This window comes from Trichomycterus rosablanca, chromosome 3, assembly GCF_030014385.1.
Source record: "Trichomycterus rosablanca isolate fTriRos1 chromosome 3, fTriRos1.hap1, whole genome shotgun sequence".
Lineage (NCBI taxonomy): Eukaryota > Metazoa > Chordata > Actinopteri > Siluriformes > Trichomycteridae > Trichomycterus > Trichomycterus rosablanca.
In genome coordinates this window covers 51,489,470-51,542,675 of record NC_085990.1, presented here as the reverse complement: position 1 = coordinate 51,542,675, position 53,206 = coordinate 51,489,470, and the positions used below count along the sequence as shown (strand labels likewise).

The following is a 53,206-nucleotide window of genomic DNA, read 5'->3' as shown; positions in this document are numbered from 1 at the left end:
TCTGTCATGGTATGGGGTGTGTCAGTACCAGGGTCTGTCATGGTATGGGGTGTGTCAGTACCAGGGTCTGTCATGGTATGGGGGTTTGTGTCAGTACCAGAGTCTGTCACGGTATGGGGTGTGTCAGTACCAGGGTCTGTCAAGGTATGGGGTGTGTCAGTACCAGGGTCTGTCATGGTATGGGGGTGTGTCAGTACCAGGGTCTGTCATGGTATGGGGGTGTGTCAGTACCAGGGTCTGTCATGGTACGGGGTGTGTGGGGTATGGGGGTGTGTCAGTATGGGGGTGTGTCAGTACCAGGGTCTGTCATGGTATGGGGGGGTGTCAGTACCAGAGTCTTTCATGGTATGGGGGTGTGTCAGTGCCAGGGTCTGTCATGGTATGGGGGTGTGTCAGTACCAGGGTCTGTCATGGTATGGGGGTGTGTCAGTACCAGGGTCTGTCATGGTATGGGGTGTGTCAGTACCAGGGTCTTTCATGGTATGGGGGTGTGTCAGTACCAGGGTCTGTCATGGTATGGGGGCGTTTCAGTACCAGGGTCTGTCATGGTATGGGGGTTTGTCAGTACCAGGGTCTGTCAAGGTATGGGGGTGTGTCAGTACCAGGGTCTGTCATGGTATGGGGGTGTGTCAGTACCAGGGTCTGTCATGGTACGGGGTGTGTCAGTACCAGGGTCTGTCATTGTATGGGGGCGTGTCAGTACCAGGGTCTGTCATGGTATGGGGGTTTGTCAGTACCAGGGTCTGTCAAGGTATGGGGGTGTGTCAGTACCAGGGTCTGTCATGGTATGGGGTGTGTCAGTACCAGGGTCTGTCATGGTATGGGGTGTGTCAGTACCAGGGTGTGTCATGGTATGGGGGTGTGACAGTGCCAGGGTCTGTCATGGTATGGGGGTGTGACAGTGCCAGGGTCTGTCATGGTATGGGGGTGTGTAAGTAAAAGGGTCTTTCATGGTATAGGGGTGTGTCAGTACCAGGGTCTGTCATGGTATGGGGGTGTGTCAGTACCTGGGTCTGTCATGGTATGGGGGTGTGTCAGTACCAGGGTGTGTCATGGTATGGGGGTGTGTCAGTATCAGGGTCTGTCATGGTATGGGGTGTGTCAGTACCAGGGTGTGTCATGGTATGGGGGTGTGACAGTGCCAGGGTCTGTCATGGTATGGGGGTGTGTAAGTAAAAGGGTCTTTCATGGTATAGGGGTGTGTCAGTACCAGGGTCTGTCATGGTATGAGGGTGTGTCAGTACCAGGGTCTGTCATGGTATGGGGGTGTGTCAGTACCAGGGTCTGTCATGGTATGGGGTGTGTCAGTACCAGAGTCTGTCATGGTATGGGGTGTGTCAGTACCAGGGTCTGTCATGGTATGGGGGTGTGTCAGTACCAGGGTCTGTCATGGTATGGGGGTGTGTCAGTACCAGGGTCTGTCATGGTATGGGGGTGTGTCAGTACCAGGGTCTGTCATGGTATGGGGGTGTGTCAGTGCCAGGGTCTGTCATGGTATGGGGTGTGTCAGTACCAGGGTCTGTCATGGTATGGGGGTGTGTCAGTACCAGGGTGTGTCATGGTATGGGGGTGTGTCAGTACCAGGGTCTGTCATGGTATGGGGGTGTGTCAGTACCAGGGTCTGTCATGGTATGGGGGTGTGTCAGTGCCAGGGTCTGTCATGGTATGGGGGTGTTTCAGTACCAGGGTCTGTCATGGTATGGGGGTGTGTCAGTGCCAGGGTCTGTCATGGTATGGGGTGTGTCAGTACCAGGGTCTGTCATGGTATGAGGGTGTGTCAGTACCAGGGTCTGTCATGGTATGGGGGTGTGTCAGTACCAGGGTCTGTCATGGTATGGGGGTGTGTCAGTACCAGGGGCTTGAACCAGCAACTCTCTGATTAATAGTTCAATACCCTAACTAATAGTCTACTGCATGCATGCCTTCAGTGGTGAACAGGAGTGGGCTGGAGTGGGCACATTGACTGGCCTGCGAGCATGCTGCCCTATGCACAAAATGAGCCGAAGTAGCTCTAATGTTGGTCTGAACCAGATGGCATGGTGTTCATATCTCCTGGCATCAATGATTCTTGGCAACCCAACAACCTGTTGGCGATTTGTGGCTTGTTCATCCGAGGGACACTGTTGATGGGTACTTGCTATAGCATAACAATTTAGCCCTTGCTGTTTTCACTCTTCTTCACCATTTTATGGAACAACAATCATTTCCCAAACGGTGCAGAAGGTGGATTAGCTATTTCAAATTCAGTCAGTGTGTCTCTTGTAATAGGCAGGACTAAGGAGAATGTTTTCTGGAAGGTTTAAGACCCACTGCAGCCCCGAATTGGATTATATGGTTAATAAAAAATAAATTGATTATTTGCTTTCTTTACTAAAGTCTTGCTACCAGAAGATGGCACCAAATCCTAAATATTCAAGGCAGTGTGTAACACTGGTCAGCTAGAAGTAGTAAAAGTAACTGATTAGGAAAATAATCGTTAGTTGCAACCCAACATGTGAAGTGAAGCATTTTTGTTTTGTGTGTACACATTAGTTTAGAATTATAAACTGTTCAGACAAATGTAGGATACATGTCACATTAATAAGCTACAGGGAATTTAATTTAATTTAATTAAAGGGACTAATTTAGTGTTAATCTTTTTACCTAATTAATCTCCTTTTTACTGAGAATAGTCTACCGGGTAAAAGTGAATATTTTAAAAGCTATTAAAGTTATTAATATGTTGAATATAATTTTTCCCAATATGCGTCTAAAGAATATCACACATACTCTTTAAAATTTTGTTTAAAAAAAACATTAAAAAAGAACGTTCATATAACATTACACATTGAACAGAATGCAATGAATAAAGAAGAACAATTAAGCAATTGGGGAGATACAATAAGTGCTATCACAATTCACAATTTAAAAATAACATTACTTGTAATTTACTTGTAACTTATATGATTTTCCCCCCTTTGTAGATACTTGATGTTTAAATTTGGTCTGGATGGCCCTAATTCTTTAGTTGCTAATTTATCCTGATGACTACGATGACTGAATGGCATTTCCCTTAATGACATGATGGAGTTGCTCCGAACTGAGGTGATGGTAGTCATGTTGACCAGATCGCTACACCAGGTTGCGTGTGACGCAAGCACGTAAGTGGGAGCCCTCCCGGAACCCATACGGATTGTATTGCAGCACCTGCAGTTCGAAAAAAAGTGCCTTAATATGAGAGTCTATCAGAGCAATCCGGGCGAATTTTATCAGACTGAAATCGCCCAAAAGGGGCGGTACTGTACAAAACACAACTCGACACTGATTGGACTACGATATTCAGAGGCAAGACAGACTGTCCAGAACAGTCACAGCTAGTTTAACACTGAACGCTGAATGTGATAGAAAAATTTCTTCCCTTTTGTCCTTTGGTGGTGCGTCGCCCGATCGCCCTAAGGATCGAGCCGCCCATGCCCTAGGCTGGCACGTAACAGTAGGGTTATGGTCAGGGCTGTGTACAAGGGCATTTTTCCAGAGCAAATGCTCATCAATTCATGTCGTCATGGACCTTGCTTTGTGCAAATGGGTAAAGTCAAGGTGAAACAGAAAAGAGCCCTCCTCAAACTGTTGCCACAGTTGGAAGCATATCATATTTTTTTCCAGTCAGAACTGGGTGTGGCTACATATTTATGTTCAGAAACCTTGAGAGGAAGCAAGACTCAGTAGGAGGAACCACTGAAAGCCAATTATTAAAAAGCCAACTTTGAACATAACCAATAAAGTGTTTAAATAAAAAGACAGTGCATCGCAGTTAGCAGTTTATTGATCTTAATGAAGCTGGAGGTTGTACGGGAGCTTGTTGGTCCAGAGAAAAACGTTTTCAGTTTTTTTATCTTAGTTTCTTTTGCCTTCATCATTCCACTTTCTCCTGCTAGCCTGTAATGTCTGATGCCTTTTCTCCTCCTTTTAGAGCTGATCTCAATTCACCTGATTGAAACTGAACCAGGCTGCATGGTCTCTCACTCCTGAAGCTACAGTGAGATCAGAATTAAGTTAAACATGAATGTGAACGTGTGATCTAGTAATAAAATCAGATTTAAGCTGTTAATGGTGAAACACATTCATGATGTTGACTGAGCTAGAGCTTGATGGTACCTCTGGCTTTTCTTTACCTGCTGTTCTCCTCCTCGTCATCCTCTGATTCTTCTTTCTCTTCTTTTGTTCTTTTTTCAGGTCTCTGCTGCCTATTTTCTACCCGTCTCGCTTCTCATTTCCTAATCCAGCTCTCCAACCCCTGATTCTTTTTCTTCACCCTTTCATGATCAGCCACTTTGCCCTGTTTGAGTGTCAGTGGATCCTGTTTGGAGAGGAAGAGAATCTGCTGGTTCAGAAAACACATACAGCAGTTTACATCACTAATTAAGATGAAGTTAATTATTCTATAATTTTTACACCTGTAATAAGGTAAAATATAATTCTGTAATAGCAGGAAACTCTGGGTTTGGTGGTTATTTGCTAAATTATATCATTTTTTAACCAGAAACTATTAAAATCTCAAGACTGCTGTAACATACATGTTCCAAGTGTATGTAAACATCTGACTTACTGATGTAGAAGAACTTGTGTCCTGATTCCTTGTCTCTCTTCAGGCTCCTTTCAGTCTTTGGTCTGACTCTTTCATTTTTTGACTGACCCCCCACCCCCTTCACCACTATGCAGTCCATCGTGCTCCTGTCTTTAGGCTCATCCTGTTTATTAGCATAGCATCATCAGATCAATGTTTTCTATCCTCTTTGTGCCAATTTGGATGTTTTTTAATACATTTTCCCCCCATTTTTATTTACCGGATTTGTATTTCCACCTGTACTGCTGCTTCATTTTTTGACTGACCCCCCACCCCCTTTCCCACTTTCGCCCCATTGTGCTCCTGTCTTTATGCTCATCCTGTTTATTAGCGTGGCATCATGAGAGCTGCTCTGGTTGCAGTTCTCCTTCATCAATGTTTTTAATCCTCTTTGTGCCAATTTGGATGTTTTTTTTGTTTAATGCATTTTCCCCATTTTTATCCAGATTTGTATTTCCACCTGTACTGCTGCAGACCTCCACTCCTGACTGAGGAGAGCCGTGACTAACACACGCCCCCTCCGACACGTGTGCAGTAGCCAACCGCTTCTTTTCACCTGAACAAGGCGTGTTCATATGGAGATCTGTATCGCATACGGAGAGTCACGCACTGCTCTCCATTATGCCACGTCTCATCGTGTAGGTCAGTGCTCCCCAACCTTTTTTGCACCACGGACCGGTTTCATATAAAACATAATTTCACGGACCGGCGGGGGCGTGAGGAATTTAAATAGAATAACTGTACTACCCACAAATGACCTTTTTTTTACTGCAACAAGACGTTGCTCCCACCCAGGGGTGATTAGAAACAATAACACCCATAAAAAAGTGTTTTCATTGCTGATGTAGCGATCTCTAAATATGTATTCCTTCTGTGCGGCCCGGTAATAAATGGAACCGGCTCGCGGCCTGGTGGTTGGGGACCACTGGTGTAGGTGCCATCACACAGCCAGCAGAGGCCGTAATTACAGCAGTTATGAGGAACTCCTATGGGGTGCAGCAGTGTTTTGGGGGAAACAGGGAGCAAGAGCACTAAAGGGCGTCATCATCTCAGGGGTCTGGGCTTGGATTGATCGGCTGTACCATGATGAGCCTGACTTTACAGTCTGAGAAATCAGGTTGAGGTTCCTCTGACAGGGAGCTCGTGCACTGACGAGACTCATCAACTGTGGGTTTCGGTCCCTGATTTTTTGGCTCTTTCGTGATTAGCCTGACTTTAGTTTTTGATAAATCAGTTTGCTGATGTGACTCGTCTTCCTCTTTGGGTTCTGGACTCGGTACAAGTGGCTGTTTGGTGATGACCACAGGTTCCCTTGGTGAGAAATCAGGATCAGGTTGCAGAATTTCTTGGTCCTGAAGAACGTTTTAAACAGGATTATTATAAAATATCATGTGAACGTTTAACAACTAAATTAAAATAAAATTTTAGTGATGCAGTGTGACTCTAGCAAGAGTTAAAGTATATCGCTAGAGCTAGCTGTGTTCTCCTTACCTTCTCCTCCTTCTTCTTCTTATCCTTTGCTTTCTTTGCTCTTTTTTCTTCACGCTCCTGCTCCCGGATACTAAAATCATTTTTCAGCCCCTGCCATTTTTCTATTTTCTTTTTAAGGCGCTCTTGCTTCTTTCTTTCACAGTCGACCTCTTCTATCACTTCATATCCTTGCAATTCATCACTAAACACTGTTTGGAGATAGAACATTTAATGGTATAAACTGCAGGTAGCTTATAATATAATTAATGTAAAATCTACATACAGGTATTTTAATACATTTAGAACAATAATGGCAGTTTTGCTTTTAGTGATTTCTGCAACAGTGTTGCATTGGTGAGAACAGTGATGATAACAGTAACGAGTTAATCCAACTAAATTCCTTTAATCCAATCTCCCAAAATGAACTAACTGTGTTGATTAAATCATCGAAGTCATCATCGTGTATACTCGATCCTGTTCCAACTCGTTTACTTAAAGATTTACTCCCAGCTATTGTAGAGCCCCTGCTTACATTAATCAATGCATCCCTTAGCCTTGGATATGTACCTAAATTGTTTAAAAGTGCCGTTATTAAACCCCTGATTAAAAAACCTAATCTTGATCCACATGTTTGATCTAATTATAGGCCAATTTCAAACCTTCCTTTTGTCTCAAAGATATTAGAAAAAGTTGTTTCCAAACAGTTATGTTCTTATTTGAATGAAAATTGTATTCATGAAAAATTTCAATCAGGATTTAGACCCAACCATAGTACCGAAACCGCATTAATTAGAGTAGTTAACGAGTTGTTAATGTCTTCTGAAAATGGATGTGTCTCTTTTCTTGTTCTATTAGATCTTAGCGCAGCGTTTGATACGGTCGATCATAACATTTTACTGGAGAGGCTAGAAAATACAGTAGGTGTTAAAGGACTCGCACTCTCTTGGTTCAAATCATATTTGACTGACCGCTCTCAATTCGTTTATGTAAATAATAAATGCTCGGAAACTACAAAAGTAAAGTATGGTGTTCCACAGGGGTCGGTACTGGGACCGCTATTATTTACACTCTATATGCTTCCACTAGGTGAAATTATTCATAAACATGGCATAAACTTTCACTGCTATGCTGATGACACACAGCTGTATATATCAGCCAAACCAAATGATACTGACACAATCAGTAAGATTGAAGATTGTGTAAACGACATAAAAAACTGGATGTCTTGTAATTTTCTTTTACTTAATTTAGATAAAACTGAGGTTTTACTTGTTGGCTCTAAAGCTGCAAGAGACAAGTTGTCTAACCTGGTGCTAAACTTAAACACGTTCTCTGTTACTCCCAGCCCAGATGTAAAAAACTTAGGTGTCACAATAGATTCAGATCTCTCATTTGATACACACGTTAATAATATTACTAGAGTTGCTTTCTATCATTTGCGTAACATTTCTAAAATAAGAAATATACTATCTGTTAATGACGCCGAAAAACTGATCCATGCGTTTATAACTTCTCGGTTAGATTATTGTAATGCTCTTCTAACTGGATGCTCTGGTAGATCCTTAAACAAACTCCAGTTAGTTCAAAATGCAGCAGCTCGAGTGCTAACTAGAACTAAAAAATTTGACCATATTACTCCTGTTCTATCATCTCTACACTGGCTGCCAGTTAAATTTCGCATTGATTACAAAATACTTTTACTAACTTATAAAGCGCTACATGGTCTGGCTCCACAGTATGAGTGAGTTTATTAATTACTACAACCCAACATGTCCACTTTGTTCACAAGATGCAGGGTTACTTATAGTTCCTAGGATTAAAAAGATCACGGCTGGTGGAAGAGCGTTTTCTTACAAAGCTCCACAACTTTGGAATAATCTTCCTGCCTCTGTTCGGGATTCGGACACAGTCTCAATGTTTAAGTCTAGACTGAAAACATATTTATTTTCTCAGGCTTTTGATTAGTATAGACAAAGGCGCAGAGCTTGGGGGTTCTTGTTCATAGAAACTTGTGGTGATCAGGGATGTTGGGTTGCTGTCGTTATGCCTCTCTTGTGCGATCACTCCGGTTTGGGTAGGAGAGGTGGGCGCTGATGTCCTGTGAAAGCCTTCATGACCTTGTTACCTGCTCGCTCTCCCTTTTAGTTATGCTGTAATACTCAGGGCTGCCGGAGTCTAAAACTCTCTGTAAAACTGTTTTACTCAACTAGCATTGTACATTATTAACTACATTCTCTGTTGTTTTACCCCGAGGGCATTCTGATGGAAACCTGTTTACCCGCCGAGGTTAAGGATTAAAGTCGAGACTGCCGGGACAACGATGCTGCTCCTGTCAGATGTGACGGGTCTGGAGTAATTGCAACGACAAGAAATCACTACAGACTTTATTGAAGACTAGAGTGGATAACAACTCTATTATTATTTAATTGTTTATTTATCTATTTATTACCAGTTATGACTTTTAGATCATTTAATTCTGTGTTCGTATGCTCTGTGTAAATCGTGTATTTATTTAAAGTATCCTCCAGGCCACCCAAGAAGGATGGGCCCTGCTGAGTCTGGTTCCTCTCAAGGTTTCTTCCTGTAATTTTCAGGGAGTTTTTCCTTGCCACAGTCGCCCTCGGCTTGCTCAACAGGGGTTTTTGTATCTGTTGGTCCTGGATTTTGTAAAGTTGCTTTGAGACAATGTATATTGTAAAAAGCGCTATATAAATAAAGTTGACTTGACTTGACTTGACTTGTTTTTAATGGACAAAGACGTGTTCTGATACTTGAAATCCCAAGACTGGCATGAAATAAATGTCTTCTACAAGTGTATGTACAAGTTCCACCTTAACAGCAACAGTAACTGACTTTGGTTATACTGGTACGTTGGAGTTGGCGTCTCATTGCAAAGACCCAGTTGATACCAGCCAATCATTCACTCATCCTAATAATTCTGAATGTAAATAAACTAACTTACAGGCAATGCAGGCGTGTTTAAGGATCAACTCTCTCTCCATACTCTCACTGATCTGTTTCTGGTAGTGCCTCCTCATTTTATTAGTAATCCAGCCCACTATGCGTCTCATCGTGCTCTTGGATTTGGGCGTGTCCTCTTTTCCTCTGCTCTGGCTCTTCTCCTCAGCGATCTGTTCTTCCTCGTCACTTTTAGTCTCGTCTTTCACACTTCTCTCTGGAGTTGGGGTCGTGCTGAGGGCAGCCGAGGAGCTGGAGCACCGACCGGACTCGTCTTCTTCAGGGTCTGGGCTCGGTACGAGTGGGCGCATGTCGATGATCACAGGTTCTGGTTTCTGAATCTTCACCTGATCCTGTTCGCTGCTCCCGACGTGGTTTTGTGTGTTTTTGCTACAGGATATAAGAGAGTTTTTACTGACATGCTCATTAGGACTTTTAAACCGCTCATTGTACAGAAGATAAAGGACCATGTCATCTTTCTAGATGAGGAAACGTTTAGTGCTAGATGTCAGAGATGTGGACTCGAGTCCGAGTCGCACGTAAGTTGCACACACAGCGACTTCAGACTCGACTCGTTTTAAATGACTCGGACTCAGACTCGTGACTCGCTACTGCTCAGACTTCTGCTCTCTAATAACGCTCCGACCGTCTTAACCTGTAACGCACGCAGTGGGTAAATGTTCCAGCCAGCTTCCGGCATAGTGATGAAGCGTTGCTCCCTACTTAAAATGGTGGAATACCCTACGTAGTGCACTTCGCAGTAACAGATAATGTGAATGGAACGCTCCTACAGAATTGGCGCTAATGGTTGAAACAACCAGACCTTCTGATTGTAATTGTTAGTAAGAAATGCTGTTATTTGCATTTATTCAGTTTGCGTCACACAGATGATGTGTTAATGAAACGCTTGATCGGCTTTCTAACGAGTTCATGTTTGACTTCACAACCGGGACAACTCGGACTCTAGCCTAAAGACTTGTGATTCGAATCGGACTCTAGTCTAAAGACTCGTGACTTGACTCGGACTCTAGTCTAAAGACTCGTGACTTGACTCAGACTCTAGTCTAAAGACTCGTGACTCGACTCGGACTCTAGTCTAAAGACTCGTGACTTGACTCGGACTCTAGCCTAAAGACTCCTGACTTGACTCAGACTCTAGTCTAAAGACTCGTGACTCCACTTGGACTCTAGCTTAAAGACTCGTGACTTGACTCGGACTCTAGCCTAAAGACTTGTGACTCGACTCGGACTCTAGCCTAAAGACTTGTGACTTCACTTAGACTCTAGCCTACAGACTTGTGACTCGACTCGTACTCTAGCCTAAAGACTTGTGACTTCACTTGGACTCTAGCCTACAGACTTGTGACTCGACTCGGACTCTAGCCTAAAGACTCGTGACTTCACTTAGACTCTAGCCTACAGACTTTTGACTCGACTCGGACTCTAGCCTAAAGACTCGTGACTTGACTCGGACTCTAGCCTAAAGACTCGTGACTTGACTCGGACTCTAGCCTAAAGACTTGTGACTTGACTCAGACTCTAGTCTAAAGACTCGTGACTCGACTCGGACTCTAGCCTAAAGACTCGTGACTCGACTCGGACTCTAGCCTAAAGACTTGTGACTTGACTTAGACTCTAGCCTAAAGACTCGTGACTCGACTCGGAATCTAGCCTAAAGACTCGTGACTTGACTCGGACTCTAGCCTAAAGACTCGTGACTTGACTCTGACTCAAGACTCGACTCGGGCTCTAGCCTAAAGACTCGTCACGACTTGGACTCTAGTCTAAAGACTCATGACTTGACTGGGACACTAGCCTAAAGACTTGTGACTCGGACTCGTATTTTGTGACTTGTGAACATCTCTGCTAGATGTACAAAGGAGGCCAAACTAAAAATCTGAGCTTGTTTTTGGTCTCTGTGTATTAAAGCTGTAGCTCATCGTGCGATCTGCACTGGCTGTGCCTTTAAATTCTGCTCTTTATTAGCTGCTGTAAAATCCAACCACCTCCAGCTACTTATACTGTAATATAAAGTTCATCTCAGTTATTCTACGGCCGATAAATCCGAGCACGTCTGCGGTTAAAAAGTGATTTAGTGTTTTCTGTACAGAGATACTCTGGTAATAATCACAATCCCCAGCTCAACATGTACATCTGCTTTCATATAGAGTTAATGAACCCACCTCTGCCTGGTCATCACCATGTTCATCTGTCTTTCTTTCTCCTCCAGCTCTCTCTCTTTCTCCAGCTCTCTCATTATCCTTTTCTCCAGCTCGCTCACATTCTTCTCCAGCTCTCTCACTTTCTCCATCCTTCTCATTATCTTCTTCTCCAGCTCTCTCTTCCTCTCCATCTTTCTCATTATCTTATTGTCCAGCTCTCTCACTTTCTCCTCCTCCTCCATTTCTTTCCTCGTCTTCTTCTTCATCTCTTTCCCTTTCTCCTCCTTTAACATTCTTTTTTTCCTCTGTATCGCTCTTACTTCCTTCTCCTCCATCTCTGTCATGTTATTCTCATCCATCTCTCTCTCTTTTGTCGTCACACTTTTCCTCATTAGCCACCTCTCCAGCTCTCCCCCTTTCTTCTTTTTTATCGTTTCTTTCCATTTCTTTATCTTCATCTGGCTCAGTTTCTCCTCCTTTAACTCTCGTATTTTCTTCTCCTCCTCCGTCTCTCTCACTATCTCCTCCTCCATCTCTTTTATTTCCTCCTTCATTTTTCTCATTTCTCTTCTCTTCTCCATCTTTCTCTTTCTCATCTTCCTCATTACTCTCACTTTCTCCTCCTTTAACTCTCTTATTTTCTCCTCTATCTCTCTTTCTTTCTCCTCTATCGCTCTTTCTTTCTCCTCTATTTCTTTTTCCTTCTCTTTATTCTGTTGAATTTGCTCTTTTTCTGTTTCTCTCTCCCTCTCTTCTTTCAGCTGTGATTGTTTCTCCAGCTCTTTGAGTTTCTTTAGTTCCTTCTTCTTAACCCGGCTCGATCTCCATTGAATCCACCAGGTCAGTCTTCCAGTTTCCTCCTTCTCCTTCTCTCTTTTTCTCTCCTTCTGCTTTTTCTTCTCCTCCAGCTTCATCTGTCTCTCATCTTTTTCCTTTCTCTTCAGCTCTTTCTCTTTCTCCTCCTCACCCTGACACTCGTCTTTCCAGCTTCCACAGGAGAAGAGGAGCTTTAGGATCCTTCTGCTTTTTTTCATGCTGTTTTAGTCTGAAAAGTCATTTAGAAACCATTCAGAACGATCATAATCTTAGAAGAGATTTAAAAGAATTTATCATCACAATGTGACCTGCCCAACATTATTTAAGACCTAATGCAGTAGTTACAGCTCTACAAGTCTAAGAATGTACATTATTATTATTATTATTATTATTATTATTATTAATTACTTGTGTTATTGCTATTGCTGCTGCTGTTACTGAAGAACATTTTTGTTTGCATGAGTTTCTTTTACTATTTATTTTTAAGTATAATAAAGAATAGAAATGCTGCTCGGCTGGCACAGAGCTCTAGTGTACATTTACATTTTTGACATTTAGCAAACGCCTTTATCCAAAGCGACTGACAATAGTGTGACAGTATACAATCTAAGCAATTAAGGGTTAAGGGCCTTGCTCAAGGGCCCAACAGTTGCAACCTAGCAGAGGTGGGGCTTGAACCGGCAACCTTCTGATTACTAGTCCAGTACCTTAACCTAGTATACAGGCTACAGCTGCCCTGTATACTAGCCCACCACTGCTGAGATCTGGGTTTTAATCCTGACAGGGTTAAAGCTCTGAGATGAATAGACACGATGTCCAGGGTAATCCTGCCTTGTGCCCAGTGTTTTCGGGTCAGCTGGACCCACTGCGACCCTGATCAGGTTTAAGTCGTTGATGAAAATACAATTAAATGATTCATTTTTTATATAAAACAATGATTATTATTTTACACATTTTGTTGTGGTTTATAAATTAAATACATACACATGAAAGATGTCACAGCTTTTATTGTATTAAACTGTTTAAATATTAAAATACAATAAACATAATTTATATTATATCATAAATATACTAACAAGATGATTTAACTTTTGAAAAATCACAGTTGGAGAGTTAAAAGCAGGTCTCTGTATGGATTTATAACATGATTCTGTTACTTGTTGCTGTTTTTATTTAAGATTTTATGTAAGATTTACATTTTTAACACTTTATTACTGATGTATTACATTAATAAATCAGATCTATCACACGTACCTCTGTAAAATAAGGGGGTTCGGCTGAATCTTGCTGTGTGAGATGCTCTGTGTGCTGCAGGTCAGTAGCTGCTCTCTGCTCTCTAATACTGACACACATGAACACAGTGTGACATCAGGCTGAGGCTCCGTTATGACGTCATAATCAGGAGCTGCTGCTGGATCTCTGACATTCTAACATAGAAATGAAAGCTGGTGGAACTGGAGGAGCTTCACACACTCATATCTGATTAATACACTGTCTAATGATGCTACATTACACTGCATGGCCAAAAGTATTTGGACACCCCTTCAATATCATGACATTTAGAACTATCAGTATAGAGGTGATGCCACTCTACTAATATGATTTTATAATAATGTTTAGCAATAATGTGGTCATGTAATTAATGTAATTTAAACAGTGCTTCATCCTAATCAGGGTTGCAGTCAATCCATGTCCATTTGAAAACCCTGTCACTCACACCAGTGGAATTAACATAATTAAATCCACTTTATGCATGTTTTAGAGCCAAAGACGAGGTTTGAACCCAGGTTGGCAGGACCCTGCTGTTTGGCTCCCACATGACCTGTTTCACCAAGCACTGCCACATTTTTAACAAATCTACTTTAACATTTTATATATTCATTCAATTATTTGTTCAGATTGGCAAAGTGACAAATGTTTTATTATTGTTGGGTGCATGGGGGTGTCATGGAATACATACAATGTAATTGATCCATCAGCCCTGATGAAAATAATAAATAACAAAGAAAAATTTAACCTTTATGCACAAAAATGCATCTTTAACAGCATCTATGTAAACTAATGTATAATCTTATGACACACTACTGTAAAAAAGTATTTGCTCCCATCTTATTTCCCTTGTTATTGCATATACAACAGAACACTGCATATAACAAAACCCTATTTTTTTTCCTTTAACGAAGTTATCCAGCACCTATATGACTTTTGTGAAAATGTCATTTTCCTTCTCGTTCAACATCTTTCCTCTCCTCCCTGTCCACCTATCTTTAACCCTATTCTCCATCTCCACCAGGTGGGGCGGTCCGGGTCCTTTCTGTGTGGAGTTTGCATGTTCTCCCTGTGTCCTCGTGGGTTTCCTCCGGGCGCTCCGGTTTCCTCCCACAGTCCAAAGACGTGCAAGTGAGGTGAATTGGAGACACTAAATTGTCCATGACTGTGTTCGATATAACCTTGTGAACTGATAAATCTTGTGTAATGAGTAACTACCGTTCCTGTCATGAATGTAACCAAAGTGTAAAACATGACGTTAAAATCCTAATAAACAAACAAACAAACAAACAAACAAACCATCTCCACCAATGTCCTTTCTGTTCAACCTCTTTCCTTTCCACCCCATTTCCTTCCCGTTAAACACCTGTTCTCCATCTACATATTTAACAGCCATTACATGATTTATTATTGTTTTTTTGTTTCAGAATCTTATGGAACAGTTTAGGTGAGTGACCTGGGTTTAGAAAGGACTAGAACCCTGAGAACGTTGTGTCATTGTCTTAGACAAGAATGATGTGTGATGTACATGGTGGGTAGTCCTGTCACCTCACAGCAAAAAGGGCCTGGGTTTGAATATCTGGCTGGGAGGCAAGGGTCATTTCTTGTGTGGAGTTTGCATGTTCTCCTTGTGTCTGCATGGGTTTTCTCTTGGGGCTCCTATAATGGTATGACAGTACATATGGTATGGATTTAACAGATGAGTGGTTTTCTCGAAATGGTGAAAAAAAAAAAACAACAGATGGAGGATGAAGAGAGGAAGACCAAATAAGCACCGGAAGAACCTGCCAAAGAAATGAGGCATGTCGGCAGTTTAGAACAGACTAAATTACTATATACTGCATGATCTGTCGAGCCACGGCCGTTACAAACAACGACATTACGAACATATTAACGATCCACATATACAAGGACACGATTCCTCTATAATCAGTCAAGAAAGAAGCTTTCAGAGCGATAATTAAAACTCTGGATTCCTGGTTTGTCTTATGAGGTGAAAATACTTCAGGTCAGTCGCTAAACCAACGCTATAATCGAACGAGACTCGATCAAGATATTTAAAGTCGTCCACTTTTCAGTGTACAGTGGAGTTTGTAAACATTGTTTTATTTGTTGAAGAGAGAGCTAAGGGTAATTGTACAATACTTAAATATTAAATAAACAATAAATATTGTATATATTGCATCTGTTTCTCTCGTACTGATTCCATCATATATTGTGTCATTTTGTGAGGCCAAGCTAAACTTACAGTACTCAAAACCTTCATTATATACATGGTGACATTAAAACATTTTATATTCTATGTACTTATGATAATAAAATCAGCCACAGACATATAAAAAGTCCCAGTCATACAAAAAAAAGTCCTCAAAAACCATGAAAACATCAAAATCTTCATACAAATTTTGGTCATACTGCCCAGCCCTACTATTAATTATTACAATAAACAGTTATCTTCACACAACATCATATTTGTTTAATAATCTGGACTTAAAATGAAAAATGTGCTATAAATAAGATGCCTGGATATGGAGGATCCACCTGTTTACTGTACATTAATAAACTCACTACATGGTCAAAGTATGGACACTAGAACATCACACCCAGCGCTTTGGTCCTTTAAACACATTGTCATTAATATAGAGTCGGCCTCATATTTTCCATTGTCGTAGCTGCCAAGTAAATTACAGAAAACTTTACTCACAACCTCTGTGAAACGTTGTTTTATTTTATTGCTTTGCATCAACAATGTAAACAAGAGTAATCATGGGTCCCACAAGATAAGTGATTTAACCCCACAAGTCCTTCATTTAGACCTCCACTTCAGTAAAAGTACAACAGTATTTCCCTTCAAATGTACTGTCAAGTCAAATTTATTTATATAGTGCTTTTTACAATGGACATTGTCTCCATGCAACTTAACAGAATCCAGGACCAACAGACCAAAACCCCATATTGAGCAAGCCGAGGGCGACAGTGGCAAGGAAAAACTCCCTTAAAATTACAGGAAGAAACCTTGAGAGGAACCAGACTCAGCAGGGCCCTCCATCATTCTTGGGTGGCCTGTAGGATACTTTAAATAAATAGGATTTAAACAAATCATACAAACACAAAATTAAATTGAACTGAAAGTTATAACTAGACTAGCTGTCACATCTAGTAGGAGCAGCATTGTTGGCACTGCAGTCTCGACTTGCAGTCTTTAACCTCGAGAGGATGAACAGGTTTCCGTCAGAACCACCTCAGAAGATGTAGTTAAATGTGAAATCATTATGAGTAAAATATCAGGTTTTCAGAGAGTAGCTTTAGACTCCGGCACCCCTAATTATTTTAGCATAACTAAAAGGGAGAGTGAGCAGGTAACAAGATCATGAACCCCCAAGCTCTGCACCTTTGTCTATATATATTTTTAAAGACCAATCAAAAGTCTGAGTAAATAAATGTTTTCAATCTAGACTTGAACACTGGGACTGAAGTCTGAAGTGTGTAAAGTAAAAGTTCCATGATTTATTATGGCTCTAATGTCCTATTATACTTATTTTAGTTTGGTTAACCAATCATTTAACAGAATATCATTAATTAGTCTGGCACTGATGTCTATTAAAATTATAAGCACAAAACACTAAACTTTAATCAGTTAGAACCAGGTGGCTCTGAAGGAACTTCTTGCAAACAGAGTTTCAGTTTAAGTTTTATTTGTGAATCAGCTACAAGTTTAAAGTTAATAAAAACTTGATTCAAAACACTTGATTCCTTTACTACAATAGTGTTTACATAGAGTCACACCACAAGTCAATATAACAAACAAAGAAAAATATTAAAAACATAATAAAAATAGGTAGGTGCTACGTGTCAAAGTAACGTCCACATGGATGGCAGGACCCGAGGTTTCCCAGCAGATGTCGCACAAGCATCACACTGCCTCCGCCGGCCTGTCTTCTTCTCATAGTGCATCCTGGTGTCATGTGTTCCCCAGGTAAAAGAAAACCTGATTTATCAGACCAGGCCACCTTCTTCCATTGCTCCATGGTCCATTTCCGATGCTCACGTGCCCATAGTTGGCGCTGTCGGCGGTGGACAGGGGTCAGCATGGGCACCCTGACTCGTCTGCGGCTATGCAGCCCCATACACAACAGACTGCGAAGCATTGTGTATTCTGACACCTTTCTATCAGAACCAGCATGAACTTCTTCTCCAGCATTCGTCCCCCACGTGCATCAATGAGCCTTGGCCGCCCATGACCCTGTCGCCTTTTTACCACTTTTTCTTTCTTGGACTACTTTTGATAGATACTGCAGACCGGGACACACCCCACAAGAGCTGCAGTTTTGGAGATGCTCTGACCCAGTTGTCCAGCCATCACAATCTGGCCCTCATCAAACTCACTCAAATCCTCACGCTCGCCCATTTTTCCTGCTTCTAACATCAACTTTAAAGATAAAATGTTCACTTGCTGCCTTATATATCCCCCCCACTAACAGGTGCTGTGATGAAGAGATAGACAGACAGACAGACAGACAGGCAGACAGATAGATAGACTGACAGATATATATATATATTTATATATTTACATTTACATTTTCGGCATTTAGCAGACGCTTTTATCCAAAGTGACTTACAATTATGACTGAACACAATTTTTTGAGCAATTGAGGGTTAAGGGCCTTGCTCAGGGACCCAACAGTGGCAACTTGGCGGTCGTGGGGTTTGAACCGGCAACCTTTTGATTACTAGTCCAGTACCTTAACCACTGAGCTATCACTGCCCTTATAAATATATACAGTGTATCACAAATGTGAGTACACCCCTCACATTTCTGCAGATATTTAAGTATATCTTTTCATGGGACAACACTGACAAAATGACACTTTGACACAATGAAAAGTAGTCTGTGTGCAGCTTATATAACAGTGTAAATTTATTCTTCCCTCAAAATAACTCAATATACAGCCATTAATGTCTAAACCACCGGCAACAAAAGTGAGTACACCCCTAAGAGACTACACCCCTAAATGTCCAAATTGAGCACTGCTTGTCATTTTCCCTCCAAAATGTCATGTGATTTGTTAGTGTTACTAGGTCTCAGGTGTGCATAGGGAGCAGGTGTGTTCAATTTAGTAGTACAGCTCTCACACTCTCTCATACTGGTCACTGAAAGTTCCAACATGGCACCTCATGGCAAAGAACTCTCTGAGGATCTTAAAAGACGAATTGTTGCGCTACATGAAGATGGCCAAGGCTACAAGAAGATTGCCAACACCTTGAAACTGAGCTGCAGCACAGTGGCCAAGATCATCCAGCATTTTAAAAGAGCAGGGTCCACTCAGAACAGACCTCGCGTTGGTCGTCCAAAGAAGCTGAGTGCACGTGCTCAGCGTCACATCCAACTGCTGTCTTTGAAAGATAGGCGCAGGAGTGCTGTCAGCATTGCTGCAGAGATTGAAAAGGTGGGAGGTCAGCCTGTCAGTGCTCAGACCATACGCCGCACACTACATCAAATTGGTCTGCATGGCTGTCACGCCAGAAGGAAGCCTCTTCTGAAGTCTCTACACAAAAAAGCCCGCAAACAGTTTGCTGAAGACATGTCAACAAAGGACATGGATTACTGGAACCATGTCCTATGGTCTGATGAGACCAAGATTAATTTATTTGCTTCAGATGGTCTCAAGCATGTGTGGCAGCAATCAGGTGAGGAGTACAAAGATAAGTGTGTCATGCCTACAGTCAAGCATGGTGGTGGGAATGCCATGGTCTGGGGCTGCATGAGTGCAGCAGGTGTTGGGGAGTTACATTTCATTGAGGGACACATGAACTCCAATATGTACTGTGAAATACTGAAGCAGAGCATGATCCCCTCCCTCCGGAAACTGGGTCGCAGGGCAGTGTTCCAGCATGATAATGACCCCAAACACACCTCTAAGACGACCACTGCTTTATTGAAGAAGCTGAGGGTAAAGGTGATGCACTGGCCAAGCATGTCTCCAGACCTAAACCCAATAGAACATCTTTGGGGCATCCTCAAGCGGAAGGTGGAGGAGCGCAAAGTCTCGAATATCCGCCAGCTCCGTGATGTCGTCATGGAGGCGTGGAAAAGCATTCCAGTGGCAACCTGTGAAGCTCTGGTAAACTCCATGCCCAGGAGAGTTAAGGCAGTTCTGGGAAATAATGGTGGCCACACAAAATATTGACACTTCAGGAACTTTCACTAAGGGGTGTACTCACTTTTGTTGCCAGTGGTTTAGACATTAATGGCTGTATATTGAGTTATTTTGAGGGAAGAATAAATTTACACTGTTATATAAGCTGCACACAGACTACTTTTCATTGTGTCAAAGTGTCATTTTGTCAGTGTTGTCCCATGAAAAGATATACTTAAATATCTGCAGAAATGTGAGGGGTGTACTCACTTTTGTGATACACTGTATATATATATATATATAGATAGATAGTTAGATAGATAGATAGATAGATAGATAGATAGATAGATAGATAGATAGACAGACAGACAGACAGACAGGCAGGCAGACAGATAGCTAGACAGACAGATAGACATACATATATGTATACTGTATATATATACTGTATATATTTATAGCTAGATAGATAGACAGACAGACATATAGATAGATGGACAGATAGATGGACAGAGAGATAGATAGACAGACAGACAGACAGACAGACAGACAGACAGACAGATAGATAGACAGACAGACAAACAGACAGACAGACAGATAGATGGACAGATAGATAGACCGACAGATAGCTAGCTAGATAGACAGACAGACAGACAGACAGACAGACAGACAGACAAACAGACAGACAGACAGACAGACAGACAGATAGATAGACAGACAGACAGACAAACAGACAGACAGACAGATAGATGGACAGATAGATAGACCGACAGATAGCTAGCTAGATAGACAGACAGACAGACAGACAGACAGACAGACAGACAGACAAACAGACAGACAGACAGACAGACAGACAGACAGATAGATGGACAGACAGATAGATAGATAGATAGATAGATAGATGGATAGATAGACAGACAGACAGACAGACAGACAGACAGACAGACAGACAGACAGACTAAACTAATTAAAAGCCTGGATATGTGTTATTTTATGTTATTTTGTTCATGAGCTTTCTCATGAGCTTTAGGCAGACGCGTCGGTCTTGTGCGCAGGCGCATTACGGCTTCTGTTCTGCTCCACTAAATAAATGGCGCTCTGGCTATGCACATTTGAATAGAGATGAGACACACAGCAGGGCAGCACAGTGAATTATGACAGTATTATAATGCTAGATGTTAATACGCTGTGTGAATAAAGCGTGTATTGCATTAGTGGCGGTACATATGGAGCTGTACAGATGAATCTCTGGCTGCATGGGGTCGCGGTCCGCTACTGAGGCTACAAGTGCGCCAGCCGGCTTTCTTCTTTATTTAACACTAACCAGCGGAGGAATTGAAGCATGTCTGCGAGAGGAAGAGTGGACAAGAGGACCACCAAGGATAGCCTCTCTCTGCTTCCATGTTTCTATTTCGTTGAGGTAGGCTGACCGACATGTTCTGTGTTTATAGTGGATCTGGATGGAGGGTTAGACTGCAGAGTCATTAATAAATCCTGGGTGATTAAATAGTGCAGAATTTAGGAGTGATCATGTTGGTTTAGTGTACTGGTCTGTGCTTTAAACTGGTATGTGTTTGCTCTTATTGTTAATTGATATCCTGTATTAATATAGGATGATAAACAGAACACATAGTGAACCATTTATCCATGAACAGCCTCATGTGTACAGTCAGTGTGAATGAGAATGCACAGTTGTGGCTAGGTGGGTAGCACTGTCGCCTCCCAGCAAGAAGGTCCTGGGTTCTATTCCCATATGGAACCGTCCGGGTCCTTTCTGTGTGGCGTTTGCATGCTCCTCTGGTGTCTGTGTGGGTTTCCTCCGGGAGCTCCGGTTTCCTCCCACTGTCCAAAGACATGCAAGTGAGGTGAACTGGAGATACTAAATTGTCCATGACTGTGTTTAATAATAATAACCTTGTGAACTGATGAATCTTGTGTAATGAGTAACTACCGTTCCTGTCATGAATTGAACCAAAGTGTAAAACATGATGTTAAAATCTTAATAAATAAATAAATGTTGTCACAGTAAGTTAAATTGTACATGTAACATGTAAGTCCTGCACTCATCCACTCATACACCTTACATGAACCTTATAGTGATTGAATCTAGAAAAATGTCTGTACAGTTAAGGATTTGAGTTAAAACCAAAATAAATGCAGAAAAGAGATAAGTCCAGATCTACAGAGCCCTGGTGGTGACATTTTGTCTTGACTTGATAAGGCATGGGTATGAGATCCTAATGCGTGGCCATGACTTAGTAAAGAAGGTTGTGCCAATGTGATCTTTTTATTTCGACAACAGCTAACATAAGAATACAGAATCATATATATTTGTTTATGGGTATTCATGTATGGGCAGTTGTAGTGTAGCGGTTAAAGCAGGGGTTTTCAACCTTTTTGGACATGCGCCCCCCTTCGTGTGCCAACCGTGAACTTGCACCCCCCCTCCCCCAACGTGCCCCCCTCCCCTTCGTCAACCAAAAGAACGTAATTAATGTTGTGCACATTATATAATTTTGCTGATTGAAAATATTATTTTAAAAAGATAATACAGTCCGACCCCATCTGAGCCGATTCTATCAGCACATTATATAAACTCGTGGTTCACTTTGGTAAATCGTAAGCGGTTCTTGCTTTTTGATGTAGATGAGAGCAGAAAACGTTACTTCACAGAGCATAGACAAAAGTTCATCAATGCTATTGGTTATGCTGTTGGTTAGTTCGGGATCATCTGCTCTGACTGAAAACGTTTAGCTCCACAGGCAGAACGACTCTGACTCTGTGGTAATACTCAGTATAATTAAGCCTGAGCTTTTTAAGGTAAGCGAGTCACACAAAATGTTCTGTAGTAGTTGGTGTTTATTTACAACCACAACATTCATTATAACAGTAAAAACAGAGAGATGACTGAGAAAAGAAACTTACGCTGCGCTTAAAATGAATTGACTCCCGAATCACTTATATCGATACTGTGAACAGAGCGTCTCTCTTAAAGACACACACACGTCCTATAACAACGGTCGTTGCTTTTGACACCGGTTATCTTCGCTGTGAGCCCTATTTTGAAGGTTTTTTTCAGACGGAACTGAATAACATTAAACGTGTGTGTGAGCGTGGTCAGTTAGAGTAATGAAATATGTCTCCCGTGGGTGAAAAATGAATTGCTTTAGTTTTAGAAGTAAAAAAATCTCGTAATGCCACGCCCCCCGGTCAGGCACTCGCGCCCCTTCAGACAAGTACTCAGGGGGGGGCGCCCCACAGGTTGAAAACCCATGGGTTAAGGTACTGGACTAGTTTGTTTTGTTTTTGTTTATTAGGATTTTAACGTCATGTTTTACATTCTTTGGTTACATTCATGACAGGAACGGTAGTTACTCATTACACAAGGTTCATCAGTTCACAAGTTTAATATCGAACACAGTCATGGACAATTTAGTATCTCCAATTCACCTCACTTGCACGTCTTTAGACTGTGGGAGGAAACCCACGCAGACACGGGGAGAACGTGCAAACTCCACACAGAAAGGACCCGGACCGCCCCACCGGGGGACAAACCCAGGACCTTCTTGCTGGGAGGTGACAGTGCTACCTACTTAGCCATCGAGCCGCCCTTACTGAACTAGTAATTGAAAGGTCGCTGGTTCAAACCTCAACGCTGCCACTGTTGGGCCCTTGAGCAAGGGCCTTAACCCTCAATTGGTTAGACAGTATACTCGCAGTCGCTTGGATAAAAACGTCTGCCAAATGCCAAAAATTTAACTGTATATAAATGGTCAAGAAGGGTAAGCCTGGCTTTATGTAAGCTTAGTCTTATTCCGAGCAGCACCACCACCATGTCAGTGTCACTGCAGTACTGAGAATGATCCACCACCTAAATAATACCTGCTCTGTGATGGTCCTGTGGGGGTCCTGACCATTGAAGAACAGCATGAAAGGGGGCTAAAAAAGTATGTAGAGAAACAGATGGACAACAGTCAGTAATTGTAGAACTACATAGTGCTTCTATATGGTAAGTGGAGCTGATAAAACAGACAGTAAGTGTAGAAACAAGGAGGTGGTTTTAATGTTATTAATGTTAATGTTATGTGGAAAGTTGTGGCTGTGCATTATTTTTATTTATATGAGAGGTCATCAGCAGGGCTTTGTACAGTCCAGTTATTAAGTAAATGTACAATTCTTTAATATATTGGCAATTCCTAAAAAGCTGTGACATTACGTAAAGTGTCCTTTAAAGGTATTTAATTGAAAACAACACAAAATTGTTTAGATTATTAATGATTATTAAATTTTTGAGGTTAATAATTCAAGGATAATGTTTCTCACTGCATTATTGCATGGTATTTAGGGATTTCACCATCCACAGTGCATAACATTATTAAAGAGTTAGAGAACCTGGAAAAATGTCTGTGCATAAAGTGCAGGGCCAAAATTAATACTGATTTTTTGTACATTACCGCATTAAAACCTGAATTCCTTCAGTAATAAATATACCCACCCAATATGGCTCACAAATACTTTGGAAACCCTCGTCAGTTAGTATAGCTGCTGTATCTAGAAACGCAAACAAAAACCATGTGACACCATGTGACCGCTTCCTTGTTGAAATTGTTCCGTCATTCGATTTAAATGATTCAAACGCATAATAGCGTGTGTCTGTTTGGGGTAATGGAGCAGAACATTTCCAAATTGACTTGCAATTTATGACTAAACACAGTTTAAGCAATTATGGGTTAAGGGTCTCGCTCAAGGACCCAACAGTAGCAACTTGGCAGTGGTGGGGTTTGAACCGGCAACCTTCTGATTACTGTCCAGTACCCTAACTGCTGAGCTACCAGTGTCCCAAATCATCAGCTGTTGTTAATGCATTTAAATAGATATACACTTTATTTGTCATATATACATATACAGGTGTACAGTACAATGAAATTCTTTCTTCACATTTTCTTTTCACTTTTCTACCACTGTCCCAATATGACAATGACAATTTAACCAACAGCGTTAAATGAAGAATCACTTATTTGCCATTTAATAATTAACTTTTCTAGTTAAAATGTTAAATATCTTAAATGTGTGTCGTTTTAATTGAAATTTTTATTACATTTATATTCCCAAGCCCATTTAGACCCGTTAGCACCCTCATCTATTACTCTGACTTGTAGGGCATATATGGGTCATAGGGCATATAGATTAAAGGCTGAGTTGATGTAATGCATTAAAAGCAGTGACCTGAATCTGGACATATATATTTTTAAAGACACACACAGGTTATTAATTTTTGATTTCACTTCTTTCACTCCTGCACCTCTGTGAAGACTAATGGAAGGAACATTTACGGCTCAACTAAATGTGAACTTATTTTTACTGATGTGGACAAGGTACAGTATTGCTCAGGGTGCTGGACTGGTATTTAAATACAGTGATAGCTCAGTGGTTAAGGTATTGGACTAGTAATCAGAAGGTTGCAGGTTCAAGCCCCATTACCACCATGTTGCTACTGTTGGGCCCCTGAGCAAGACCCCTAAACCCTCAATTGCTCTAAATCGTGCGGTGCATCATTACATCCCTAGTATATACTGATTGTAGTCCATCTGTTTCTCTACATGCTTTGTTAACCCCTTTCACCCTGTTCTTCAATGGTCAGGACCCCCACATGACCACCACAGAGCAGGTATTATTTAGGTGGTGGATCATTCTCAGCACTGCAGTGACACTGACTTGGTGGTGGTGTGTTAGTGTGTGTTGTGCTGGTATGAGTGGATCAGACACAGCAGCACTGCTGGAGTTTTTAAACACCGTGTCCACTCACTGTCCACTCTATTAGGCACTCCTACCTAGTCGGTCCAGTGCTTCTATATGGTAAGTGGAGCTGATAAAATGGACAGTGAGTGTAGAAACAAGGAGGTGGTTTTAATGTTATGGCTGATCAGTGTTTATTTGTCCAGTTAGTTTAAAAATGCATGTTGTTAAACACACACACACACACACATGATTGGCTATGTCTGAGGTGAAGCCCTATAATTTGATTGTCGCCCTATTCAGGGTATTTTTGCCTTGCTTCCAGTGTTTTCCGATGGAACCAGACACTCTGCGATCCTGATCAGGATAAAACCCTTGATGAAAATGACACATGACTGTATAATTAGCGCTTGTAATTAACTGTTCACTACAGACATGGTGTAAAAGCTACATTCTGAAAGCTGAAGTGGTTTTGCTTACCTTCTTACTGTCCTACATTACTGCCAGGTTCAGTACGTCACTGTTTTTTCTTTAATTAAATAATGCATAAAGACTTGTTAATGCTTGGTAATGGTTTGATGGGACTCTATAAGCTTGTCGGTTGAAAGAAATGAGTCAAATTTGCATCCCTGTTGTGTATTATCTAAATAGCTATCACCACCTTTTCCACATTTTGTTGTACGTTAGGTGGATGCTTCACTTAAATAAGCTTAGAGAGGCATTTTCAGGTATGAAAAGGATTCTAATCTACCTTTTAGATTGGGTTTTGGGCTGACACAATTGCATCTACACTACGTTTACATCCGTAGCATTTAGCACATGCTTTTATACAAAGTGCATTACAATTATGACTGAATACAACGCTCCTTTGTGGTGGTGGGACTTGAACCGGCAACTGTTTAATTACTGGGCCAGTACCTTAACCACTGATCCACCACTGCCAGTGCTCATCTCTGGAGTGTACCAAGTAGCACCGTTGCTTGAATGTCCATTTTATCAGCTCCACTTACCATATAGAAGTACTTTGTAGTTCTACAATTACTGACTGTAGTCCATCTGTTTCTCTGCATGCTTTGTTAGCCCCCTTTCATGCTGTTCTTCAGTGGTCAGGACCCCCACAGGACCACCACAGAGCAGGTATTATTTAGGTGGTGGATGATTCTCAGCACTGCAGTGAGTATGAGTATGAGTGGATCAGACACAGCAGCGCTGATGGAGTTTTTAAATACCTCACTGTCCCTGCTGGACTGAGAATAGTCCACCAACCAAATCATCCAGCCAACAGCGCCCCATGGGCAAGCGTCCTGTGACCACTGATGAAGGTCTAGAAGATGACCAACTCAAACAGCAGCAATAGATGAGCGATCGTCTCTGACTTTACATCTACAAGGTGGACCGACTAGGTAGGAGTGTCTAATAAAGTGGACGGTGAGTGGACACGGTATTTAAAAACTCCACTCATACCAGCACAACACACACTAACACACCACCACCATGTCAGTGTCACTGCAGCGCTGAGAATGATCCACCACCTAAATAATACCTGCTCTGTGGGGGTCCTGACCATTGAAGAACAGGGTGAAAGGGGTTAACAAAGCATGCAAAGAAACAGACGTACTACAGTCAGTAATTGTAGAACTACAAAGTGCTTCTATATGGTAAGTGGAGCTGATAAAATGGACAGTGAGTGTAGAAACAAGGAGGTGGTTTTAATGTTATGGCTGATCGATGTATGTCGTGTTTTCCTTACTAAACAGAAAGTATTTTTTACTTGATATGCTCAGTGTTACAGTGAGCAGCTGCTTCTGCTGATTCTGCAGCATATTATCTGTACCACGGTGGTTACACTGACCTATATTTCCTCTCCAAATGCATCCAAAGGGAAAAAAAACAGAGATGCATTTATTTAACAGAGACGAGGTCTGGCTTACAGTCTGTGTTTTAATTAATAACAAATGTGTTGGGTTAAGATATGTGCTCTTTACTTTAAAAACATTGCTTTATTTACCTCACACTGGGTACAAAATAGGCTTTCTCTAAACTGCTGACATGGTGTTGGACTAACACAATCATGTGAAATATTATTGTTCACTGTATCGTTGTAATTTCCCCTCAAACCAATAAAAATAATTGGCCCTCCATTATCCCTACTCAGTCATCCGTCTCTTTGTCAGAGATTAACAGATTCAAATGAGGTTTTTAAGATTCGAGAGGTTTTATTGTCACTTCAGCTGGATACAAGTACATAATGAAACAGAACAGCTTTCCTCCAGGACCAGGCATGCAACACAGACCAAACAGGATGGTCCTTCAAACTGTTGGATGGTAAAACATGATTAAATACTTGAAAATTGTGCCTTACACTTTTGTTCGTTTTTCTCCCTTTTTCTCCTGACTTGGACCTGAGCGTGTCCAATTGCCCGATTGCGTCATGGTTCCTCTCCACTAATGCCGACCCCGGCTCTGACTGAGTAGAACGAAGCTAACCCACTCCCCTCCGACACATGGGCAGCAGCCATATGCATCTTGTTACCTACACTTGATGAGTGCATATACGGATCAGCACTGTGTACGGAGAGACACACCCTGACAGCACTCTTTTGTCATCTCTGTGCAGGCGCCATCAATCAGCCCGCAGAGGTCGTAGCTGCATCAGTCATGAGAGAGCGATCCCATCCGGCGTAATATCCCACCCCTATCTGTACAACAGGCCGGCAGGCAGAGCTGAGACTTGATACGATGTACTCGAAATCCCAGCTCTGGTGTGCTTGCGCCCTTGGCCTTTATGCACTGAAATTCCTCCCGATTCCTTGAATGGTTTAATGATAGTATGCACTGTAGACGCACACGTCTTTGGACTTTGGGAGGAAACCGGAGCACCCAGAGGAAAACCGTGCGGACACGGGGAGAAAATGCAAACTCCACACAGAAAGGACCCGGACCACCCCACCTGGGGATCGAACCCAGGACCTTCTTGCTTTGAGGCGACAGTGCTACCCACTGAGTCACCGTGCCGCCCCAGGAATGGATGTTTATTAATAAATGAAATGAAGTTGAGCAGATAAAGCATGAAATATCTCAGGTTCGTCCTGTCTGACATCAAATAAAAGTCAAAGTAAATGTAATGTAAAAAAAATTGCATTTTCCATACTGTCCCAACTTTTTCTGATTTGGGGTTGTAATTAAATCCAGTATTTCAATGTGGCGTCCATATTTATTTGTAGATCTTGTGGATAATTTAAGTGTTTTTCTCAAATTCAACTACCGGGCAGCACAGTGGGTAACAGCGATTCCTCTCAGCAAGAAGATCCTGGGTTCGATTCCTGGGTGGAGCTGTCTGGGTCTCCCTGTTTGTTTGTTCTCCCCGTGTCTGGGTGGGTTTCCTTTGGGAGCTCCGGTTTCCTCCAACAGTCCAAAGACGTGCAAGTGAGGTGAACTGAAGATACTAAATTGACCGTGACTGTGTTTGATGTTGAACTTGAACTGACCTGTCCAGTCATGAATGGAACCAAAGTGTAAAACCTCACCTTGAAATCCTAATAAATAAATAAACAAATTCAGCTACCAGTGTCAGATTTTCTTTGTCATTCATCAGCACACATTAAGATTCTAATTCACTTTGTCATGCTTATAAATGTTGCATTATCACTGAGCCGTCTGTCACCTTGCGTGGCTTTCACGGCGGATTGAAAATATCTTTTCTATGTGGGTTCAGTAAGTGTGTTGGTAGAACTCGGAGCTCCTGAAGAGAATAGACTCTCTAAGCACTTCAGTATAATTGCTTAGTTGTGTATGGATGCAGAAGGAAGAGATTAGTGCAGTGATCCATGCTTTTTTAGCCTGATGCATTACATGCACGCCCGGTGCGTTCGACCAGTATATTACAGCGAAATCCTTTCAGTGCCTCGTTCAGAACATTTGCATATGCAAGGTTAAATCCTAACTGCATCCTAACAAATCTTTATTTCAGTGCTGTACACCGAGGAAAGACAACAAGTATACACGCCTGAACATTACAACAAACTCTTATTCAGGACAACACAAGTGCAGTTTTAATATACACAATATTGCCAAAAGTACTTGCTCGTCTGCCTTCACACGCATATGAACTTGAGTGACTCCCATTCTTAATCCATAGGGTTTAATATGATGTCGGTCCACCCTTTGCAGCTATAACAGCTTCAACTCTTCTAGGAAGGCTTTCCACAAGGTTTAGGAGTGTGTTTATGGGAGTTTTTGACCATTCTTCCAGAAGCGCATTTGTGAGGTCAGACACTGATGTTGGACGAGAAGGCCTGGCTCACAGTCTCCCAAACTGGCTCCACACCAAACTGGCTCATCCATGTCTTTATGGACCTTGCTTTGTACACTGGTGCGCAGTCATGTTGGAACAGGAAGGGACCATCCCCAAACTGTTCCCACAAAGTTGGGAGCATGAAATTGTCCAAAATCTCTTGGTATGCTGAAGCATTAAGAGTTCCTTTCACTGGAACTAAGGGGCCGAGCCCGACTCCTGAAGAACACCCCCACACCATAATCCCCCCTCCACCAAACTTTACACTCGGCACAATACAGTCAGACAAGTACCGTTCTCCTGGCAACCACCAAACCCAGACTCGTCCAACTGCTCTATAGTTCAGTGGCGGTGTGCTTTACACCACTGCATCCGACGCTTTGCATTGCGCTTGGTGATGTAAGGCTTGGTTGCAGCTGCTTAGCCATGGAAACCCATTCCATGAAGCTCTACACACTGTTCTTGAGCTGATCTGAAGTTTGGAGGTCTGTAGCGATTGACTCTGCAGAAAGTTGGCGACCTCTGCGCACTATGTGCCTCAGCATCCGCTGACCCGCTCTGTCATTTTACGTGGCTAACACTTGGTGGCCGAGTTGCTGTCATTCCCAATCGCTTCCACTTTGTTATAATAGCACTGACAGTCGACTGTGGAATATTTAGTATGGAGGAAATTTCCCGACTGGACTTGTTGCACAGGTGGCATCACGGTACCACGCTGGAATTCACTGAGCTCCTGAGAGCGACCCGTTCTTTCACTAATGTGTGTAGAAGCAGTCTGCATGCCGAGGTGCTTGGTTTTATACACCTGTGGCCATGGAAGTGATTGGAACACCTGAATTTAATGATATGGATTGGTGAGTGAATACTTTTGGCAGTATAGTGTACCTTGCAACCATAAAAATAAAAATGATGATGATATGAAACAGACAAAATAACTGTTTTGCCATTATATGGCTCAAATGCTTAACAAGTGATAGCTCTGATCTATACCGTCAAACTGCCCAGCACTAGCGTCATTGTCAATAAGAACTAGTTCCTGTTTTGCCTGGTTAAATAAAGGTAAATAAATAATTGAACACCTATGGAATGAATTGGAACGTTGAGACTACATCTGCTTGTACGATACTGATGCCTATGTTACATATGCTTTTTGATTGAATAGGTACGAATGCACACAGACATCCATTAAACTCTTATAACAGGGGTCTTATCTCAGGTGAGTGTAGGCTGTTAAAGCTGGAGGGTTCTTGGTTTTTAAACAATATGTTAAATAAACTCATGGTCGTCCACATGAATTATGTGTTACTGGCGTCAGAATGTGCTGCCAGTGGTTCATTTCTCACCGTGTTTTTCTGCCTTTCTGTTCCAGCTTCCGATCCTGGTGTCGTCTGTGGCGAGTCTTTATTTCCTGGAATGGACGGACATTTTCAAACCCGTTCGATGGGGCTTCAGCTGCCACGACCGCAGTCTGAGTTTGCCGTATATTGAGCCCATGCATGAGGTTATTCCCTTTCTCATGCTTCTCATCCTGGCCTTCACTGCACCTGCCATCACGGTCAGTAGAAACACAGTCACAAACAAACATGTACCTTCGTACCACACTATTACAGCGGTACCTTGAAACTCCACACCAGTCGGTTCTGGGAGTGGTGTTGAGTTTAAAAGATGTTGAGTTTTGAGGTATTTTTTCTCATAAGGATGTTTGGGAAACCTGTTAATGCATCCATGGTCCTGTGAAACTGCATATATTTTAGTCTCATGTAAAATAATGAGGTTGTTTTTGACACTTAAACACTGAAAGTACAATTGAGTAACAGTTTAAAATTAACAAAAATATACAATAAAAGCTGCATTTTATTTCTTTATTGTTTCATTACGCTTCTTAATCGTGGAGATGCTTGCTCTTGAAATACCGTATTCCCTAGTGAGTTCAATACTGGCACATTCACATGAGAAGCGGCAAAACCGCTTTTGCGCTGCTGTGCCGTTATTTCCTGTTGAGTGTGACGGTGCACAAAACTTAACGTGACTTATTGTAGTAGAACACTGAGTGAGGAATTTCATTTGTGGAGAGAACTTATGATCAGTAATAATGAAGAGAAGTTTAGTATTTCTGTGTCGTTTTTTTATCCATGTTAAGCTTTATTTTAACAATAAGCATTTTAGACTCTCGGAAAAGCTGATTTTCACATTCCTCAGAAGCAGTGTTAATTTTGACAGCAAATTTTGATTTAGTTTTAGTCATAGTCTTTTGACTAAAATGTAATTTAGTTTTAGTCATAATTTAGTCATCTGAATTGTTTTAGTTTTAGTCTAGTTTTAGTCGACTAATTATCATAAGAATATAGTCGACTAAATCTACAGTCGATTCAGTCGACTAAAATACATATTTGTTTGTTTGTTTGTTTGTTTATTAGGATTTTAACGTCATGTTTTTACACTTTGGTTACATTCATGACGAGAACGGTAGTTACTCATTACACAAGTTTATTCGATTCTCAAGGTTATATCAAACACAGTCATGGACAATTTAGTATCTTCAATTCACCTCGCTTGCACGTCTTTGGACTGTGGGAGGAAACCGGAGCACCCGGAGGAAACTCACGCAGACACGGGGAGAACATGCAAACTCCACACAGAAAGGACCGCCCCACCTGGGGTTCGAACCCAGGACCTTCTTGCTGTGAGGCGACAGCGTTACCCACTTAGCCACCGTGCCGCCCTAAAATACATATAAAGGGTGTAAAATGTAAATGCTTTTTCATCAGTTCCCTTAAATTATTTAAGTCATTATATACACTTACACAAAATGAAACATTTTTAACCAGTTATGGAATATTATTAATGCTTATTGAGCATAACAATAACAAAATATTAATGACCAGTAGGCTTGCTCTGCCTGAAAAATATATGCATTGTTCATAACAAATTGCATATTACATTCTTTATAAAACTGGGTACTGTAAAAGCAGCAGTGCCGTTATGTTTCCATTATACTGCCAGCGGTGCCAGATGTTCCAGATTTGTTGTGTTTTTACCCGAGATCGTCGCCCCACATGGTTTACACATCGTCTTGTTTATCACGACGTCAAATGAGAAACGTGTCCATATATCGACTCTCCTCTTCCTCCCTGTTGACATTGTGGAGTTAATCTAGTTCCATGAGTAAAGAAAGCTCACAGGCTAGTCTGGTCTTCCCGGGTTTAGATCAAATTTGTGCGAGTGTGCTCTTACCGCGGTACCGCAAAAGAGATTAGTACTGATTGGATGGCTACCCGGCTTGTCCCGCCTCTCCACATACGCTAAAGTAGTTATGATTGGATCTCTTCCTAACTTGTCCCTACCTTCCACAAAACTAAATCAGTTCTGATCGGATGTCGTCCCTGCCAAACATTTTCGTCTCGTTTTTATTCGTTGACGAAAGTGTCGATTCATTTCGTCATAGTTTTTATCCTTTTATGTAGTTTTTATTTAGTTATAGTCTCGTTTTCGTCATGAAAAAAGGTTCGTTGACGAAAACTATGACGAAAATCATTCGTCAACGAAATTAACACTGCTCAGAAGCTCGAGCTGTAACACAAGTTTAAAAGTGAATCAGTGAAGTAAATCCAGATAAACACAGATACATGTGGAGCTGTAACACTGGATCTTATGGTTATTCCACACAAACGCAGATTCGTCTCATATTCACACTTTGATGACGTTTTAGTGCACAGATCAAACCAAGCACTGAACAAAGCGACGGTCGCACACACGTCGAGTTTAAAGGTACGAATTCTCGACAAAGGGTGTCGAGTTTCAAAGATTTGGAGTTTAGGAGACGTCGAGTTACAAGGTGCCACTGTACATCAGTTCTTATAGCCTGTATAATGTTTGCATCAGCAAATGAGTCTGTTGAGTTTAGCAACAATAATGCCCCTCCTGGTGCAACCCTCTGCACTGAGGACCAGCACTGAGAGTGCACTGACAAGTGCACCTTACAATGGCTAGGCTGTTCAGCCATGAGCCCCACTCTTTCCTGGCATCCTGTTGTGTCTTTATTACCTTGTAACAAGGGTCTGTCTGAAAACCTAGTGAGCTGCCTTGCTGCCTACTGCCTACCTGATCAGCTGCCTCAGTAGAGAGGATTCTAATAAGACATGGAACTCATAAGGCAGATTATTTAGACGCACTAATTATACAGCGATTACGCTGATTACGTCACCACAGTTTTAGCTTACTAAGCTAACACAGTTAGCTTCAGGTAGGGTGGCCACATTCATAGTCACAAAAAGGAGGACATTACACCCCAAAAGGAGGACATCATACCAGGAACAGGGGGACACCGCAACACACAGAATGAAACCAGAACCCCTATAACAGAGTTTTTGACCAATTTAAGCAAGAATTCTATAACAAATTACTGTTTTACTCACCAAATGTTGTGTCTACTTTTAATATATAAGTCTGTTCCTCACTGCCTCCAAAAGTTTACTAGCAAGCGGTCGAAATTCAACCACCCAATCACAGACTAGCATTTAGTGGGCGGACATTCTGCGATTGGCCAGTGGTGGTGGACGAGCAATGATAGGTAGCAAATGAGGCTGTTCAACCAATGAAAAATAGAAAGCATTTGTTTTGACATGTACCTGAGCCAATGACAGATAATATCACTTCAAAAGGAGGATTTTTAAGTGTCCGTCCTAGCGTTGCATGGGCGGAGGACTGGCAGCTGAAAAACCGGACCGTCTGACCAGGGGGTGTCTTTATTACACACAAACTGGCAGCCAAATGATAAAGTTTTACAAAGGAATATCTTTGAAATTCTTCCTCATAATGTTCAGGTTGCTATATTTTGGTTTTTCACTTGTCAGAGAAAATGAAGATAAAAAAATATTATTATTATTATGCGGGTCATCGTGATGTAATTCTACATGACACTCACTGTCTGTATAGGTAAATGAGTGAGTGACCACATAAAAAAAGGTATCAGTTTCTGTGCCACCCCTGTGTGAGCAATGGTCTCAGTTTGGCCACCACTGTGAAAATTGTCTGGCTACGCCACTGCGTCCGACCCAAAGCCAGACGTCTGGCCACCCTAGCTTCGGGCCATACCGACGGGCTGAGGCAACACAACCCGCTAGCACGCCAGCTGTACCGAGTACCGAAAAACGGTTAAACTGTCCCTGACGAGCCTGAATTTACAAGTAAACGACACTTGTGCACCTTTATACACATTAAACATCAATGAGAATTTAATTACATTTAATAAGAATATTTAGAACTTTTTGGGAGAAAAGTCGTGCCGCACTGAATGCTGGGATTGCCTTCAGCGCTGAGGAAGCGTCAGACGCTCCCTCGTTATTCAGTCAGATCATCACTCAGAATTAAGAACCTCAGTAGGAGCATTTTAAGGGATCTAAGAATTTAGACACGCCCTCTTCTCGGGAGTGTAGGATGATGTTAAATGCGTCTGTGTAGAGAGAGTGCTAGGTTTTCAGACAGACCCCTATATCAGTCTTTACTGAAGATGAATAAATGTACACACACATACACCTATATACTCATAAAGCATTTGGTTTTAAATCGTAATGTGTACCGTGCTCTATTTATAACACAGATTTTCTCAGCTTATTTTTGGCTAAAATCAGTTCACCCGACAGATTGCGCATTAGCATGGAAGGGACTGAGGTCACTTGTGGTTTTGCCAATTGTTACTCTGTACAGGAGTGTGTGTGTGTGTGTGTGTGTGTGTGTGTTGGTGTGTGGGTGTGAATCCGTGATTAAAGAGCCAGAACCAGTAACATGGAGATAGTGTATGCTGTGATCTGCATGCTGTTTGGGCTCTGATCCAGATCCCGGTGTGGCACATCATGAGCTGACGTTCTGTCTCTATTCTTATCAGCTTTCCTGCCATAACGGTGTTCAGAGCATCACTCGTATCAAACACTGTGACCTGCAGGATTTAAACCCTTTACCTGGTGACCAAAGCAGTTTATTGTATATAGACCAGGGGTGTCCAAACTATTTTTGATTCGGCTCACAAGGTATTTTAGAAATAAAATTTAAGTTGTGTCGCTTTTAATCAGGTTTTAAATAAACTGCTTAAACTCTGGGTGGCGCTCTCACATTTTCTTTCCACCGACTCAAAACATTAACGTTACACCTACATTCATGTTCACCAGTTTTTGGATAAGCACAGCGGCTCCAGAGAAACGAAAACTTGTAACAGTTTGTGGGCTAGACGGACAGGAGGGGCGGACACAAACGCGGAGATGTGTGACAGAAACTATATTTAATAACAATAAAGACAAGACAGGGTAAACTGACAGAACAGGACTGAACAGGACTAACGGACAGGCGAAACAAAGACTAAACCGGCTAAACAGACTAAACAGGCTAACGGACAGGCTAAACAGGCTAACGGGGCTAAACCGGCTAACGGGGCAAACAAACAGGCTAAAGACAAGACAGGGTTAAACTGACAGAACAGGACTAAACAGACTAACTGGGCTAAACACAGACTAAACAGGCAAAACAGACTAAACAGGCTAACGGACAGGCTAAACAGGCTAACGGGGCTAAACAGGCTAACGGACAGGCTAAACAGGCTAACGGGGCTAAACAGGCTAACGGGGCAAACAAACAGGCTAAACAGGCTAACGGGGCTAAACAGGCTAACGGGGCAAACAAACAGGCTAAACAGGCGAAACCGACGAAACAGGTCAAACAGGTCAAACAGGTCAGACAGGTCAGACAGAGCAGACAGACAGAGTACCAGGAGCCGAGATCCCAGACGCAAACAGAGTTACCATGCAATAGTCTCCAACCAGCCTTTCCCTGAGCCTCTCCTAAATAGTAGCAGCTGGGGCTAATTAGCCCCAGCTAACCAATCAGGAGAGGGAGGCTGGCTGGAGACTGGGGAGAAAAGGGCGTGGCACACTGGAGCACAGGATCACCCTGAGGCTCCAAGCGTGACAGTAGGCCCCTCCCCGAAGGCACGACTCCTGGCGTGCCCAAATACAAAACAAAAAGGAGGTCCTGGACCTTGAGGGGCAAATTCGAAGTCATTCAAAAAATTCTGAGGCAGGCATGACAAAAGTTCAGAAGCGCCGTCGGTGGGTGCTGATAAAGAACCAGGATCACCCTCTGGGGGTGCTGACTTGACAGGAGCGCCTTTGGAGACAGGAGTGCCATCAGGGGGCACCGACTCGGGAACAAGAGCGCCATCGGAGGGCGCCAATTTGGGAACAGAAGCACCATCAAAGGACACCAACTCAGGAACAGAAGTGCCGTCGGAGGACACCAACTCAGGAACAGAAGTGCCGTCGGAGGACACCAACTCAGGAACAGAAGTGCCGTCGGAGGACACCAACTCAGGAACAGAAGTGCCGTCGGAGGACACCAACTCAGGAACAGGAGCGCCATCGGGACGCGCCAACTCGGGAACAGGAGCGCCATCGGGATGCGCCAACTCGGGAACAGGAGCGCCATCGGGATGCGCCAACTCGGGAACAGGAGCGCCATCGGGATGCGCCAACTCGGGAACAGGAGCGCCATCGGGATGCGCCAACTCGGGAACAGGAGCGCCATCGGGATGCGCCAACTCGGGAACAGGAGCGCCATCGGGATGCGCCAACTCGGGAACAGGAGCGCCATCGGGATGCGCCAACTCGGGAACAGGAGCGTCGCCGAGGGACGCCAATTCGGGAACAGAAATCAACTGCGGTGAGCCTGGCGAAGAGGCTTCGGGAGTCAGCTGCGGTGAGCCTGGCGAAGAGGCTTCGGGAGTCAGCTGCGGTGAGCCTGGCGAAGAGGCTTCGGGAGTCAGCTGCGGTGAGCCTGGCGAAGAGGCTTCGGGAGTCAGCTGCGGTGAGCCTGGCGAAGAGGCTTCGGGAGTCAGCTGCGGTGAGCCTGGCGAAGAGGCTTCGGGAGTCAGCTGCGGTGAGCCTGGCGAAGAGGCTTCGGGAGTCAGCTGCGGTGAGCCTGGCGAAGAGGCTTCGGGAGTCAGCTGCGGTGAGCCTGGCGAAGAGGCTTCGGGAGTCAGCTGCGGTGAGCCTGGCGAAGAGGCTTCGGGAGTCAGCTGCGGTGAGCCTGGCGAAGAGGCTTCGGGAGTCAGCTGCGATGAGCCTGGCGAAGAGGCTTCGGGAGTCAGCTGCGGTAAGCCTGGCGAAGAGGCTTCGGGAGTCAGCTGCGTTGACCCTTGAGAAGAGGCGTCCGGAGTCAGCTGCGTGGACCCTTGAGAAGAGGCGTCCAGAGTCAGCTGCGAGGACCCTTGAGAGGCGTCCGAAGTCACTTGAGAAAACACTGGAGAAACGTCATTCAGCGGCGAGGACCCTGGAGAGGCATCCGAAATCAGCTGCGAAAACACTGGAGAAACGTCATACAGCTGCGAGGACCCTGGAGAGGCGTCCGAAGTCAGCTGCGAAAACACTGGAGAAACGTCATTCAGCTGTGAGGACCCTGGAGAGGCGTCCGAAGTCAGCTGCGAAAACACTGGAGAAACGTCATTCAGCTGCGAGGACCCTGGAGAGGCGTCCGAAGTCAGCTGCGAAAACACTAGAGAAACGTCACTCAGCTGTGAGGACCCTGGAGAGGCGTCCGGGGTTAGCTGCGAAAACACTAGAGAAACATCACTCAGCTGTGAGGACCCTGGAGAGGCGTCCGAAGTCACTTGGGAAAACACTGGAGAAATGTCATTCAGCTGTGAGGACCCTGGAGAGGCGTCCGAAATCCGCTGCGAAAATCCTTGAGAAACTCCTTGAAACAGCTGTGTCCTATAGGGGAGACTATTCTGTAACAGTTTGTGGGCTAGACGGACAGGAGGGGCGGACACAAACGCGGAGATGTGTGACAGAAACTATATTTAATAACAATAAAGACAAGACAGGGTAAACTGACAGAACAGGACTGAACAGGACTAACGGACAGGCGAAACAAAGACTAAACCGGCTAAACAGACTAAACAGGCTAACGGACAGGCTAAACAGGCTAACGGGGCTAAACCGGCTAACGGGGCAAACAAACAGGCTAAAGACAAGACAGGGTTAAACTGACAGAACAGGACTAAACAGACTAACTGGGCTAAACACAGACTAAACAGGCAAAACAGACTAAACAGGCTAACGGACAGGCTAAACAGGCTAACGGGGCTAAACAGGCTAACGGACAGGCTAAACAGGCTAACGGGGCTAAACAGGCTAACGGGGCAAACAAACAGGCTAAACAGGCTAACGGGGCTAAACAGGCTAACGGGGCAAACAAACAGGCTAAACAGGCGAAACCGACGAAACAGGTCAAACAGGTCAGACAGAGCAGACAGAGCAGACAGAGCAGACAGAGCAGACAGAGCAGACAGACAGAGTACCAGGAGCCGAGATCCCAGACGCAAACAGAGTTACCATGCAATAGTCTCCAACCAGCCTTTCCCTGAGCCTCTCCTAAATAGTAGCAGCTGGGGCTAATTAGCCCCAGCTAACCAATCAGGAGAGGGAGGCTGGCTGGAGACTGGGGAGAAAAGGGCGTGGCACACTGGAGCACAGGATCACCCTGAGGCTCCAAGCGTGACAAAACTAGACTAGGCTAGACAAGCTTTAGCGTAGAAGATTTCAGGCACTCTGGGGAAAATAAATATTTTGGGGGAAGTGGGTATGTTTAATTTAAAGTAGCATAATAATCTTCCCATTATGGTTATACACCGATCAGCCATAACATTAAAATCACCTCCTTGTTTCAGCTCCACTTACCATATAGAAGCACTTTGTAGTTGTACAATTACTGACTGTAGTCCATCTGTTTCTCTGCATGCTTTGTTACCCTCCATTCATGCTGGTCTTTAATGGTCAGGACCCCCACAGGACCCCCACAGAGCAGGTATTATTTAGGTGGTGGATCATTCTCAGCACTGCAGTGACACTGACATGGTGGTGGTGTGTTAGTGTGTGTTGTGCTGGTATGAGTGGATCAGACACAGCAGCGCTGCTGCAGTTTTTAAACACCTCACTGTCACTGCTGGACTGAGAATAGTCCACCAACCAAAAATATCCAGCCAACAGCGCCCCGTGGGCAGCATCCTGTGACCACTGATGAAGGTATAGAGGATGACCGACTCAAACAGCAGCAATAGATGAGCGATCGTCTCTGACTTTACATCTACAAGGTTGACCAACTAGGTAGGAGTGTCTAATAGAGTGGACAGTGAGTGGACACGGTATTTAAAGACTCCAGCAGCGCTGCTGTGTCTGATCCTCTCATACCAGCACAACACACACTAACACACCACCACCATGTCAGTGTCACTGCAGTGCTGAGAATGATCCACCACCTAAATAATACCTGCTCTGTGGGGGTCCTGACCATTGAAGAACAGCATGAAAGGGGGCTAACAAAGCATGTAAAGAAACAAATGACCTACAGTCAGTAATTGTAGAACTACAAAGTGCTTCTATATGGTAAGTGGAGCTGATAAAATGGACAGTGAGTGTAGAAACCAGGAGGTGGTTTTAATGTTATGACTGATCAGTGTAAACTGGTGAATCCCAGTTTATACGACACTGTCGACGATAGATCATCAGTCACTCAAATACAAAGAAAGTGGAATTGTTAGTAATCAGGAGCTTTTGTTATATTTATATTTGTTTCATCACAAATTTTTTACTCCATCTGGCCCCTACAAGAAAAGTTCTGACACCCCTGATACTGACCATGAAGCTCCGTCTGTCATGTTTATGTCCGTTGTGTAAGAAAAACACAAAGCAACGAAGCTGCATGTGTATTTGTTGATGATAACTTAAAGTTTTAGGATCTAGGTAAAGCTTAGTAAGACCAGCTTTTTTGTGCTTATTTGCTTCTCAAACATTTTAGTCCAAAACTGTGGGCATTAATATGAAGTTGGTTCTGTTTTCTGTGAAAAGACTCTTCAGTATACAGGATACAAACAAATATTCAATCACTTTCAAGCCGTTTATTGCTTATTAGTCTCTGGTTCTGTCTGAAAATATAGTGAGCTGCCTTGCTGCCCACTGCCTACTGATCAGCTGCCTCAGTAGGGAGGATTCTAAATGGCATCGAACTTTAGAAGGCAGATTATTTAGACACTCTTGTTAGAGTGCAAGATGTCAGCAGCAAATCCTTTAACTCCTGTAAGTTGTGAGGTGGAGCCTCCATGGATCGGACTTGTTTGTCCAGCACATACCACAGATGCTCGGTTGGATTGAGATCTGGGGATTTTGGAGGCCAAGTCAACACCTCAAACTGGTTGTTGTGCTCCTCAAACCGTTCCTGAAGCATTTTTGCTTTGTGTCAGGGCGCCACAGCCACCAGGGAATATTGCTTACACGGTCTGCAACAATGCTTAGGTAGGTGCTACGTGTCAGAGTAACGTCCACATGGATGGCAGGACCGGAGGTTTCCCAGCAGAACGTCGCCCAAAGCATCACACTGCCTCCGACGGCCTGTCTTCTTCCCATAATGCATCCTGGTGCCGTGTGTTCCCCAGGAAAGTGACGCACACGCACCCGGCCATCCATGTGGTGTAAAAGAAAACGTGATTCATCAGACCAGGCCGCCTTCTTCCATTGCTCTGTGGTCAAGTTCAGATGCTCACGTGCCCATTGTTGGTGGACAGGGGTCAGCATGGGCACCCTGACACGACAAACTGTGCTGCTCTGTGTATTCTGACACCTTTCTATCAGAACAAGCATTATTTACTTCACCTGTCAGTGGTTATAATGTTATGCTAAGTCAGTGTATGTATTTGTTATAAATGACACACAGCATTAATTGCAGAAAGATACTTAAGTTACAATGAGGAGATCTTGGATCATTCGCAGTATTGGTCAAAACTCTGAGCTAATTTGTTGAGATTTTGGTGAAATTGCTACTGAAAAATGCTTCAGTACAATTTTAAAATCTTTTTTTATAGACACAGTGTCAGAATGACAATATGAGAGACTCTTTAGTAGAGAAGTGATAACAGAACGAGAGGAAAGCTGACGTGTACATCCACAGAGGACTACTTGATCTCTTTTCTCATCTTGTGTGGCTCTTTGCACCTCTTGACTCTGAAACTCTTCCATCTGCAGATAATGATCGGAGAGGGAATTCTGTTCTGCTGGCTGTCCAAAACCCGGAGCGGCCCCGGAGCCGAGGCGAACATCAACGCGGCCGGCTGCAACTTCAACTCCTATATTCGCCGAGCCATCAGGTTTGTGGGTAAGTCGCACCCTGAGGTGGTTTCATCGTTGTGAAATGACTCTGTGACGTTGACTCTAAATTAAATTATTCTGAATGTGTTTTCTAGGCGTTCACGTATTTGGTCTTTGTTCCACCGCTCTGATTACTGATATCATTCAGTTATCGACGGGTTACCCAGCACCGTACTTCCTCACTGTGTGCAAACCCAACTACACCCACCTGAACAGCTCCTGTGATGAGAACTCCTTTATCCTGGAGGATATCTGCTCGGGGACCGACACTGCTATTATAAATGCTGGCAGGTACGACTGGGATGAATTTACAGTAGTGTTCAAAAAAATAGCAGTGATTTTAAAAAAGTGAATAAAGCACAAAATCATTATAATAACTTTTATTTCCATAAATGCAAATGCACTGAAAATACTACACTTTCAATTCTAAATCAAAACATTAACAAAATTTAGCCAGTTTGTGTTCATCCTTTACAGAAAGTTAAGAAAAATGAATATTAGGCTGTTCAAAATAATAGCAGTGCAGCATTTTTCATTAAAAACTCAAAAAAATTATCTATAACATGAAAAAATGTTTGAGGTTTCACTTTACTTTAAATTACTGAACTAATATTTAGTGGCAAAACAATTGTTTCTGAGATCTGTGTTGCATGGAGTCGATCAACTTCTGGCACCTCTGAACAGGTATTCCAGTCCAGGATGATTAGACGACATTCCACAGTTCTTCTGCAGTTTTGGGTTTTGCCTCAAAAAAACACATTTCAGATATCAGAACACAAGTTCTCTCTGGGATTGAAGTCAGGGGATTGGGCTGGTCACTCTATTACCTCAGTCTTGTTTGTCTGTAACCAAGATGTTTTGGGTCATTGTCATGTTGAAACACCCATTTTAAGGACATTTCTTCTTCGACATAGGGCAACATGATCTCCTCAAGTATTCTGATATATTTAATCTGATCCATGATCCCTCGTATGTGATAAATAGACGTAACACCATGGTATGAAAAACATCCTCATATCATAATTTTGTACCACCATGCTTTACTGTCTTCACAGTGAACTTTGGCTTGAATTCAGTGCTCGAGGGTCGTCTGACATACTGTCTACGACCACTAGACCCAAAAAGAACAATTTTGCTTTCATCAGTCCACAAAATGTTGAGTCATTTCTCTTTGGACCAGTCAATGTGTTCTTGGCAAATGTTAACCCATTCAGGAAACGTCTTTTTCTTAACAACGGGACTTTGCAAGGAGTTCTTGCTGGTAAATTGGCTTCATTTAATTATCTTCTGTACTTACTGGTAACTTCAGATGTTCCTAATTCTTTCTGGAGGTGATCATTGACTGAGTATTTGCTATTTTGGCTAATCTTCGATCCATTTGAACAGTAGTTCCACGCTTCCTTCTGCGTCTTTCAGGTTTTGGTTGTCACTTCAAGGCATTTGAGATCATTTTAGCTGAGCAGCCTATCATTGCTGCACTTCTCTGTATGTTTTTTCCCTCTACAATCAACTTTTTAATCAAAGTACGCTGTTCATCAGAACAATGTCTGGAACAACCCATTTTACCCAGTATTTCAGAAGGAAACGTGCTATGACCAACCTGTGCAACATTTGCCCCCCTCCTACATTAAATAAGGGCCAAATTTGACACACGTTCTTCTGCAGAATGAATGATTTCACCAATTGAAATCCTCACTGCTATTATTTTGAACAAGCCCCTTTCAATCAATGCTTCGATTACTCAGAATGAGTGGCATGCATGTCCTAATTGTTGGTTTGTTTTGTTTTCATTACTCTACTACACTTTCAAGTAAATTATTTGCTATGTAGAAATATCACTTCTACTAAAAACAGTGATTTATCAGGTTAATGGTGTTGGACTGCTATTTTTTTGAACACCACTGTAGATTCCAAAATGTATGTAATGTAAGTATGTAAGTAATATAATTAAGGCCCTACCTAATTCACGGTCATGAAAAACGCATCACGGACAGTGAAACGAGCCTTTTCCTGTGTAATATGCAATTTGCTGTGAAATTCAAAATGTTAGGTTTGTGTTTAGTGATTTAACATTTTCATTCGTGTAGCGTTCAAGTGTTTCATGTTTACGGTTAATTTGCACTATGAGGCGTCCTAGCAATCCTACGGCAATTCAGTTAGCAATCACTTAGTCAAAATGTCCAAGATGTTGAAGTGTAAACATAACATTAAAACCACCTCCTTGTTTCTACACTCACTGTCCATTTTATCAGCTCCACTTACCATATAGAAGCACTTTGTAGTTCTACAATTACTGACTGTTGTCCATCTGTTTCTCTACATAATTTTTTAACCTGCTTTCACCCTGTTCTTCAATGGTCAGGACCCCCACAGGACCACCACAGAGCAGGTATTATTTAGGTGGTGGATCATTCTCAGCACTGCAGTGACTCTGACATGGTGGTGGTGTGTTAGTGTGTGTTGTGCTGGTATGAGTGGATCAGACACAGCAGCGCTGCTGGAGTTTTTAAATACCGTGTCCACTCACTGTCCACTCTATTAGACACTCCTACCTAGTCGGTCCACCTTGTAGATGTAAAGTCAGAGACGATCGCTCATCTATTGCTGCTGTTTGAGTCGGTCATCTTCTACACCTTCATCAGTGGTCACAGGACGCTGCCCACGGGGCGCTGTTGGCTGGATATTTTTGGTTGGTGGACTATTCTCAGTCCAGCAGTGACAGTGAGGTGTTTAAAAACTCCAGCAGCGCTGCTGTGTCTGATCCACTCATACCAGCACAACACACACTAACACACCACCACCATGTCAGTGTCACTGCAGTGCTGAGAATGATCCACCACCTAAATAATACCTGCTCTGTGGTGGTCCTGTGGAACTACAAAGTGCTTCTGTGTAAAAGTGTAGAAACCAGGAGGTGGTTTTAATGTTATGGCTTATCAGTGTGTATGTATGTATATATGTGTATATAGATATCTATGTATATATACAGGTATATATATATATATATATACAGATGTCCTGTACGTCTCTAACACAACATTTAGAATGTTTCTTTTATTTAGCCACGTAGCTAAAGCTTGCGTGATGTACTCAGGGATTTTGGGATGTAGGACTGGCTGCTGTAAATAAGGAGAGTGTCTTTTGATGTTTTGCTTAATGAGGCTGGTTTTAGGGGTTTTAAGTGATGCCGCTCTGCATCGCCTGTCATCGTCTCTCAGCCATGATGCACATTCGGTAAATAATTAAAAGCAGAAAATGTGTCCGTCCATGGTATGTCAGTTCGAACTAAGCATTAAATGAATTAAATTAGACCGTTTTTAACTGGACACTTTTTAATGAAATGAAATCATTTTCAAGTGATTTAACGTTTATTGTTTATGGTCTGCAAGTCTGCACTATTTCCCTTCCTTAGGCAGCAGAAATAGCCGTTTTGATGTCCTCTTTACAGAGTGCCCGCAGGCATAATAAGTGCATTTGAGAGGACACTATCTGCTCTGCTGTAATAAAGTCCCTCTCTCAAAGGTCAGAAAGGTCCAGATCTGTTTTATTTATCCGTGTAGCAGATGGAATAAACAGACCATGAGTTTGAGGGCACTGGAAATAGCTCAAATGTCAGTCGCTGTATGTACGTAGTTCTCTGTTCCATTTCAGACTATAACATGTCCATAAAATTAGTAATCAAAGGATATGTGATGCATCAGATTTCCTCCAGTCCTGCTTTTCTAGTGATATATTCAGTGTACAGGTTGAACAGACTGGTCTAACTCCAGTGCCAATGTGGAACCAGTCTGTTGTTTAGTTTAATGTCATGACTGGCTTGTTGATCAGTGTGGAGACTCTTTATTAATGATAGAGCTGAATATACACTGATGATGCATAACATTATGACCACCTTTCTAATATTTTATTGGTCTCTTTTTTGCTACCCCACACGCAACAACCTGTGCTGCTCTGTGTATTCTGACACCTTTCTATCAGAACCAGCATGAACTTCTTCAGCAGTTTGAGCTACAGTAGCTCGTCTGTTGGATCGGATCACACGGGCCAGCCTTCACTCCCCACGTGCATCAGTGAGCCTTGGCCGCCCATGACCCTGTCGCCGGTTTACCACTGTTCCTTCTTTGGACCACTTGGGATAGATACTGACCACTGCAGACCGGGAACTAGGGGTGGGCGATGTAATATCATTCACAATAATACCGGTATAGTTGTAAATTCAATATGGTTTTTGCCATATCGCGATATTGTTAGCAAACGCTCGTCACTCGCTTTCAAGTGCATAACAGTGAAATAATGGGCAGAGAGTCGTACCGGAATTAGCACCAAGAACGAACTAGTCCCTAAAAGCCGAGCTACATCACTAGTGTGGAAGTTTTTCAGATACAGAAGGTCGGACAAAACGTGCAAAAGTACTGTGACCACAAAAGGTGGCAACACATCACATTTATTTCACCACCTAAAGCAAAAGCACCCGCGTGAGTACGAGGAGTGTCGGTCACTGCGTGAGTCCGAGAATGATGTGAGGCCAAAAACTGTGTCAGTGAATGAACATAGAATACACAGGTTACCTTTTGAGAACGTTTAAAACACAAAAGTGCTAAGCGGAACGCTTTCCTTCGCGTATAAGAAACTGAATCACTGAGTCAATGAGTCAGAAACGACTCTCTTCAGAAGAATTATTCATTGGAATCGAATCAGAAAACTGTGCTCTTATCTGTGGTAAAGATTCATTCGTTTTGCTCACTCTGTGGGCAAAACAACTCTGGTTCAAGAGATTCAGATGTATAAACCAATCAGAGCTTCGAATTCAGATTCTGGGTGGAATTTCAAGCTCTCTGTTCATTGGTTGTTGCATAATTGACAGATATTCATTTTGCAATGATAGCAAAGCATGATTAAATATTAATCGGGATTTTTTTTTAATGCTCATTTATTTGAAGTAAAACGGACAGTATAAATGTGATTGTGAGATTCTGCTGGTTTGTTTAATATAAATGTTGTCAATATTAATACAAATACAGCCAGTAATAATACAAAATATGAATTGATCATAACTACAATGTTTTGTGTTTTTAAGAGAACTTATAAACAATATAAGGTAAAATAGAGGCGGTGGCCTGCCATTGTACTTTATGTTTACATTATATTGTATTGTATATCACCACTTCTCAAAAGCATGTGGATATATGAGTTTTTTAGCCATATTGCCCAGCCCTACTGGAAGTGATGCTTAATTTAATGTACATTTAGTAGCATTTGTACCTTAGATTTCCTGACTGTCTGCAAAACAAAAGTGTTTTTAAAATAAACTTTTTTAAAAAGTGTTCTTATATATCGTGAGTGAATATCGTTATCGCAAAAATATCCCAAAATATCGTGATATTATTTAAAGGCCATATTGCCCACCCCTACCGGGAACACCCCACAGGAGCTGCAGTTTTGGAGATGCTCTGACCCAGTCGTCTAGCCATCAAAATTTGGTCCTTGTCAAACTCGCTCAAATCCTCACGCTCGTCCATTTTTCCTGCTTCAACTTTGAGGCTAAAATGTTCATCTGCTGCTTAATATATATATATATATACAGTGTATCACAAAAGTGAGTACACCCCTCACATTTCTGCAGATATTTAAGTATATCTTTTCATGGGACAACACTGACAAAATGACACTTTGACACAATGAAAAGTAGTCTGTGTGCAGCTTATATAACAGTGTAAATTTATTCTTCCCTCAAAATAACTCAATATACAGCCATTAATGTCTAAACCACCGGCAACAAAAGTGAGTACACCCCTAAGAGACTACACCCCTAAATGTCCAAATTGAGCACTGCTTGTCATTTTCCCTCCAAAATGTCATGTGATTTGTTAGTGTTACTAGGTCTCAGGTGTGCATAGGGAGCAGGTGTGTTCAATTTAGTAGTACAGCGCTCACACTCTCTCATACTGGTCACTGAAAGTTCCAACATGGCACCTCATGGCAAAGAACTCTCTGAGGATCTTAAAAGACGAATTGTTGCGCTACATGAAGATAGCCAAGGCTACAAGAAGATTGCCAACACCCTGAAACTGAGCTGCAGCACAGTGGCCAAGATCATCCAGCGTTTTAAAAGAGCAGGGTCCACTCAGAACAGACCTCGCGTTGGTCGTCCAAAGAAGCTGAGTGCACGTGCTCAGCATCACATCCAACTGCTGTCTTTGAAAGATAGGCGCAGGAGTGCTGTCAGCATTGCTGCAGAGATTGAAAAGGTGGGGGGTCAGCCTGTCAGTGCTCAGACCATACGCCGCACACTACATTAAATTGGTCTGCATGGCTGTCACCCCAGAAGGAAGCCTCTTCTGAAGTCTCTACACAAGAAAGCCCGCAAACAGTTTGCTGAAGACATGTCAACAAAGGACATGGATTACTGGAACCATGTCCTATGGTCTGATGAGACCAAGATTAATTTGTTTGGTTCAGATGGTCTCAAGCATGTGTGGCGGCAATCAGGTGAGGAGTACAAAGATAAGTGTGTCATGCCTACAGTCAAGCATGGTGGTGGGAATGCCATGGTCTGGGGCTGCATGAGTGCAGCAGGTGTTGGGGAGTTACATTTCATTGAAGGACACATGAACTCCAATATGTACTGTGAAATACTGAGCAGAGCATGATCCCCTCCCTCCGGAAACTGGGTCGCAGGGCAGTGTTCCAGCATGATAATGACCCCAAACACACCTCTAAGATGACCACTGCTTTATTGAAGAGGCTGAGGGTAAAGGTGATGGACTGGCCAAGCATGTCTCCAGACCTAAACCCAATAGAACATCTTTGGGGCATCCTCAAGCGGAAGGTGGAGGAGCGCAAAGTCTCGAATATCCGCCAGCTCCGTGATGTCGTCATGGAGGAGTGGAAAAGCATTCCAGTGGCAACCTGTGAAGCTCTGGTAAACTCCATGCCCAGGAGAGTTAAGGCAGTTCTGGGAAATAATGGTGGCCACACAAAATATTGACACTTCAGGAACTTTCACTAAGGGGTGTACTCACTTTTGTTGCCAGTGGTTTAGACATTAATGGCTGTATATTGAGTTATTTTGAGGGAAGAATAAATTTACACTGTTATATAAGCTGCACACAGACTACTTTTCATTGTGTCAAAGTATCATTTTGTCAGTGTTGTCCCATGAAAAGATATACTTAAATATCTGCAGAAATGTGAGGGGTGTACTCACTTTTGTGATACACTGTATATATATTTCACTTCACCTGTCAGTGCTCATAATGTTATGCCTGGTCGGTTTATGTGAAATGCTTACTTGTTTTTTTTACTTTTTTTCTCTTTTTTTAGAAAATCATTCCCATCCCAGCACGCCACCTTGGCATCCTATGCAGCTGTTTACATCTCGGTGAGTGTAGCTTCTGCTCTATAGCACAAAACCACTTCCTAAATTCAGCTGGGTGACTCGGTTCAGTAGGGTTCAGTCATTCAGCAGATGACCGGGTTGAAATATCTATTAAGAGAGACTAGCTACTGACAGTGATTCAAGGAGGGACAAGTCACAAACCCTTGAAAGGTTGGTGGGCAAACAGATATCGGAACTGGACATCAGAGCAATGGAGGAAGGTTGACCGGGCTGAATAATCCTCGTTCATTGTTCATCAATAGAACCCACCAGCTCCTTTTGGCCAGGGGGGCTGAAGCCCTGCAGTGGATATGGTCGGGTAAAACCAGACTTGCAGAATAGAATAGAATAGAACGGAACACCCCCCGTATATTTGTCATATATACATCAACATGTGTACACACAGAACCAAATTCTTTCTTCACGTATCCCAGCTTGTTTGGAAGCTAGGGTCACAGAGCAGGGTCAGCCATTGTACAGCGCCCCAGAGCCGAGAGGGTTTAAGGGCCTTGCTGCATGGTAGAGCTGGGATTTGAACTCTCAACCTTTCAATTAATAGCCCAAAGCTCTACCCACTAGGCAACCAGTCCCATACAAGAAATGAAAAACTACCTTATTTTATCTATTATAAAAATGATAAATCATCTCTGGCATTGTGATGAATGAGGTTTCATTTCAGATATTTTTTATCCTTCTAAGGTGGTTTGTGTTGAAAATCATTGATGGATTGATATTAATAGCAAACATAACAATAATATTCACTGCCTGGCCAAAAAAAAGGTCACACACTCTAATATTTGGTTGGTTGCAATGTCACAACATTTATTTCTGTCCAGAGTTGCATTAATTTTTCCCCAAGATCTTGTATTGATGATGGGAGATTTGGACCACTGCGCAAAGTCTTCTCCAGCACATCCCAAAGATTCTCAATGGGGTTCAGGTCTGGACTCTGTGGTGGCCAATCCATGTGTGAAAATGATGTCTCATGCTCCCTGAAGCTCTTCCACAATTTGAGCCCGATGAATCCTGGCATTGTCATCTTGGAAGAAAAAATCCATTGTTGGAATAACCTGGTGGTTCAGTATATTCAGGTAGTCAGCTGACCTCTTTCTTTGGGCACATAACGTTGCTGAACCTAGAACTGACCGACTGCAGCGACCCCAGATCATAGCACCGCCCCCACAGGCTTATACGGTACGATGGGTGCATCACTTCAGCCGCCTCTCTTCTTACCCTGATGCGCCCATCACTCTGGAACAGGGTAAATCTGGACTCATCAGACCACATGACCTTCTTCCATTGCTCTAGAGTCCAATCTTTATCCCTAGCAAATTGAAGCCGTTTTTGCCAGTTAGCCTCACTGATGAGTGGTTTTCTTAAGGCTACACAGCTGTTTAGTCCCAATCCCTTGAGTTCCCTTCACATTGTGCGTGTGGAAATGCTCTTACTGTCACTATTAAACATCCCTGAGTTCTACTGGAGTTTTTCTACCATTTGATTTCACCAAACGTTTAAGTGATCGCCGATCACGATCATTCAATATTTTTTTCTGACCACATTCCTTCCTGGAAGATGATGTTTCCCGCCCACTGTCCATCCACTTTTTAATAATGCGCTGGACAGTTCTTAACACGATTTTAGTCGTTTCAGCTTCTCCTTAGATGTTTTCTGTGCTTGATGCATGCCAATAATTTGACCCTTCTGAAACAGATGAACATCTTTCCCACGACCACAGGATGTCTTTCCACATGGTTGTTTAACAAATGAGAAGCTACTCACTGCATCAGTTAGGGTTAAATAACTTGTTGCCAGCTAAAACATAATCACGCATGCAGTAATTATCCAATGATCCAATCTCTTACGTATTTGCTTAGTTAAATCCAGGTGGTGACCTTTTTTTGGCCAGGCAGTATATAACAATAATATAATAACTTGTATGAAGTTGTAAACATGCATATGATCTCAGTAAAAGTGTGTTTGTTTCTGCTCAGATGTATTTCAACAGCACCCTGACGGACTCCTCTAAGCTGCTAAAGCCTTTGCTGGTGTTCTCCTTCATCATCAGCGCCGTCATCTGTGGCCTGACACGGATCATCCAGCACAAGAACCACGCCATCGACGTTTACCTGGGATTCCTCCTCGGCGCGGGCATCGCTGTCTACCTGGTGAGTGTTTATTATTTCCTCTCCAATAATGTCCTATACAGTCCAGACTCACGTAGTTTGTGGTGTTTGTTGATCCCTCTGATCGCTGCAGGGTTTGTATGCGGTGGGGAACTTCCAACCCAGCGAGGAGAAGCAGTGCTTCGAAGCTCAGGTTCAGGAACCGTCCAGGTCTCCGACAGACCTTGGTCAGCGCGTTGGCCACCATCTTCCTGCTAAAAGCTGTAGCAGCAGCGATGGCCTCTCCTCATCACAGTCGGACGGCCTGCTTCACCGTAACCTACAGAGCCGAAACGCTAGCTCACTTACCAACCTAAAGAGATCCAACGCAGACGTAGAGGTCATCACCCCCCGCGGACACGCAGGCAAGGAGAACATGGTGACGTTCAACACTCTGCCCAGGATTCACCCGTCGACTATGGACGATGACACCCGACGCCACCACACCATTCACTCCTCTGTAAGTTTCAGTCGCTCCAAGCAGCTGCTGTCACAGTGGAAGAGTAAGAACGAGAGTCGGCAGGGGGTGCAGGGTGTCGAGGGTAGTTTGGGACAGTGTTCCACGAGCAGCATAGATACGCGCTTTGGCTCGGAACCTTCTAGCCTTGGCGTCAGTGGAGAACAACAAGGTCCGTGCTTCAAACTGGCCACTGGGAGCACCACTTTACCCAGCAATCCGTGTGGCATTGCAGGAGGTGCTAGAGTATCCCTTCAACCCAGACCAGGCTCTTCCCAGTTGGTGCACATTCCAGAGGAGGCTCAAGATGGCATGAGCGCCTCACCTAGAGGTATTGCTCATGACAAGTGGCTGAAGAGCACAGAGAAAAATGCCAACGGACAACCACGTGTCGTGCCAGTAATCGGCATGTCCAAGCAGCAGGGTCTTCTGCCCACAGGCTCCACCAGCTCCGAAAGCAGCAGTCACACCAGCTCTACAGCACCCCTGCATCGGCACAAGAGCCTGAGTGAAGAGCCCAGCACGGGCATCACCACCCAGGGCTCCATCGTCAGAGTGGAGGCACACCCGGAGAACGGACGGCCCCTGGTTCACGCCCACTCCACCGATGGCACTAGCTCTTGGACCTGGAAGTCTCAGAGCAACCTCAGGCAGTCCTTCGAGCTTAACGACCTAAACCGGGACTCTGAGAATTCTGACTTGGTTAGGGACAGCTACAGCTCTACAGACAGGAAGAGAAGCAACTCCAGCGCTCCGATACCAGTCACTGTGCCAACGGTCCCTACGGTGTCCTCCGGGTCCACCCTGGCAGTGGGAGACCAGCACCCGCAGCAAAGCATCTCCACCATCCGGGTCACCCCTGTGGACAGCAGTGAAAGTGGCGCAGAGAGCCGCGACTCGACGCTGCGCCGGAAAAACAATATGATCCTGATTCCTGAAAGGGGAAACAGCCCAGACAACACCAGGACCATTTTCTACAAGGGTACCTCCACCACCCCGACTTTTAAGGAGTAGGCAGCGGTTAATACTTCCTAACGTTAAAGTGGAAACAGACACAGCTGCATTATTGTGAAGAAACTTCCGCCTGCATGCAAGTGAGTATTAGCCAGGTGCCCGACCGGCCGTTAGCACCGCTGAGATTTGAACCCTGGATCCCCAGATCTCAGCAATAGTTGGCTATCGTGCTTACATATAAAAAATGATCATTCCTTACGTCCTCGTGAGGTATTCACTGTATTTATTCACTCATATATGGTTTGCTGGTTTGTTTTGCACTCTGGACAACACCTAACTCTTTTTTTTACAATGCATGACATATTTTACTGGTTTATGAAGTAGCCAGCGTGACATGATGAGTGTGTTTACATGCACAGTAATAATCTGTTCATTACCAAGCGTTATTTAATTAAGTAGTCATGTAAATACCTGAAAGAAGTAGTCTTATACCTGAAATGGTTACTTTCTGGCTCGGTGGGTAGCACTTTTGGGATGACCAGGGTCCTTTCTGTCTGCTCCTTGTGTCCATGTGGGTTTCCTATGTAACTCTGGTTATCTCCCACAAGTCCTAAGACAAGCAGTCAAG

The 53,206-nt window shown here is 43.1% G+C and overlaps 2 protein-coding genes across 5 annotated transcripts; one reads left to right on the top strand and one right to left on the bottom strand.

Annotated features, from left to right (window-relative positions):
* Nucleotides 1-3,784: 3,784 nt before the first annotated feature.
* Nucleotides 3,785-13,374, bottom strand: LOC134309956 (trichohyalin-like). 4 transcript variants are annotated; one of them, XM_062991439.1, is made up of 7 exons: nt 13,264-13,374; nt 11,215-12,238; nt 9,036-9,421; nt 6,095-6,282; nt 4,586-5,955; nt 4,152-4,360; nt 3,785-4,010 (listed from the first exon to the last, which is right to left on the bottom strand). In XM_062991439.1, the coding sequence occupies exons 2-5, from the start codon at nt 12,225-12,227 to the stop codon at nt 5,653-5,655; spliced, it is 1,890 nt and encodes a 629-aa protein (XP_062847509.1). In that variant the 5' UTR covers nt 12,228-12,238; nt 13,264-13,374; the 3' UTR covers nt 3,785-4,010; nt 4,152-4,360; nt 4,586-5,652. The 4 variants fall into 4 exon arrangements, with proteins under 4 accessions (XP_062847509.1, XP_062847508.1, XP_062847507.1 ...); XM_062991438.1 differs by having other exon boundaries at nt 4,152-4,357; XM_062991437.1 differs by having other exon boundaries at nt 4,135-4,336.
* Nucleotides 13,375-20,754: 7,380 nt separating this feature from the next.
* LOC134310590 (phospholipid phosphatase-related protein type 4) lies at nt 20,755-52,638 on the top strand. The gene is made up of 7 exons (XM_062992218.1): nt 20,755-20,832; nt 30,812-30,997; nt 41,505-41,634; nt 41,723-41,918; nt 48,951-49,008; nt 50,997-51,170; nt 51,262-52,638. The coding sequence occupies exons 1-7, from the start codon at nt 20,755-20,757 to the stop codon at nt 52,636-52,638; spliced, it is 2,199 nt and encodes a 732-aa protein (XP_062848288.1).
* The last annotated feature ends 568 nt before the right edge of the window (nt 52,639-53,206 follow it).

Bases quoted from the DNA above. Each gene is read 5' to 3' on its own strand.
- LOC134309956 (XM_062991439.1), bottom strand. From the start codon at position 12,227: ATGAAAAAAAGCAGAAGGATCCTAAAGCTCCTCTTCTCCTGTGGAAGC. The intron at 6,283-9,035 runs GTAAGTTAGTTT...ATCTCCAAACAG, and splicing joins TAAACACGCCTGCATTGCCT to TGTTTAGTGATGAATTGCAA. The intron at 5,956-6,094 runs GTAAGGAGAACA...AACGTTCTTCAG, and splicing joins AGAAGAAGAAGGAGGAGAAG to GACCAAGAAATTCTGCAACC.
- LOC134310590 (XM_062992218.1), top strand. From the start codon at position 20,755: ATGTCTGCGAGAGGAAGAGTGGACAAGAGGACCACCAAGGATAGCCTC. The intron at 41,635-41,722 runs GTAAGTCGCACC...TGTGTTTTCTAG, and splicing joins CCGAGCCATCAGGTTTGTGG to GCGTTCACGTATTTGGTCTT. The intron at 41,919-48,950 runs GTACGACTGGGA...CTCTTTTTTTAG, and splicing joins GCTATTATAAATGCTGGCAG to AAAATCATTCCCATCCCAGC.